At 59.8% G+C, this 59,356-nt stretch overlaps 3 protein-coding genes across 3 annotated transcripts; all 3 read right to left on the reverse strand.

Moving 5' to 3' along the window:
• Positions 1-8,807: 8,807 nt before the first annotated feature.
• Positions 8,808-9,728, reverse strand: GPR35 (G protein-coupled receptor 35; the record flags this gene model as incomplete). Its single annotated transcript, XM_080690166.1, has 1 exon — positions 8,808-9,728. The coding sequence occupies exon 1, from the start codon at positions 9,723-9,725 to the stop codon at positions 8,808-8,810; it is 918 nt and encodes a 305-aa protein (XP_080546292.1). The 5' UTR covers positions 9,726-9,728.
• Positions 9,729-24,885: 15,157 nt separating this feature from the next.
• On the reverse strand, positions 24,886-35,751 carry CAPN10 (calpain 10; the record flags this gene model as incomplete). The annotated part of the gene is made up of 12 exons (XM_080688809.1): positions 24,886-24,915; positions 25,081-25,126; positions 25,378-25,577; positions 25,729-25,990; positions 26,086-26,288; positions 27,008-27,264; positions 27,439-27,605; positions 28,136-28,277; positions 29,809-30,026; positions 30,597-30,793; positions 32,301-32,432; positions 35,599-35,751. The coding sequence occupies 12 exons, from the start codon at positions 35,749-35,751 to the stop codon at positions 24,886-24,888; spliced, it is 2,007 nt and encodes a 668-aa protein (XP_080544935.1).
• Positions 35,752-47,433: 11,682 nt separating this feature from the next.
• Positions 47,434-56,283, reverse strand: RNPEPL1 (arginyl aminopeptidase like 1; the record flags this gene model as incomplete). The annotated part of the gene is made up of 11 exons (XM_080720061.1): positions 47,434-47,727; positions 48,239-48,381; positions 48,461-48,691; positions 49,436-49,544; positions 49,825-49,937; positions 50,176-50,289; positions 50,402-50,637; positions 50,732-50,848; positions 51,294-51,445; positions 51,922-52,062; positions 55,828-56,283. 11 exons carry the CDS (start codon positions 56,281-56,283, stop codon positions 47,434-47,436), a joined length of 2,106 nt encoding a protein of 701 aa, XP_080576187.1.
• Positions 56,284-59,356: the final 3,073 nt, after the last annotated feature.

Raw genomic sequence — 59,356 nt, forward strand, 5'->3', positions numbered from 1 at the left:
ACCCATGCATTTCTCAAGGTGGTTGTAGTATTTTACACTCGCCAGCAGTGTGAGAGACTTACATGTGGTGTTGTTGGATTTTAAGCCAGGCGTGGTGGGCACGCTTGTAATCCCGCGCTTGGGAGGCGGAGACAGGAGGCTCGCACAGGTTCAAAGCCAGCCTCAGCTACTTACTGAGGCTCTCAGCAACTTAGTGAGACCCTGTTTCCAAATAAAATAAAAAATAAGTCTGGGAGTATAGCCCAGAGGTAGAAAGCCTCTGGGTTCCACCCCTAGTACCACCAAAATAAATAAATAAATAAATAAATAAATAAATAAATAAATAAATAAATAAAAGATGGTGTTGTTGGATTTTAAATGTTTATTCTATTGGTGCTTGGATCCGACTCTGGTTCACAGCTGTATTTCCCCGGTGGCAAAGATGTTATACACTTTATCATGAGCTCATTGGCCATCAAATACCTTTTCCTTGTTTTTTTAAGTTGGGTTGTATGTCTTTTTAAGAATTAAAATAACTCTGCATATATTCTGGATACATCTTTTGTCTGCTATTGTTTTATAAATATTTTCTCCAACGTTCAGATCACTTTCTTGCTATGCATTTTGATATGTAAAATAATTTTGAGAAGCTTAGATGACTAATTTCTCTTTCTTTCTTTCTTTCTTTCTTTCTTTCTTTCTTTCTTTCTTTCTTTCTTTCTTTCTTTCTTTCTACTGGCAATTGATCCCGGGGGCATTCTAATTCTGAGATACACCCCAAACCTTTTTATTTGTTTGGAAACAGGGTCTCACCAGGTTGCTGAAAGCCTCACTGTTTCTGAGGCTGTCCTCAAACCTGCGATTCTCCTGTTTCAGCCTCCCAGTACTGGAGTGCAGGCATGTTGCCACCATGCCTGGCTCTGGTTGGTTAATTCTCAGTGTAATAGTTATTGCTTTCTGCTTACTGCTCACAACGTGTCTGTGTACCCATTCCTCATGTTTTATTCTAATTTTATAACTTAGTTGTATGTTCAAGTTTGTAAAACACGTTGAAATAGTTTTTGTTTTGCTGTATGAAGAGAGGGTCGTTTCCTCTCTTCCATGTGGATGGCCAGCTGTTCCAGCACCATTTGCTAAAAAGCTCTTTCTTTCCTACTGAAGTGTTTTGGCCGCTTTGTTAAAACTTAATGGCTCTCACGGATGTGGGCCTGTTTCTGGCCACACGGCTCTGCTCCATGGACTGGCCTCTCTCCCTCTTACACAAAGGCTGTGTGGTCCTGGCTGCTGCGTCTTCGCACCATGTCCTGGAGGCAGCGGCTGGGCGGGTGCAGCCTTGGATATCTGTGTTCCTCCTCATGACCACTTGGGATTCTAAGCCCTGTGCACTACCATACAAATTTTACAATCAGCTTGTCCGTGTCCATTTTAAAAGCTTGGTGGAGCCAGGCATGGTGGCACAAGCCTAAAATCCCAGCACTTGGGAGATCTGAGACCGGAGGATCGCAGGATCAAGGCCAGTTTCAGCAACTTAACAAGACTATTTCAAAATAAAAAGGGCCAGAGACATGGCTCAGAGGTAGAATGCCCTTGGGTTCCATCCCCAGTAGCAACAACAACAGAAAGCTTAATGGGAATACGATAGGATTGCTTTCAATCCAGGGATCAATGTCGGGAGAACTGGGTGTTAATAACATTAAATCAAATGAAAATAGTATTTTGATTTTTAAAAACAAGCACAGAAAGAGAAGGGACATATGTTTTCTCTAATATGCCCAAGCTAGGGAGCAGTGGTAATACCAGAGGGACTCCAGATGACGGAGGGGAAATCTCAGCAAAGCTAGAACGGAAGGATAGGAGAGGAAGAAAGCTGAGGTTGTTCAATGGAGGAGCTACATACGAGTATGTGTAATAGCATAAATATAGCACGGTTAACCTGGACACTCTCTATTGGGGGGGAGGTAAATGGGGGGGAAGAGGGCAGGAAGCACAATCTAAATGTATACCACTCTCAATATGTTCCACTTATAAATAAAAAAACAATATTTTATTTTACTTCTGTCTTATTGTGCTGCCCAGAACCTCCAAGGCAGTTGAACGGAAGTGGAAGAGGGGATATTTTTGCCTTATTCCTGATCTTTGTGTAAAACATTCACTCTCCCACTGGTGTACATGAATCAGTGGGTATTTCATAGATGGTTCTAGTCATGTTGAAGTTCCCGCCTATGACTAGTCTGCTGAAAACTTGATCAGAAATGGATGCTGGTGCCCACCCCGCCTGCCTTGAGACAATCAATCACATGTCTTTCTTCTAGTCATAGGATGCATTATGTTAAATGGTTTTCATATGTTAAATGAACCTGTCATTCTTGAGACGAATCCAACTGCACTGCGCCGTGTAACTTGCTCCGTGCGTCTCAGGATGCCCTGACGTTGCTGACGTCCTGAGAAGAGCTTGTCTGTGCTCCTGAGGGATGCTGGTCTGGAGCCCGGGAAAACCTGCATCACCCTGGTCCTGAACTCGCTCTTTGGCCCACACCCTTAACTCACTCTGGTCCTCCACGAGCTCTGTGCCCCTGCTGTGTGGCCAGGTGCTGGTCTCCAGGCCCTGGGAGCAGAAGGTCCCCGCAGCCCCACAATGGCACGGAGCTCACGCCTTGTAGTGGGAGACACACGGTGGAAGTAAAGACACAGTTACTCAAGTGTCCATGCTGGGGGCAGTGGGGAGGTCCTGAAGATGCCGGTGGACCCAATCACAACCAGGTGACCTCTCACACAGGAGTAGGAGACATCTGTGGAAATGGAGGAGCCAGCCACACAGAGCCACAGGAAAGGGGCCCGCACAGGGCCAAAGGTATTGAAGGCCACAGAGACCACGTGTGCTTAAGAGGAAGGGAGAGGTGGGGTAGGCAGCAGCGAGCATCAGATGAGCCCCGGGGCCTGGCAGCAGCAGAAAAGATCCAGGTTTCCCAGGGAAAGCTGGGAAGGACCGGGGAAGAGGAGCAAAGGAGGGTGTGGTCCTACCTGCGTGTCTGCTGAAGAAGGGACAAGGAGTAGTCAGGGTGTTTTCTGTGGCTGGCTTGAGGTGTGAGTGGTCTTGTAGAGCCTGGCACATCCTGCCTGCGGCACCAGTCACCGTTCCATCTTCTGCCACCCTGGGCCCCTCTGGGGCAGGACCATTCTGAGCTACTCGAGTGTTCCTGTACCTGCCTTGAGCCAGTCATCTACCCACTCACTCACAGGTGAGAAGGCGTGTCACAGCTCCAAATTCCAATCCATGTCACAGTTGCATATCATAGTTCACAAATCTGAACGCAAATATGTGCTCAGCTTGCAGTGTGTGGCTGACCCCCCAGGCCCTGGATGTGATGGGAAGACCTAGTATATCTGGAGCTCGGAGCCCAGTGGGAGAAGGAAGACACATGAGCAGGTGCCCTCCACCTGGCGACTGACCCGAGAGGTAGACAAGGAGGATGAGTCACCAGAGCCCAAGTGTACAAACAGGAGCTGAGTAGCATGTGCTGAGATTCAGGCTGATCATCTTGGTTTTGAAGCTGAGGTTCTAGGCCATTTATATTTAGTGTGATTACTGATACAGGTAAGTTTCTTATTGTTTGTTATTCATTATTCCATTTCTTTTCCCCCCTTTGCACATTTTTTTTTTTTTTTTGGTTCTGGGGATTGAACCCAGAGGCCTTCTACCTCTGAGCTATACCCCCAACCCTATTTTGCTTTTTATTTTGAAATGGTCTCTCTAAGTTGCAGAAGGCCTCACAAGATTGCTTGTAAAGCTGGCTGCAAACCTGTGATACTCCTGTCTCAGCCTCCAAGTATTGGGGTTGAAGGTGTGTGCCCCCACGCCCGGCGCCCTTTGCACATCTCTATGTCAATGAATCTAGTAATTTTGGCATTTTATTCTTTGTCATTATTTGGCTGTTTAGAAACACATCTTTGCATTGTTTGGCCGGTGACTGACCTAGAGTATGGTCTGCAAACCCCTCCTGTAAAGGGTTGCACAGTGCACGTCTGGGGCTCTGGGCCATAAAGTCCTGTCCCGGCCTCTCGGTCCTGCTGTGGTGGCAGAAAAGCAGCCATCTTTGGTACAGAATGAATTAGCGTGACTAAGTCCCAAGAGAACTCTGCTGCTGGTGCTGTCCAGCAGGTGGGGTTTGCTCCACAAGCCAGGGTTAGCTCTACAACCACATTATGCCTTCCCAACTCATCCAGTTTTTCTGTGAATTTATATCACACCCCTTTATTTGCAATGCAAGAATCTTGCAGCAGTAACATTCCATTAAACACTTTATTATCTTTCCTGTTATTGTCCTATGTTAGGTCTACATATATTATAATCCAATTGAATTTTACTCCATTTGTTTTTAGCAGCCAATGAGCCTTTTGGCGTTTTCAACAGTGGTACCCGATGTTATTCACACACGGATCATCTCTGGGGTCCTCGCACCCTGCAGAGGGGCGAGGGGCAGGTTTTGATCCGGGGCCACTCTTCTCCCACCTAAAAACTTCCTCCAGCATTTCATTTGGTAAGGACCTGCGAGTGCTGGGCCTTCCATCACTGAAGGCCTGCACAGAGACATCTGAAGTGGGTGGCCGCCCAGGCCCCCCAGGGTGGGAAGGGATCCGGTCCTCCAGGCCTCTGCAATGACCGTCGGCAGCAGGTGATCAGGAGGAGTCCACGGCTCGAGGGGGGCGTTTCCTTCCACTGAGGCAATGTCAGGAGAGGGCCAAGGGCCGGGAGGTGAGGGGTGGGAAGGAATAAGTCCTCCACCCCTACAGGAAGGAGCAGGGAAGCACAGCACCCAGGGAAACGCCGCCATTTTGCCTTATTCATGAGGGGTATGTTCACTGGTTTAGAATTCCAGGATGGCGGCAGTATTCAGTTAGCCCTTCAGAATATACCATTCCGTTTTCTCCTGGATTCCCTTGGTTCTATAAGAGTCTGCAGTGGCACTTTCTGGGTGTCTTCTTTCTCTGGCGACTCTTAAGCTTTTTCTCTTTCTTTACCTTTCAAGTTTACTAGCTGGGTCATGATGTACCCAAGTGTGTTTCGTCCTTGGAGAGCCCGAGCTTCTTGGGTGGGACCGTCTCTAAGCTCAGGTGTCTCAGGCTCAGCTCCATTTGGTCCCTCCCTGGCTCCCGTGAGAGCGCCCACGGAGCCGTGCGTGAGCGGCGGACCCTTCCTCTCCTGCTCCCAGTGTGCCCCGGGGTCCAGCCAGTGACTTCTCCACTTCACACACTGTGACTCTTGACTACAGACTTCCCTCTGATTGTGTCCTCTGGAATCTTATTTCTCTGCTCAGATTTAGCATCTGCCCCCTCTGCCTATTGTGTAGTCTAAGTTCTTTAGCATGTTTATAATAGTTGTTCAAAATCCTGTTCCTACACCTGGGTCTTCACTCGGCTTGCGATGTTTTAATAGATATTGGGTAGACATGAGCAGTATGGAGTGAAATAAAGGTGCCTTCCCAAGGGAGGGCTGTCTGGAAGCCTATTAGTGTGAAGACTCACAATAGGGTAGGAAGTCCCAGGTCTCAATGTCCTTCTTTCCTTCCTTCCTTCTTTCCCTCCCTCCCTCCTTTCTTTCTTTCTTTCTTTCTTTCTTTCTTTCTTTCTTTCTTTCTTTCTTTCTTTCTTATTTATTTCAGAACTGGGGGTTGAACCCAGGGGTATTCTACCTCCGAGCTAACCCCCAGCCCTATTTAATTCTTTATTTTGAAGCGGGGTCTCACTATGTAGCTGAGGCTGTCTGCAAACTGCAGATCCTCCTGTCTCAGCCTCCCAGGTACTGAGACTCCACCACCCAGATCTCAGTTTTCAATTTTTCAGTATCTGGCTTTGGATATCTTTTCAACTTTATCTGTAAGAAGCCTTCGCAGCAGCACCAGCTCAAGCTCCATCCCCCTCCCTCTCCCTCACGCCTTTCCACTCATGTCCCCATCTCTGCTCCTCTGCCAAGGCCTCAGTGAGAAAGCTGGCAGGTGGAAACTATTTGTATCACATTTCGGGCTCCCCTAGAATCTAACTCCTGTGCCAGTCCACTCTGAAGCCAACGTGCCATTAGCTTCCCAGACACCCAAGGCTCACACCTGCCCCCCATCCTCCACCGCCTGCCCCCACTTGGGTCGGGTACCCGTCTCTTCTCATCCTCTTCCCAGGTGCGGGCGTCGGAACCTGAGGCTTCTCAGCTCAGACCCCGGGCTCTGTCCTCCAGCCCCTCCACTGAGGAGCAGAGAGACGCGTCCGCACGGCCTGACCACAGGACGGGTTCATCTCCCTGTGCCCATTTCTAAGTTCTAGTACCACAGCTAGAAGTCTTTCCTCTACAAAAACAACTTTTATTTTTCTCTTTTAGTTTTACCAATATTAAATAATCGTTCGTTCTGACAGATCGTAATTCTTAGATAATGTTTCATAATTGCAGGGTACTTAAATATGATGCCCAGTAGTTAAGTGTTTTGATGTTTTCCTACTTGGAGAATGTAATTACCGTATTTTGTTGCACTAACAAGTATAGCAAAGTATTCCAGAAACAGGCAGGTCTCTGGTCTTCTGAAATAATGTTAATGTTTTTCTCTTTGGGGCTTCTTACGATCCTGCTCATGCTTCTAAATGCAGACTTGGTACAGTGTGTGACTGTTGTTATTAAATTGTTACATCTTGACTTCTAGTGTGAGTAGATTGTCTGCCGTCTTGTGTAGAGCTTCTCCCAGTGATCCAGAACCCGGGTTTTGCCCGTCTTGGGACCACCCACTGGCTTTCTCTCTCGGCCTCACTCCGGCAGAGGAGCGGCCCACCACTGCTCAACTGAAGGGGGACAGAAGCCAGCTCTGCGGCCTGCCGGACCTGCGAGCTCACGTGGCCCTGCAGTTCCGTGTGGCCCGTCCTGCACAGGGCGCGGTGGCGAGACACCACTGAACGTGCGGTTTCTGTCGGCTTGTTTGGGTCAGCGCCAGCAGGCACATGGCGGGCTTTGGTGAGTCTCGCGCGAGCCCCCACATCTCTGGGGGGCATCCTCACGCAGCACCAGGTCTCTCTGGTCTTGCATTAAGTGCTCAGCCCCACAGTCTCACGGTAACAGAGCTCCGGCTAGACACGGCTCTGTGCCCCACTCCCAGGAGATCCACGGCCCTGCTGCCGTGGGTGGCTCTGCCCCGGACGGTGGGGAGCGCCTGGGCTCGCCACACAGGCAGGGCTGGGGCCTCTCCTGCTGGAGCCGTTGGAGTCCAGGTTCTATCCCTGCCGGGTTGTGCCCATAGCCAGTCCTGTGCAGGAGCCTCATACACAGATAACGAGTGTCATGAGTGTGTGACGGGCGGGCTGGGTGAGGGTGCAGGGCGGGCAGCTCCCCCACCCCAAGCAGCGCAGCAGGACAGGGCTGGGCGGAGGGCTCACTCAGCGAGGCCCCAGGGGCTTGGGGCCAATGGCCAGGGTCACACCAGGCCCGGGCAGGACGCGGGAGTGAGCGGCAAGGGCCGCTTAGGCTGGCCCTTTTCTTCCGCAATATCCGAAGGCCTGCAGCACTGGCTCTCCCCGGGTTCATGCTCTGGGCTCACCTGCGCTCTGAGGCAGAGGGGAGGCTCCCAGGCCACAGAAACGTGCTGCTCCTGGGCGGGGCAGCATCGGGCCGCACCCCCAGGCCGGGGCTAGGCAGGAACCTCAGGGGAGAGAAGGCCTGGACCCCCATCGCCCAGCCCATGCAACTGGAGGCCGAGGGGACCAGGCTGCTGCCAGCAGGGCACCATGGGCAGGGGCCCAGTTCCCGGTCTCTGCTGTTCTTGTTCCCTCTGCCTGGAGGAGACAGCCCCCCCCCCCAGCTATGAAGACCAGCAAAGCCCCAAAAAGCCCTGCAGAGAGAGAACAGAGGTGGAGGGAGTGCCCAGGGCTGCTGCACCACACACACACACCATCCGCAGATGGGCCCTGCAGCAGCCGCTTGTCCCTGGAGCCTCTGGCTGTCAGACGCCAGTGCTTCCAGCCAAGGGCCCACCCCGGGCCCCGGAGTCAGAGGAGCCAGCCTGGCTGGACAGAGCTAGGGAGGCCCCCGGACCCCAGGCCACATGGCCAGCCCTGCAGAGAGCTCCCTATCCAGACCAGAACCACCTCAGCAAAGGCAGGCCTAGGCAAAAGGGAAGCGGGGGCCTCCCCCCAAAGCCAAGAGGCTGGAGACCTCAGTAGCCCCGCACACAGTGAGCAGGCCTCCCAGCACAGGGCCTTCCCCAGCCTGGGGCCTGGTGGTCAGCGCATGCTGGGCAGGATGGGCTGCCAGGGCAGGACGTGGCCAGCACAATGCTCCACAGACCAGAGAGGCGGGAGCAGGGCGGGAGCCCAGCAGGAGAGAACAGAGCGGTCTGAGCCCAGGCTCACCTGGTCCAGCACTGCAGCGGGCCTCTGGGGAGCTCTGGGCATCCCCACAGAATTCGGCTGCCCTGCCCCGAGCAGGGGGCAGAGGAGCGGCAGAAACCACCACACGTCCCCGCCCGTCTGCCTCTTGAGTGTGGGCGACAGACGCCCTGCCAGGGCTGACTCCCGGGAGGGCTTTACTCCAGCTCCCGGACCTCAGCTGGTTAAGCGAGGAGCCCCTGGCTCCCAGGTAACGGGTGTGTGGCCCCTCTCAGTCCGTGGGCTGGCCTTCTCAGTCTGCTGGCCCTGGCCCCTGCCCTTCCCTGGGGACCAGGCGAAGCCCCCTGCCAGGCTCTGTGCCGGGCCGTGCCCTCCTTGGGCCTTCTTGAGCATGCTCAGTCTCCAGCAAATTCAGGGCCGATCTTGCAGGCCTTGCTGCTAATCTCGAGGCCACGGAGTGTGCGGCCAGCCTCCTAGGCCAGGGTCAGGCTGAGCGAGTCACGGCTACTGTGAGCCTTGTCGCTGGGGGACACGGGCAGTGTGGACGCGTCCTGGAACTCCTTGGTCATGTAGTAGTAGCAGATGGCGTCCAGGCAGCAGTTGGCGTCCGAGAGCTTTCCCGTGATGGAGAGGGCGCGGTTGAAGGCCAGGCGGGCGGCACAAGAGTGCAGGTGCAGGGCTGCCATGGCCGTCAGGACCACATGCAGCGGCAGGAAGCAGATCACAAACACCAGCAGGTTGGCCCGGACCATGCGCATTGCCTTCCGGGTGGCCTCGGCCTGCTGCGCGTCGGTGGCTGGCCTCTGGGCCAGGGCGCTCACCACCCGCAGAGAGCAGAAGAGCAGCACGGCCAGCAGCGGGTAGAAGCTGAGCAGCGAGAACAGGATGGTGCTAACCTTGCTCCCGGCGTGGCTCCGGAAGCAGATGCCACCTTCCTGCACCCCCAGGTGCCAGCGGACCGCCAGGGAGCCGACCACTAGGACCCAGAGGGCCGCGCACACGGCCATGGCCTGCCGTGGGGACCGGAGCCCCCGGGCACGCAGCGGGTGCCGCACGGCCAGGTAGCGGTCCAGGGCGATGGCCGTGACCAGGCTGATGCTCATGTACCTGTTGGCCAGGTAGATACTCTGCACCAGCCGGCACAGCAGCGTGTCCGAGGTGTCTTTCAGGGAGAGAATCATGAAGGGCTGGGAGCAGAGCAGGCAGAAGTCAGCCACCGCCAGGTTGCTCATGTAGACGCGGGTCTCCGTCCACTGCTGCATGCGGCGGCAGAACACCCAGAGCGCCAGGCCATTGAGCAGCAGCCCCAGCCCCAGCAGGGTGCCCGAGTAGGCCAGGAAGACATAGTCGACCAGGGGGGGCCAGATGTGGTCGCTGCAAGTGCCGTTCATGGTCCTGGGGCTGCGGGACAGGGGGGTGAGTGTAGGCAGGCGGGAGAAGCCCAAACCCCGGGAGGGAGCCTCACCCCACCATACCCCAACCTCCCTTCCTCCAAAAACATAGAAACTGTCCAAAGCTCCAGGTCATCCTCAAGATCCAACCCTGCCCCTAGGTGGGTGGGAAGCTGAGGCCTTCGTAGGCAGAACGGCCCAAGGTGTCAGGACAGGAGGCAATCCCCTTTCTCTTGGGAGCCTTCCTCTCCAGGAACCTGCCAGCTGCTGGTCCAAGGGGGCAGGAGGAGCTCTGTGCCCCACCCGGTGACCAGGCCCTGCCCTCCAGAGGCTGATCAGAGGAGCCCAGGCCGACCCGGCTCTCCTGGCTCGAAGCTCTCCCCGCCCGTTAGCTTAAAGATGCCAAGACTGGGACCTGGGACAAAGTCCAGGGCAGTCTACTGCCCCCCTGCGTCCGTCCAGGAGGTGCTTGCACCTCCGCGGGAACTTTCCCTCTCCCTAGACGTCTCCAGGACACTAGCCGTCCTCCCTTCCACGGGCACCGCCCCCAGGCCTGTGTTCCTGAGATCCCCGCCCAGTTCACGGCTGGATCAGAGGTCTGAGGTGCAGGACACAGCTGAGGGCACAGTGCTCTGGGTTCCCTGCTCACCTCCCCCGGGCTGGGCGAGCCTCAGTTTCCCCATTGTAAGGGTCTGATGTCTAACACAGGCCCCACATGGGGTCCAGCCTGAAGACACAGCCAGCCAGGAGCCAGGGCCCAGGTGACATGACCACCTCATTCCTCATTGGGTACCAGTGAGGGCCTGGGGCGCGCTGGAGCCGCCTCTCCCCCAGAGCACAGGCTCCTCTGGGCGTCCACAGGAGGGCTTTTGGGGAGCTCTTAGCTGATGGGAAGGGCACTCAGCCCCCCAGGCAGGCACGATCTGCCCCTCCTCTGGCCCCAGTGGAGGGGCGCGCAGCGACCCTGAGAAGGCGGGCTCATTTCCTGCAGGCTGCCCTAGAGAGCGCCAGTCCATTAGGGGAGCCAGACCCAGATTCCAGACAGAAACACAGTATCCCGCCATCTGAGCTGCTGAATCAAAGTGGCGCGTTTGCCAGCAGCCAGCGCTTCCTGTGCCCAGAGGCAGCCAGGGGCCCCTGGGGTGGGGAAGCCCCACCGACTTCTTGCCCGGGACAGGGCTGGGAGGCTACCAGGGAGGAGCAGCCAGCGCCATGCCCCAGCAGAATCCCAGGCAAGACCCAGCTTCTCTGCAACAGGAGAAACAGAAAGCCGTCCTTGGTTCTGTTCTGCCCCCCACCCAGAGAAGCCCACGGGTGCAGGTGCAGGCCCGCCCACCCTGCAGCCCCTCCTCAGCCCTCCTGATGTCTGGATGGGGAACCACGGACCCCCCAGTTTTGGCCGGCCTGGCGAGGACACAGGCAGGGTGTGAGGCGCAGGCCCCTTTGCCCGGGCACCGTAGAGGCCTTCCTGGAGAGCCTGGAGCTAGGCTCCCATGGGAACGCCCCAGGTCCAGAACAAGCTGCACGAAACCTGCCCTGAACTCTGAGGGCACTGCGCCCAGATTGCTGTCCTGTTGTTGAAGAAGGTCACCCACATCGAGATAGCACAGTCTTAAGTGAGGTGGGGCCGAGGGTCTAGGGGCCAGAGTCACTCATGGCCTACTGCCCACCCAGGGGAGCCCAAGCCCTCACAGAGGGCGGCCCACTTGTCCAGGCTGTGAGCACCTTCAAGCTCCTTCTAGACCCTCTCCTCTGAGACGCATATCCAACTCAGCCCAACCCATGTGAGGGCACATCACTGCCCCACCCGCTAGGGGACCCCGACACAGCCCACCCTGCTACAGACCCCGACACAGCCCACCTTGTTAGAGACACCCCAACATAGCCTCACCCTGTTATAGACACCTCAACTCGGCCTCACCCTGTTATAGACACCTCAACTCGGCCTCAGCATCTCTGTGCCCGAGGCTGCCTGGCACCCACCTGCCCTCAGCGGCGGTCCCGGCTGCAGGTCAGCCTGCTCTGTCAGCGGCTCTCAGGCCGCGCCCCTTAAGACGCAGGCTGTTGGGCTCACTGATGACGACGGGGCGGGAGGCCGTGACAGAGGCTTTCTGGGAAGGAAGTGAGATCTGGCCACCGTGCCATATCTGCAGAGCCCCATCTCTGCAGGGGCTCTTTCAGGAAACCCAGATGCCAGGGAACCCGGCTGCTCGCCCCGCCCCGCCCTGAGGCCGCCTCCTCCAGCCCAGTTGGTTTCTGCCATCATCGGGGGACAGCCCGCAGTGTCTGAGGTCAGAAGCGGGCACCCCACACCCACGCTGGCAGGGGCGGCAGACCGCACTAGTCCAGGTTCACACGCAGGGATGCCCGATAGGACGTCACACACCCCCTCCCAACGCTCATGTGGAGATGGGGCCCCGCTTGGGAGCCCGTCAGAGCCCCCCAGGGCCCGCAGGCACACTGGGCGCCCTCTTGGCAGGATCTTCACTGGGAGTGGGGGGGGGAGCCCGTCGAGTGGCTGTGTGCCCCTCTCTGTAGATGGCCTGCCCGGGGCCAGGGTCTTAGCCTTGCTGGGGACACAGCCTCTGACCTCAGCACCGCTCTCTTCAAGGACGTCAGGGGCTGGGGAGGACCTCATTCCCACCCTCCCCACCTCACGGTGGTGGAAATAGAGGCCCCGAGAAGGGCTGACCTGGGCGGCAGGACTGAGACCAGCACCCCAGCCCAAGCGCTCCTTATTATCCCTCTAGGCCCAGGCCCCAAGGCCGGCACTGGGGCCCCTTTCTCAGCCCCCTCGGACACCTGGGCCTTGATGCCCAGTGGAGGGAGGTTCCTGCTGCTCAGGTGCTGGGCACAGGTGTTCATCTACCCTCTCTCCCCTCCCCCAGTCTCTGGCCATGGGGTCAGCAGTGCTGCCTGGCAGGGCCTTGGTCCCCACCTGCCACCGTCCTGTGTGGGTTGGAGCCGCAGAGCAGAGTGGTTCCAGGTGGTCCTCCACGGGCGTGGCAGCCTTTGAGAGCAGCCCCTGCAGGGCTGGCCCTCGCCTGAACACCGGCCTCCCTCACGCCTCCCCAGCAGGGGCCTGGAGGACACAGCCTGCACAGTGGGCTCAGCGCCTGCTGGTTTGCGGCCCCAAGGGAGATGACGACCATGGGAGACCAACTCTGGGCAGGGTCTCCTGGCTGCCACTCTCACCCGCACTCCCTGTCCAGCCTCCATGGAGGGCGGGGGCTGCCCCTCACTCAAGGACCCGATGGCTGGCCATTGCCCAGCAGGTGGAAGCTCTCAGGTCACCTCCCACGTGGGCAGCCTCAAGCCACAGAGGCGGGTGGCTCTCCGGGGAAGACTCTGCCGTCCCCATCCCCATCAGCGGCTCTGAGGCCTGCCTGCCTCAGTCGCCCTCAGCCCTGTGTGCTTGCTAGGCCTACGTGGCCTGCGGGGGACCCCCTGGGCCCTCCCTGGGGCTCTCGGACAGCTGGGCTTGGTGCACAAGGCCTCCAGGGACAGACACTGACTCTGCCACTCTACCCAGAAGGAGCTAGTAGGAGCTGAGTCTCATAGGTGGCTGCTCCAGGTGACCCAGGGCCTGGCTCGGTAAGCCCCCGGCTCATGGGATGGTGCCCCCAACCTGCCTCAGCCCCTGGCACCTGGCTCACTCGAGAAGACAGAGTTATGGATATGGGGACTCGGAACTTGGGTCTAGAAAGTGCACCAAAGGTCCAGTGGAGGCCGGGTGGAGGCCGGGTGGAGGCCAGGGTGTGCCCTGCAGCCTGGGCCACTCCAGAGCCCAGGTCAGGGGTGAGTGGCGCCTGAGGGCGGGAAGGTGGAATGTGGACCCCGCCTTTGTCTAAAATGTACGCACTTTCATCAATGTGGATCTTCTTTCTACATTTTTTTTGCATTTGTTTTGTGAGAGCCCATTTAAAATCAGAAACCTCAAAATGTCTTTTCTTCTTCATTTCCTTCTAAAGCTATTTCTCCAGCCTCACTTACTACAGCCGACGTGTCTCTCTGAGAATAGAAACCGGGCCCTCTCTTCCCCGAAGCTCTGGCGCCAACGAAAGTGGGAGAAGAGGAATTGTAATGCATCCCCGGCTGCACAGCCTGGCTGCAGCCACTGAGCACTGCCGGCTCTCTGGCATATGAGTTGGAACATTTCTGTAGGACAGGGAAGACAGATTAGCTGTCTTCCTAGTTTGAGGCCACTAAATGTGTTTATTTGTTTGTTTATGTTTGTACGTTTGTGTGTATGTATATATGTATGTATGTATTTATTTATTATCTAGTTATCTTTGGTACTGTGGATTGAACCCAGGGGCATTCTGCCTCTGAGCTGCGTACCCAGCCTTATTTTATTTTGAAAAAACAGGGTCTCACTAACCTGTTGAGGGTCTCTCTTACTAGGTTACTGAGGCTGTTCTCAAACATGCAATCCTCCTGTCTCAGCCTCCCGAGTGCTGAGATGACAGGCGAGGGCCACCATACGGGCTTTCTCTCCTCTTTACACCCTTCCTCCGTATTTGACGTGGGCAGGTGATGGAGTCCAGCCAGTCAGGACCCGGAGGGGCCTGAGGTGTGCAGTAAGCTGTATTGCCTGGAGACCTTCGGTGCAGTGCCCAAGGCCAGCACTTCTCTGTGCAGGCCAGTGTCCCTGCCCCGGGCACGGCTGCATGCAGGGTCCTGTGCAGGGAGGATGTGGACCTCCTCCCAGTTCTCCGTGTCCACACTTTCAGTTCCCTTCCTGGAAGAACCAGCCCTAAAGAGACATCCTGCTGAGAACACTTGGGGGCCTGGAGGAGGCCACACCCCAACGTCCACAGCTCCACCTACAGGGGGCCCACCTCCTGCAGGAGTAGCCTGCCCTCCGAGACCCTTTCTGACCTCTTCCGCCCACCCAGTCTGCCAGTCCAGCCCCCAGGCCCTGCAGAGGGGCAGGTGGGGGGGGGGGCACCCGCAGGGCCCCTGCCTGGCTGGCTCTGGTCTCGGCCGGCTCCCGCTCTTCAGCCTCATGCCTTTGGGTCCCTGCTAAGGGGCTGCGGAGCTCCAGGCCACTCGCTCTGGTCCCTGCCTCCGCGGAGCCCTGACCGCCAGGCACAGGGCAGGGCTCACATCCAGTGGGCCTCACTGGACTAGCTGCAGGAGCCTCAGGGAGAGGCCCCTGTGAGCCCCGAAGACGGAGCAGGGGGCTTGGGCTTCCCCAAGGTACTGTGGATGCAAAGCTCCATGTGCAGAGAAACACATTCGAGTATCTTTGCCAGGGTCCAGGGGGATAGGAGGATAGCCCCTAGGGGGATAGGGAATAGGCCCCAGAGGGGTATGGGATAGGGGATAGGGGGATAGGCCCCAGGGAGATAGGAGGATAGGGGATAGGGGATAGGAGATAGGGGGATAGGGGATAGAGGATAAGGGGATAGGGGGATAGGCCCCAGGGGGATAGGCTCTAGGGGGGATAGGAGGATATCCCCTGGGGGGACAGGGGATAGGGGGATAGGCCCCAGGGAATAGGGGATGGGAGAGAGGCCCCAAGGGATAAGGGACAGGCACTAATCCCAGGGGTGGGACTGTGGCTGGAGCGAGTGGCCCAGGCGGCCAGCCGTGTGGGGCCTTGCCTCCATTCCCTACTTTCATGTGGATTTGAAGTTTTCCATAAAATGTCTATGAAGATTGGGAAGTGGATGGGGCAAAGCCCTTTGGTTGGGGGCAGACAAGGGCGCGAGGTGGCTGTGGGAGGGCCAGGCAGAGGCCGCAGGGCTGGCTGCTCAAGACCAAGACCTGAGGTGTGCCAGGCTGCGGTGTGAATGGCCTCCCCACTTGGCCTGGGGTGATATGCACACAGGAAGTGGTGGCCCCCGGGGTGGCAGGAAGGCCTGCTGCCACTCCGTGTGGGGGAGAAGTGGCTGAGCGGCCAGGGCTCTGCCATCTGCCCTGACAAGGCCGCCTGCCGGCTGAGACCCTCCACTGCTCATTCACGCATACGCTCACTCACGCTCACTCACGCTCACACACGCTCACACACACACGCACACACTCACTCACACACGCTCACAATGCACACGCTCACTCACACACGCTCACATATGCAATGCTCATTCACGCACATGCTCACACTCACCCACATGCTCACTCACGCCCATGCCACACACGCACACGCTCACTCATGTATATGCTCACGCACACACACACACTCACAAACGCTCACACTCACGCTCACTCATGCACACACACGCTCACTCACGCACACGCTCACACACGCTCACTCATGCACCTTCTCACGTGCATACACGTGGCGAGATGTGGCTGGGCCGGGCAGCCCACTCATACTGTCCATTCCAGCTGGCTCAAGACGACGGGTCCAACAGGACGCAGCACAGGCTAAAGGAAGACTCCAGAGTGGAGCGTGCCCGGGCTGGAGGGAGCCCGACAGCTGCCCTGTGTAGGGCTGGTCACAGGCCTCGGGACAGCTTGCTCTCCTTGGACATAGGCTGCCCCCCCCCCGCCTCCCAATCCACTGGAGAAGCCTCTTTGGGACCCCGGCCCCAGCAGCAGGGCCTCCCACACCATCTGGAACCCATCGGCACACGCGACCCAGGGTCAGGGCTTTGCTCGGACCTGTCCTGCAGTGGGCTGCCGGCCTCTGGCCACGCCTGCTCCAGGACCCTCTCCTGGTGGCACGGCTGAGCAGAGGGGTCACCATAGGAGGAGAAGCCACCACAGGATGGCCAAGGGACACCGAAGAGCCAGGGGTCCGGAGGGACCTGTGGGCCCCAAGAGGGAGCTGCAGGGGCCCTGAGTGGGTTGGGAGGGGTCTCGAGGGGAGCTGAGTGAGGGGTCTGAGGGGTTGCCCTAACCCTGGGTCCTTCCTGGACACCTCCCGTCCATCCCAGAGCCCCTCCTGCAGCCCAGGCCCCTGGGGGGCCTCCCTCCCCAGCCCTCCACTCACCACTCTCATACCCAGCGGTGTCCTTTGACCCAGCCTCCCCAGATGGCTTAACTGTCCCTGTCCTCAGGGCAGACACCCCGCCCCCCCCCAGACCACAGCAGGGGACACAGCAGGCGGCCCCCTGGCAGGGCAGGTGCCTGCCCAGACCTGCCCCAGCCAGCCGTCACTCCCACGGCCCACTCACCCTGTTCCAAGGTGCTGCCTCGCAACCCGTGGCTGACAGGGACCCTCCAGGGGGTAGGCAGGGCTCTGCTGCCACCCAGGGCGCAGGTCCCTGCCTCCTCTTGCCCCTTGCCCCTTCGTGGCCCCTGGATTGCTCACCCGCCCTGCCCTCCGGCTCTGACTGAAAAGCTGGCTGCTGGCTCCTGGGATGGCCCCTCCCCCACAGCTGCCGGCCAGAGTCCCCAGGGCCTTCCCAGCAGCGCGCCCTCCCTGCTCACCCCTCCACACCCCACCCCTGCCCCTGCTCAGGAGCCTGCTTCCCTGCCTGCTGTGGTGAGGCCCTGGGCTGACCGAGTCCAGCGGGGGAGGAGGACAGTGGCAGCTGAGAGCCTTGCCAGGAGCATTTGTCTCCTCCCTGCTCCAAACAGTGCGGCCATCCAGGTCGCAACCGGGTGGGCCTGAGAGCGGCGCCTTAGCACGCTGAGGCAGGAGCCCTGGGCCCAGGCCCAGTCCATCCTTCCTCCTGCCCAGGACCACCGGCCCTCCAAGACCTGCCTCTGGGTGGGGGAGAGGCCAGCTGAGTGGTGGGAACTGACCGTTGGCAGAAGAGGAGATTGTGCAGAGCCTTACAGATGCCCAGCGCAGCCGTCAAGAAGCGCACGTCACAAGTGCCCCGGAAGCCTCTGCCCTGCTTGATGGCAAAGGTATAAGAGCCCCACCACCTTTTAGTTTTAGGAAACATCCTCCGATAGTTCTCGTTCATAGCTAGAAGGTACAAACCCCTGTGGGTGGGGCCTGAGCAATGTCAGCAAAATCAGGTGGAGAGCCGGGTGTGGAGGCGCACGCAGTAGTTGCGAGGTCCGCGGGCAGCCTCAGCAAGTAGGACACTCTCCTAGGAAGACCCTGTTCCCAAATAAAAATAAAATAGGGCATAGGTCAGAGGTAGAATGCCCTGGCTCAATCCCCAGTAACCCCCCCCCCCACACACACACGCACGCACACACTCAGAAGAGCACCTACTCTTTGACCCAGTGATCCCACCCCCAGGAGTCTATTCACTGACATGAGAATGGTGGGCACTGCCCCAGAGGGCACTGCAGGCCGTGTGCAGAGCCGCCACCATCCACAGACCCTGCGAGCTCTGCTCAGCCGTAGGAGGAGGGAGGACTGACTCTCCATGCTTGCCCACACTGCTATCTCTAGAGCATATTCCTAAGTGAAAATAAAGCATGTTTATGGATATATCGATAATGTATACATTTTGTAAATAGACCCAGCAGCTTGTGTTTTTACAAACAGAAAGATAGGCCTCTGTTTCAGATTAAAGTGTTGTTCTTGGGAGCCAGGTGGAGACTGTTGTGTTTAAAATTTTAGGTTAAAGCTTTATAACAAAGTGCTATGAGAGTGCAGTGCGGTGTAGTTGCTAAGAAATTGCTTAAACTAATAATGTTGATCAATAATATTGTGTGTAATAATTAGAGGCCAGGCATCTGAGCGGGAAAAAACTTATAGGAGAACTCCTGGAAAAGCTAAGGGCATCCGCCCTACCTGAGAGCATCGGCCTAGCTGAGCGCATCCGGCCAACCCAAGGTCTCATACCTTAGATAGGAGACCCTCTCTCAAGTGAGCCTCTCTCTTGTGACCCTGTTATCTTAAAACTGCCTGTCCAAGTTACCTTATTGGATGGAAGCTGTAAATTAAAAAAGCGTCATCAATGATATAACAGAATGACTTGCAAAATGTTGTACAAATGCATAAAAATCTCACCCAAAGGGCGATCCTGGCCCTTGCCGCTTATGTGGAGACACATGCGCTTGGGTCCAGGTTCGAACCTGTAATAAAGTGTGGCTTGACGGACTAATAATTGGTTAAGGACAGTTATTCTCGCCCGAATAGGTTACGACAGAGACAGCGTGAGGGTCAGGGATGGAGCCGGCCCTTCCTGGTGCAGGCACCTTGCTCTGTAGACCAGAGCCTGGTCTACAACCATGCAAATCTTTGTGGAATTACCATATCAAACTACACTGAGTTTTAGGAGGAATTCCTAATGTTGAAGCAAAATGAAGCTCATTGATTTGCTGTGTTAGTTGATAACTAGAACCCCTCCAAACTTTTCCAAGTAATTATAAAACCTAGACACTTGGCTGCCTTGTACAAAAATAATGGCAAAAAAAAATTATTTTCAGTAGTTGTTTTCTAAGTAATTTAAGAACACTATTTGTCTCTACTGTCATATAACCCAAGGACTTTAAAAATACATTTAACAAATCCTATTTTTAGTAGTCATGCTGTTAATGGTAGTGTGGGTACTGTTATTTTAAGATTGTGTTTTAGGATAAAGCAAAACAACTGAATGCTTACATTGAGATGGTGGGGTTTGGGATGGGATAAAGGTGGCGCGGAGGTATTCGTCATAAGGTCAAGGAATGAATGAAAAGGTTGGTTCGAGTTCGGAATGTGTGTTAGCTTTAAAATGATGCTTCGTGAGCCGGGCGTGGTGGCGCACGCTTGTCATCCCCGCGCTTGGGAGGCCGAGACAGGAGGATCGCGCAGGTTTGAAGCCAGCCTCTGCTGGCTTAAGAGACCCTGTTTCCAAATAAAATATAAAATAGGCCTGGGAGTGTAGCCCAGAGGTAGAAGGCCCCTGGGTTCCATCCCCTAGTACCACAAAAAAAAAAAAAAAAAAAAAGATGCTTCGTTCTGTCCACTGACAAGGCTGAGCGTGTCAGTGAGCTTTGGCCAGCTCCATCCCTTGGGCCTGAGATGAGGTGGAATGTTGATGCAGGGGCACAGGGGAGGAAAGCTTCCCAGGCCACTGCAGCCAGGAAGCCAAGAGAAAGGACAGGGTAGGGAGAGACCCAGGAGCGGCTTCCTCCGAGCCTGCCTGCCAGCCTGCCTCCCGCCTGCCGCTGTCAGGAGCCCCAGAGCCTCGGAGCCCGGCTGCGCTGGGGAGCGAGCCCTCCACACGGCCTGCGGGGCATTGCCGACCCGGTCCAGGACACACAGTGACCAGAAGAGTCCCGGCAGCCGAAGGCAGTCCCGGGGAGGAGAGGACTCAGGTACTGCATGACGCCAGGTACCGCAGGGCAGGCCGTGATCCCAGGATTTGGGAGGCTGAAACAGGAGGACTGTAGTGTCAAGGCCAGCCTTGGCCACTTAGTGAGTCCGGGACCCCAGGGTGACAGAGACCAACAAGAAGGGGTTTATTGGGGAGCTAGCTCGAGCTGGGGTCCAAGTCCTCCAACGCAGTGGCGTCTTGACAAGGACCCGAGTCTTTGTTCCGAGGCAGTTTTACACATTTCAGTCATTGGGGCTGTGATTTACAAAGGGGTTATCTTTAGACCAAAAGGAATCTTTGCTGCTGTCATTACAAGCAACGGACAGGATACTTGGTGCCTCCCGTTTGGGTCGCGCCTCCTGGGGTTGGTTGGGAGTTTTTCATCCTGACCCAGGTGCCAAAACTGGCGCTTAACTGTTAGTTGTATTCCTGGGAAATGGAAACTCAGGCCTCGCGTGTTTGCTGTACGGATGAAGCCTGTCCTGGCCCCACTTCGGTCCTACAGTGAGATCGGCTTTAAAATAAAAAATAGATGGCTGGGAGTGTAGCTCAGAGTTGAGAATATAATTAGATCTTCTCTATCAAAGGAATAGCTTGACTTAAGCTCCATTTTGTAAAACCATCATTTTGTAAAGGTAGTATTTCTTGGAAACCGCAAGTGCCAAGCCCTCTAGCCAGTCGCGTGGAGATTGTGGCCACCTGGTGTCTGCATAGCCTCCTGGGGTCCTCTCCCTCCATCTCATCCCCAGACCTCAGCCAGAAAGACAGACTGCAAATGCACACTGGGCCTGTTCTGAACAGTGGCTCCCTGCGGCCCATGGCTAGGATCCAAGCTCCCCAGGGAATGGGAGACAGGCCCAGGCTGCTGAAACCCAGTGGCGCGGTATAGCGCCCTGCTGCCTGGGCACCCCTGCTGAGTGCCAGAGGCCACAGGACCCAGAACCGGCCTCCTGTGCCCCGGGCCCTGAGCCAGCAGGCCTCGCAGTCCTGGCCCACACAGGAGGCCATCCCCAGGGGCGCTGCCCACACTTGCCAGGGGCCAGAGGAAGTGGCCAGGAGGTCCCGGGCCAACCGGCGGCCCACAAACTGCAGCCTAGCCCTAGTCAAGTGAGCTCTTTGGACTCTGCAGAGCTGAGCGCGCTGCCAGCCCCACCAGAGCTTCTCCTCCAAGCCAGAGGGGACCCTCCCCAGACCAGTGGCTGCACCCAGGGCTTCACACTGGGGTCAGAAGGCCTAAGGTTTCCCCAGGAATAAAATGACTCTTCCATTCAGAGGCAGCAAAGGAGGCTCAAATCCGTACGTATAAAAACTCCAGTAAAACCAAATGAGACCGGCATGGCCGAGCAAGGCATGATTATGGAGTGCAGCCAAGCGGCCATGTGCTCTGAGCGCCTGGCTGGCTCCGGCTGCCCGCCTGGGCTCTCCACTCCACCGCCCCGTCGTGCCCCTGCCCACAAAGCCCCGCTCCACCAGGCCCTCCCATGAGCGCATGCTCAGGGCAGCAGGACCACCATAGTCTCCCTGGGGAGAGGGGCACTAGGGAGGACTGACAGAAGCCAGCACCAGGACGGCAGGACGCCCTGAGGGGCAGGAGCCCCACCACCCAGGGCAAAGTGCGCTGGGGCGGCCGGGAGGAGGCACTCCCCACACCTAGCCTGTCCATCCGACCTGCCCCACAGCCATGCGGCTGGGACCCTCGAATGCCACCGAGGGGCCGTATCCCGCCCCTGGCGTTCCGAGGGTTGCAGCAGCCCGCCCAGGCTGGAGGTGGGGAGCAGGCTTCAGCTTTCTCTCTCAGGGGAGCCCTGGTGGGGTCGGGTGGGGTCGGGCCCTGAGGCCTGGCTGAGGTGCTTGCAGGGGGGTCTTTCGGAAGGCGACTGGGTCCAACAGGTGAGACCTCACGGCCTTATCAGAGACCCCAGAGAGCTCCCTCTCCCCCCACCCCATGGGCACAAGGAGCTGGTGCAGACCAGGCTGCCAGACGCCGACTCTCTGCCCCCCACGCAGGAAGTCATCTCTGTCTAAGCCCCCAGAGTGCTCAGCAGCCCCAGGGGAAGCTTGCGGGCAAGAAGCAGGATTTCCTGTTTTTCTGTAAACAACAACCTTGAGGGCTGGCTGCATAGATGGTTTGATTGAGGGGCAGAGCTCTGAGCATCTGCGGTTCAGGGGCGCCCTCTGGGGGCCCTTGGACAACCCAGGCCAAGAGCCTGGCGTCCTGGACCTACAGTCCTAGGTGCTCCTTCTCGCAGCAGGAACCCTGGTGGTGGTGCCAGCAAGGTGCACAGCGCCCGACTGTGGGCTCTGGGGCTGGCGGGACGTGGGGGTGTAGACCGCCTCCACTCTAAGCAGATCTCCGCAGTGAAGCCCTGAGGCCACTGACAGCAGCTTGGAAGAGCTCGCTAGTGAAGGGGGAGGCCTGTGGCCAGCTCCTGCTTGCCTCCTAGACCCAGCAGGTGGGCCCAGGGGCTCCCTGCCACTGCCAGGACTCCTGGCCACGTCCCAGACAGGCTGTGAAGGGAATTAACCTGCCGACAAGTAACCTGCTAGGCGGGGTGTGAGCAGGAGGGGACCCCCCCACACACACACACACAACTGCCGTGAGCTGTGAGCAGGTCCTGCGGGGCTCCTGCCTCAGGACACCAAGTAAGGCGGGGCGGAGGCCCAGGCACTGCAGCCCCACAGGAATCAGGCAGGTGCTGCAGAGGCCCCACCAGGGTGGCCAGGGCCGAGCCAGGCCCAAGCACAGACTTCTACCTGGCCAGTCCCACGTCTTCCTCCTTCCCAACCAAACTTCTCTAGCCATAAACCACTCCAGCCTGTGCGTCCAGAGATCAGACCCAGGTCGGAGAAGAGGGAACATTCAGACCGTGAAGCGGTCAGCCACTGCCTACTGGCAATGAGGACCCATCCCTGGTGGTAGGGACAGAAGGCCCTGGCAGGTGGTCGTACTGACCAGGCCAATTGCTGGCCTTGCGCCAGTGTGCAGCCCAAGGGTGCCCAGGGGAAGGCAGTGGGCTCAGTAAGCCATGTTGACATGCACAGACCAAGGAGAGCCCCAAGCTGGGCGTGGGGGCCCATGTCTTTAACCCCAGCACTTGGGAGGCTGAGACGGAAGGACCAAAGGCTCGAGACCGCGCTCAGCAACCAATGCAGTGGGACTCTCCACCTAGTGAGACCCCGCTTCCAAGGGCGATAGTTGGAGGCAGTGTCCCAGGATTCAATCCCCAGTGTGTGTGTGCGTGTGTGTGTGTGTGCATGTGTGTGTGTGAGGCCGAGGACCGTGGTGCTCGGGGCCACAGGTGCAGGCAGGCAGGTGGGCAGGGCACCTCTGTTCAGCTCGGGAACACGGAGCTGGCATGGTGAGTGGAGGCGCGTCACACTGCCCAGCCCTCGCCTGCACAGGTTGCCTAAGGTCAGCGCTGGCTGTCCCGCAGGCAGGCTGTGGCAGGTGCCACGACAGAGCCTGGCTCGCCAAGTACGGTGGGGGGCAGAGCCCTAAAGAGCAGAAGCAGGCAGAAGCCCTTGTCCATCAGCAGCCAGGGCAGAGAGAGAAGCGGCGAGGCCGAGGGCAGCAGGGTGGCAAGCCAGCCCAGGACGGTCCCGAGTCCTGGCCTGCACGCTCCTGTTTGCAGACCTGAGACCCAGACGAAGAGGTGGCCGGGACGCCACAGGAGGGCCCGCCCCCAGGGCAAGCGTGAGCAGCACCCACTCTTCTCCAAGGTTGGCCCGGGTGGACACGGCCCATCAGTGTGGACACAGGAGGCAGTTGGAGACGCAGTCCTTCGGTGCCTGGGATCGGGCATGTGGGAAAGACCAACACCCACTGGGCCACTGCGGTCTGCAAGGCGAAGTGGGTCCTGAAACTGCCCCCGCTCAGGGCAAACAAAGCACCTCGGGGGAGCTGGAGGCGAGGGCCTGGAGGCTCTACAGGTGCAGGGGCATTCTGTCCCCAAGAGACTCGGCGCGGCCTCTGACAACACAGGTTCCTGGAGGGCACCGCAGGTGACAGGGCTCTCTGCCAAGGGGCCCAGCATAGCCAAGGGGAGGGCACACGTGCCAGGAAAGGCTCCTGCATGCCAGCAGACAGCATGCCAGCAGACAGCAGGCCTTCACAGGTCCTCAGCCAGGGCAAATGAGCTGGCTCTGCTGTGGCCACCTAGGCAGACTGCTGCCCGGTGGGCGGCAGGTGTGTCCACAGCAAGAACCTGCTCCACTGAGAGGACGCCCAGGGGTGGGTGACTGCGCAGCACCCCTCACCCTGCCCCCTGCCGGCCCCTCAGGTGTGCGCCCGGGAACCCCATTCCTAGGAGTGGAAAATGTTCGCCATCTCCATGAGCCAAGCCCCAGGCCTGTTCCCTCTGGTGGAGTGCAGGTGTGCTCAATCCCTCCCAACTTGGGTGGCCTGGCACAGGCCCCAACCTCGCATGGCCTGCCCCTGGCTCCATCAGCGCAGCCTGTTGACGTCACCAGGAGGCACAGCACCCCAGGTCCCACCTCTGGCCCTCAGCCTGGCCTCTCCATTCTCTAGCACCACCTCCAGGCCAGCCCCGCCCTGCCCTCCGCACAGCCAGCTCAGCCTTGGGCTTCGAGAGACAAGACCAGTCCACAAATTGTTCATGTTTATAAAGTCACACATCTAAAAATATTTCAAGTAATAAATAACTGACATTTGTTGCAACATACTCCGCCTGGTGTAAGGCCTCTGGAGTCAGGGAAGACAGAGGGATTCTGGGAAGCCCGTAGGTGTCCAGTTGGATTCTGGGATCTGGAATCTCATGATCTGGGGCACAGAAGAAAGATGCACCAGGGTTCTTGCTTCGGGAGGCACCTGCTCGACCCCAAGGCTCCCCAGGACAGAGCCCCTCACTTGGTCGACCAGGCACGGAGCCGCCCTGCAGGGCTGAGGCAGCCGAGGTGGGAGTTGCTGCATGGAGATGCTCCGGCCGCTGGGAGTCACCCCACCAGGCCTCTGCCACCCACGCCGGCTCATGAAGGTCCTGTTAGGTTTTCATCACCGCCATAAAGGAGACCTGCACCAGGAAGGAGCACGCTGGCCAGGACTGCACGTACTGCCTCCTCCCTCCCAGAGTCCGTGAGAACACAAGGGGGCCACCTAAGCAAGGCGCTGGGAGGCCCCGAGGGGTAAGGCTCCAGGCTACCAAGGGAGCTGAGCCGGGAGCGGCACAGATACGAACCTCCTGCAGGGCTTGGCCCAGCATCTCCTGGCTGTGAATGGACCGTCTGTGGAGACAGCATAGGTCACCCTCAGGCCCACCCTGCACACGCACGACTGTGTTCCTGGGGCACCTCCCACCCCTGCCCCTGGAGACCCAGGCGCCCCTGGCACCAGGAGGGCCGTGTGCTGGTCTAGCTATGGAAACAGCAGCGGTCACCCCCAGGCTTCCCTGGCACCAGGCAGGTAAGCAGCCTCCAGAGCCCTGGGAGGACCTCAGCCTCTCGCTGGCCACCCCACCTGTGGCCCCGAGCCGCACCTGTCCACTCTGGTTGCTATGGTCACTGTGAAGGTCCCCTCCGTGTCTGGCAGGTAGGTGGAGGGCACGATCCTGTACACTCCCGCAGGCAGGAGGCACAGCTGGCTCACTTCCTGGGCATAGCGATGCGGCACACAGCTCAGCAGGGGCTCCTGGAGCAGCAGGGGGCGTGCACCCTGGCTCTCCCCTGCTGCAGGCACCTGCAGGGAGCAGGGCTCAGTGACCAGGGCACTTGGCCCACACAAGGCCTCACTCACCCCTCAGGAGTGCCTGGGCCTGAAGACGTCAGATCCCTCAGCCCGAGGCACAGTCGGGCAGGGACCCCCCACCCCACCACAGGGAGGAGCCTGCCTGGAAGATGTGGAAGCCGATGGGGTGGAGCTGCGTGTCACCGGGCCCACAGTGCTGGTGCAGGGTGATGCGGACGCAGCGGGGAGCAGTGCCCTCGGGGACGGAGAAGGGGAGGCAGGGGTTGCAGAGGTAGGAGGGAAAGTTCCTGCAGCCCCCTGCCGTCTGGCCGGCTCTCCAGCTGCCCTGCAGCTGCACGGTCTCCCACTCGCCCGCAGGCACGACTGCACCAGGGGACATGCCCTTGGCCACCTGCCTGACGGCGCTGTGGGCACAAGCACAAGGCGACGCTGGCAGCCACTCGAGAGGCGCGTGCCAACCCAGGGCCACCCGAGCCCGCCAGCTGCCCTGGCTCCTCACCTGAGGGAGACTCTCCCGGTGGAGAAGGTGCGGAGCAGGAACTGCCCCGGCATGTCCTTCAGGAAGGTGCTGGGGACCACCAGGTAGAAACCCGGGGACAGCTCACAGTGCAGGTGGACCTCACGGTCATAGGCATGGCACATGGTGCCAGCCACGGGGGGTGCAGACAGGACCCTGGGCAAGCTGACCCGCCGCTTCTCCACCTGAGGGCAGGCAGGAGGCTCAGCGGCGGGGAGCCCTCACTCAGCCTTGTCCAGGGGTCAGCCTGGCTGCGGCAGAGGGGCCTCCAGCTCACAGGCTTCCCTCAGCCCGCGCAGGAGTCTGGCACAAGTCACTAATCTGGACAAGTCTGTTCTCAGGGGCATGGCCAGTGCAGCCAGGAACAGCAGGCAAAGAACTTTCCAGCAACTTTTTTTGCAAAAAGAAAACATCTTAGCCCAAGCCACACCCACAGAAGGCCAGAGACCAGAGGCGTGCGTCGTCACGGCCAGTGAAGGCACAGGGTTAAAGCAGATACCCGCAGTCAGGCAGGGAGGCAGGCAGCAGTCCGGCCACGCAGCCTGCTCCACAGGTGTCTCCACCGATCCCCAGGAACCAGCTTGTCTTCTGAACTAGTAGCCCAGTGTGACAGACTGAGCCCCAGACCAATCCCAGAGCTCAATGTCCAGTCACTCAGCTCCTCCCCTCTGCAGTCCCATCCACCCTGCTCCTGCAGTGGGCCTCCTGGCCTTGGCCCGGCTGCTGTCCTGCTCTCCTCTGGCCTGTAGTGTACACAGGGTAGAGCTGGAGGGCCTCAGATCAGAGCCAGAGATATCCACAGCTGCCCAGGGTGGTGGGAGATGGGACCCTGGGCAGTCACTGTGTGCCCACGTGGGTGATCCGCCTGCCCGCACATGACCACCACAGGGCCGGGGTGCGTTACCTTCCAGATGTGCAGGCCCACAGCCTGGTAGTCCTTGCCCAGAAGGCTTGCTGGGGCAGGACCGTGGCCCCCCGGGGCCCTGCCCACCATGCGCTTTGCAGGCCTCTGCAGGACGGCCACACACACTTCGCTGGGTTCCGAGAGCCGCAGCCAGAACTTGGGGTTGCAGGGAAAGCAGCTGTTGTTCCGGCAGCCTCCGGCCGACTGCCCCACGACCCAGGCACCAGGCAGCGCCTGTGTATGGCACAGCGCCTTCTCTAGCAGGAGAGCACGTCGTCAGCTCCGCGGCGGCCTTCCAGCTTGCTGTGCCCTGCACACCAGCTGCGTGGCCGAGGGCCCGCCCGTCTCCCTCCGCCAGCTTCCTGGATGGGCATACACCTGGCCAAGGGCTGGCCCAGACCTGTGTGGGCAGACTGTGCCTGCTGGCTCACCTGTGTAGAGGCTCTGCAGGTGGCCAGCCTCTGTGACCGGGTAGCCAATCGTGACCTCTTCAAACTCCCGCAGGAACTCCTCTTCCTCCACCCAGAACTCCCCTTCCTGGAGCTGGGCCAGGAGTCCAGCCGCCTCAGCTGGCTCCACATGGCTCCACCCTTCACCCCTGCAGGATGAAGGCGCCCCCTCTTAGCACGGCCACTCCCCAGAGCTGCTGTGCTCAGCCTAGGGTGAAGAGACCCGCCTTCCCGCCAGCCCGGATGGCCCAGCTGCACAGCCCCTCTGTGCTGAGATGTAGCCTAAGGCGGCTGCCCAGCTGACCTCTCCTGCCGCCCAGCCCGTGGTCCTGCACAGAGGTGCTCTGCCACCCACGGCTCGGTAGGCGGCAGGTCTGAGAGGGCCAAGGGCACCCAAGCCTCAAAAGGACCCTGCTTGAGCTGGGCCTTAAAGCAAGGTGAGGACTTCAGCAGCAGATATCCCCCAAGTTCCTGTTCAACCACCTGACACTGTGGGATCCCTCAGGAGGGCCCCAGGCCTGAGCTGTGGAGGTCTTGGGCCTCCAGAGGACCACTGAGGCCCAACAGCACGGCAATGTGTGGGCAGGTGCCACGCGGGGCTTGCCAGGGACAGTAAATTCCGCACTGCCGGCTGGAGGGGCCATAGCACTGGCAGGCGGGCACAGGGCCCGGCACTCACTCCTCTCTCCAGATCCCCTGCCAGCAGTGCCGGCCCCACGGGTTGTGAATCCGCAGCAGCAGGATGCTCTGGCCAGTCTGACTCCGGAGCTCCCGCAGGTCCGCGACGATGAAGGCATGGAACTCCCCCAGATCCCTGGCACCTGTGTGAGGAAGGGCTCAGCCCCGGGCCCCAGGGGAGTCCGCTGCACCAAGGAAGGGCAGCGGGCCCCCGCTGCCATCGCAGGTGTCACTGAAGACCCCGCGCAGGGCCAGCTCTCAGCTCATCACTGCTATTACTAACGTGTCCATGAGACCGCCTCCAGGCAAGGCCGGCTAGGGGAAGGAGACATGAGAAGGGACCAAGGGGAGGCTCTACCTGGCAAGACCTTGGCACAGCACTCATGGACAGAGGTGCAGGGGCAGGAGGAGGAGCAGGAGCCCCCGGATGACCTCAGAGCTCCCTGAGAAGGCGCCTCCGCAGCTGCCCATGCCCAGCAACAGGAGGGGAGACCAAAGGGGCAGAGAATTTGCCCTGCCACTCGGGATGGCCTTAAGCCAACTCGGGAGCTACCCTTAACCATCCCACTCCCGCACGCCTCGAGAGGGAGGCCCTATGCCCCACCCAGCGTGGCCAGTGGGCTCCAGGAAGCAGGCACCCCACAGGACTCCGCTCTCATCTTGGGTCTGTCTGCAGGGAACCCAGACAGGGCACTGCTAGCCCTCAGACACATGCTGGAGGGCCGGCAGGACCGCCCACACGCTCCAGCCTCTGCTGCTGCTCAGATAAAAATTATATTATGAAAATAACCTAAATGCAAATAAAAGATTATAAAACAACATCACACTCCTATGATTCAGTGCTTGGGAGGCTGAGGCAGGAGAGCCCAAGTTCAAGGCCAGTGTGAGGTAACTCAGCAAGACCGGTAAAAAAGTAAGAAGGGCAAGATGTACAGACCCCTGGGCTCAATCCCCAGTACCATGGGGGGGGGGGGTTTCACTGCAGTATTGTTTGTAACCACCCAAAAGATATCATATTTTCAACATTAGAAGAACTGAGAACACCTTGGGCGAGTTCATTTGTTAAAGAGATATTTAAAAAGTTTATGTAATAGCACAGTCAAGAGCATAAAATAAAAACAGCTGGGCGTGGTGGCGCAGTTGTGATCCCAGCATTTGGGAAGCTGAAACAGAAGGATCTCAGGTTTGCCGCCAGCCTCAAGGCTATGTAGACAGTCCACAACTTAGGGAAACCCTGTTTCAAAGTAAAGAAGAAAAAATAGGGCTGGGGATGTCACTCAGAGGTAAAATGCTCTGGAGTTCCTCTCCAGTACTGGGAAGAAAAAAAAAAACAAACAGAAACTGCATACACTTGCCAGGGAAAACCCAGCGCCTGAAGGGTCACGAGTGGCCATTTTTGGGCAATGTTTTGCTTTCCTCAGTGAGCCTTGTGAATGTCACTGAAATGAAACCAGGTTTGGCTTTCAGCAATGACATGCCTGACCTAAAACCCAGGCCTGCCACCGAACCCCAGCTGCCACAGTGTAGGTGCTGGAGGACTGGCGGGGCAAAGGTGCTCACTGGGGCAAGGGCAGAGCGGAGCCCTCCCCAAGGACAGGCTTCCTCTTCCTCTCGCTCCCAACAGGGCCACGGAGGGAGCTCTAGGCCAGGCCGCGGCTGTTGGGCCTTCTGTACCTGCTCGGGGGCTGAGCACCGAGCAGCTGATCAGACACCGGTCCTTCAGGCGGAGCAGCTGTTGACACGTCCTGCGCTGGCTCCTCTGGGCGCTGTCCTGTGGGCCCCCGGGCCCTGCCATGTCCTTCAGGTTCCACCTTTCTGCCAGGCCACCAGTTAGGTCCACCAGGGCATCTGCCACCTGCCCGGCCCACAAGTGTTCATAGGAGCCGTGGACTCTGCGGAGCACAGGCCAAGGGGTTCCCACTCACCTTCTGGCCCCACTTCCAGCCTTCTAATCTACCCCTGACCACCAGCCACTGTGCCCCAGCTGCCCTCTGCCCACCCAAGACCCTTCCGGCCTCTTGTGGGAGCATAGTGCAGAGCAAGAGGGGCTAGCGACTCCGAGTGCCCACTCCCTGTCACTGGCACGCAAAGCCCTGGGCTCGACCGGCCTTTCTCAGCCGATCCTGCAGCTCGTCCAGCAAGACGCCCGGCAGTCTAGGAGCAAGGACTCGCCAGCAGGACTGTGGCAAGCATGTGTGCCACCTTTGGTGGCTCATGCCCCCAGCAACCAGAAGGACGCCTGTCCTGAGTGTTCAAAAGAAATGTGGGAGGACACCTGTTTTGCAGGGTCTGAGAAAAACAAAGAGGACGACATGCAGGTGCCTGCACGCTGGACTGGGGGGGGGGGCGCACAGGCCTGTGAGAGCCCCTGCATCTGGACCTGCGGGCCTGGGGGCCGGGCCAGGAGGGGCCGCGTGCTCTGGGGCCCAGCCCGGCCCGTGGCCTCCACGCCACGCACGTACTTGGCATAGACCTTTTCCAGTAAGGGGAGCCAGAACACATCCTCTCTCTGGCACCGGGAGAAGCACAGTCTCCCTGCAAGACAAGGCAGGCGGTCATCTATGGTCACCTCCTCCCAGCGTCCAAACTGCCAGATTCGACAGGTGAAGAGGCCACGGTAGGCCTGGTCAGACCAGCTCGGCTGTCCTGGAGGGAAGACCTGTCGTGTGTGGAGAGAAGCCAAGGGCCCAGCTGATAGACAAGCAGTGCCCAGCGCGGCACAGCACCCAGTACTCCCCGGTGCCCGCTGGGCGTGAGGTCTGCTGGACCCAGGCCTGGCTGCTCCTGGGAACCCAAACACAGGATGCAAAGTCCATAGGGTTTTACTGAAATGTCTTAGGATGGCACTCGGGGAACCAAGTGTCCTCCAGAGCTTTTATAAAACACTAACCGTCACACTGTATAGTCCCAAATAAACACGACTGAATTCAAAGCAATCGTGCCTACAGTGGGCACGTGTGACAGGACTCAACAGAGCTGCGGCAGAAGGCCGGTCCCCTGCACCCGCACTAGCCAGCTGCAGGCCCACTGTGTCCACTGCGGCAGAAGGCCGGCCCCCTGCACCCGCACTAGCCAGCTGCAGGCCCACTGTGTCCACTGCGGCACTTCTCTTGGGTTTTGGTTCTGACCCAGCGGCAGGAGTGCGGGATCTGAACGAGCAGACCCGGCATGGTGGCCAGTCCACTACGCAGGAGAGGAGCACAGCGACAATGGCGCCAGCACCCTCACTGCAAGAAACAGCTGAAGCAAGGCGGCGACAGCCAGGTGCCTGCTGGACACAGTGCCCGGCACGCGGAGCTCCACGCGGCCATCGGTGCTACCATCTTAGCCAGAACTGAGCGATGGCTGCACCTTCAACTGCACACACACCTGGGGAGGAGCCCACGCAGGCGCCAAGGTGTCTGCCGGCCCCACAAGTGGTTTCAGCTGCCTCCCGCCTTTTCATATTTAGAACCTGGTTTTTTTGTTTTGTTTTGTTTTGTTTTTGTGGTACTGGGGTTCCTGGAAACCCTTCTACCTCCGGGCTACACTCCCAGACAATTATTTTTATATTTTTATTTGGAAACAGGGTCTCTAAGCCAGCAAGGCTGGCTTCGAACCTGTGCAATCCTTCTGTCTCCGCCTCCCAAGCGCGGGGATTACAAGCGTGCACCACCATGCCCGGCTAGAACCTGGTTTTTAAAGAAGAAATTAGCTGGGCCCAGTGACACAGGCCTGTAATCCCCATACTTAAGAGGCTGAGCCAGGAGGATCACAGGTTCAAGGCCAATCTCAGCAACGAAGCCAGACCCTGTTTCAAAATATTCTTTAATTTGACACAGGTCTAAGTTGTGGGGGGCCTCACTAAGTAGCCGAGGCTGGCTGAGAACGCGTGACCCTCCTGTCTCACCCTCTGGAATCACAAGTGTGCCCACCACGCCCGGCTACAGCTGGCCTCTTTTAAATCCCAAATGCATGGCTTTGGCCACGTGGAGGACCCGGGGCGATGAGGATCGCAGAGCAGAGCTCCGCCTGCGGGGCCGGGTCACCTGGGGTCCTCGGGCACTGACGCAGAGCCCTCACTAACCAGGCTGCGCAGCCAGAGCAGGGGCCCCAGTGTGAGCAGGCTGCTGCTGCTGCTGGGCAGAAGGAGGGTGCGCGGTCACGAGCCCAGGCAAGGAGCATACCTGGCCCAAGAGGTGCCGATTCTTCTGCAAGGCGGCGCAGGCGCACAGGAACCAGCAATCACCCAGCAGCCCTTGCTTCACCTGTCCTTCCCATGGGTTATCTGGGAAGAGCCGGGGCGTGGCAGAGATTTCCTGAAATTAGGAAAATCACGCAGCATTAGACCATGCCTGATGGCCAATCCTCACACAGTTCCGCTGGGTATGGTGGTGCCGCTTGTAATCCTAGCAGGTAGGAGGCTGAAATGGGATCACGGTTCCAGGCCAGCCTCAGCAAGTCGTGAGACACTCATCAATCTAGCAAGACCCTGTTTCAAAATAAAAATAGGCTAGGCGTGGTGGTACATGCTTGTAATCCCAGTACTTGGGAGGCTTGAGACAGAGAATGGCAGTTTCGAAGCCAGCCTCAGATACTTAGTGAGGGAGTATTGAAAATAAAGAATAAAAAATAAGGCTGTGGGTGTTACTCAGAGGTAGAATGCCTCTGGGTTCCATTCCCAGTACCACAAAAAATAAAGCAGGGCAGTAGGGCTGAACAATAGCTCAGAGGTAGAATACCCCCGAGTTCAATCCCTAGCACCAAAAAAAAAAAAAAAAAAAAAAAAAAAAAAAAAAAAAAGATCACACAGCCCCAAGTGATGGGGTGGGGAGGCTCGCAGTCATCCTCTCTGTTCGCCTTCCTACTGGCAAAACCCCAGCTCCAGCAGATTTCACCAAGCCCCTTCTCAGAACAGCCACTTGCTGGTTTGGGAGAGTCTCACTCTGTACACCAAGATGGCAAGTCTCCACACTGCTGGGACCCCGCCGCTGCGCTACGTGCCTCCCACAGATTCAGAGCCCTCGATCCATCCCCAGGAGATGACGGACCGCACCTGGGAGGGGGAGACGACAGCTCTGGGTGCCACCAGGCAGTGCTGAATAAAACTACGCGGGCAGTGAAGTGTCTGGGGGGTGCTAGGTTTTTATCTCCTGAAGAGAGGGCAGTACGCCAGTAGACTGGGGACCTGGACCTGGACTATCCCATGAGCCCCTTCGTCCTCTTCTCATGGTGTCCACACTCGCCTGGCCTGAGCTGCCAACCTTGCCTCCAGCTGCACTACTGACCCGCATCCTACCTGTTTGTCTAGCCACTGGGACTCCCAGCATGCCCTCCCCATGGGTGCTCAGGCACCATGGCAGATGGGTCTCACCACCGGCATACGGCGAGAGAACACCCTGCCATGTTTATGCTCTCGGACCCTTGGCATCGACCCTGCCAGGCTCCTGCTCACCCCACCGGCACACAGCAGGAGAGAACACCCCACCATGTGTATGCTCTGGTCCCTTGGCATCATACCCTGCCAGGCCCCCCCTCACCCCACCTCAGAGGTGCTGCCGTCTCGTCCTCCCTCCCTCCCTCCCTCCCTCCCTCCGTGTCCCACACGCGCCCCACGAGGCCCTCAGTCAACCTCTATCGAGGTACCTCCAGGGGCATCTCTGGGCCCTCACTATCACAGCAGATCAGCTGGCCGTTTCTGCTCCTTGATGGGCACAGAAGCCCATCCTGCCCTCCCCTTACCGCATTCTGCCCTTGAGTCTGTTCGGGCAACTGCCTGCCACAGGCATTATACCCTCCATCTCCGTTCCTCCCCAAGCCACCCTCTCTCCAGAGCTGCTGTGCCAGGGCCTGGACCATGAGCCCCCATCTCACCCCAACGCTGAGGAAGGCCTCTACCCCAGCTTCTCCTGCAGTCCGACCCGCCTGCCTGGCTCCATTGAACACAGGAGGCAGCCAACCCCAGAGCACCCCGCGTGACCTGGGACCACCACCCACCCGGGGCTCATTCCCGATTCCTCTGGGACCTGCCTATGTCGAGTGGTCACTAAGGCTGCTACTCCTCTCCAAACCATTCTCAAATCCATCTACTCCACCCCCAGACCCCCACACACTACGCTCAGTCCTCGTCTCTCCATGCCCTGACAGTCCTTTTGATTACTGCTGTCAGTACCTTGCCCCAATCTCTCTCACATCTGAACTTAACAGCCCAACAGAATCCCTCCTCTACCAAATCCCCGCTACTGGCTTCTCATTGCTACGAAAATCCATTTTTAGATAAAATCTAAATTCCCAAAGCATGGCCCATTTGGCTCTGCATGCCGTCTCTGGCCTCCTCCCAGTCCCTCTCTGTGTTGTCCAGGAAAACCAAGCTGCTTATCAGAGCCCCTCGGTGGCCAGAGTCAAGCGGTCCTAAGGACTGCTGGCCACCGGGATGTCTCCGGGAAGACTATCCATGTGAGGAAAGGCTGTTCCCCAGGTAGTCTAATTCAGCAGATAACCACTTCTAAAAAATATCGACAACGTAGGCCAGGACTTCCCTTTGTGACTTAAAAACATGTTTACAGCAAAACCCAGGTGCACAAAGTCCAAAACTGAACCTCTTCCACAGCTTTGCTTTGTGGGGTCAGCCCCGCACTTCCAAAACGGCAGCAGAGGTCCTCCCTGCCCCGCAGGAGCAGCTATGAGCAACACACAGGGAGAGGACGGCACTGGCCACCAGAGGCATGTGGACTGGATGCCAGGTGTCAACGTTCTTCAGAGTAGGGCTGGGTTTGTATCGGTGAAAACATCTCGCCTCTCCTGGAGATCGATCAAATGGTCTGCCCCTGTGGGTAAGCTCTTCCACTGAAGACACCTGACACCAAGAGCTGGGCTGATCCAGCAACTGCTGCCGACCCAGAATTGTCTGCCTATCTGCAACATACCAGCAGCCTGGTTCTACCATACTCCACTTCTAGACTAACCACAGCCAGCCTCTCCTTGGCTTTTCCAACTTGATCTGGTTAATCATCAGGGTCCCAATTTCCGTAGGGGCGTGTAGACACAAAATGTGGATTGCTATGGAAACCATGCCACGTGGGCGATCGGGAGGTCTGCAGTGATATGCTGGAGTTCTTGGGGCTAAATTTATGGGGCGGAATCGATCTGAAAATAATGCTTCCAACGCCCTTCGTAACTGCGTATCAAAACATTTTCCTTTAACTAAGGTATCTTGGCTTCGGATCTTACTATGTCACGGTGCAAATATTCCGGGGCCAATTCTTTAATTGAGAGGCAAACTGTTCAACTGACCGCAGCCTCCTCCTAGATCGGAGCTCTTGCAGGTGGAGGAAGTCATTTCGTCAGGACCCTTAGGGTCAGGGGCTCGTTCCCAATGGGCTTGAGGAGCTGCGGGAGCAGGGTGGGGGTGCCTGGGACCCCACCCGAGGGCCCGGTGGCCGAGCCCACGGCACCCGCCCGAGATCCGCGCCCGGCCCAGCCCACCTGGGGCCGCCTCCACGTGATGTCCTCCCGAAACTGGGCCAGCGGCGTGGACAAGTTGAAAAAGAGCGAGGAGTCCGAGGCGGGGAAGGCGGCGTCCTGGAAGAGCTCCCGCGCCGGCGCCGGCGCCGGCGTCTCGTCCCGGCCCGCCCGCATCGTCGGCGTCCTGGGCTCCCATCTGCAGCCCGGGGACTCGGTCACAGCCGCGGGCAGTGGGCGAGGCGGCCGCTATTCACCACCGCCGGGCCGGCAGATCCTTCGAGCGCCGACCCCGCCTCGCCTCCGCCCAGTTAATCCCGGCTGCAGCCAACCAGGACCGTCGTTGGGGTCACGTGACAGGGCGGCCCAATCGCACGCAGCGCTGGGTCGTGCGAGCGGGACTTCCAGTCTCGGGGGCGGGGCTTCCTGGATCGACTCTCGCGAGACTGCTCGGCCCCGTCGTAGTTCTCCGGGAGCTGGCGGGGCGTGAAACTGTCCGGCGGAGGCTCAGGCACCAAGTACTGGCGCAGATTGTGACCTTGTGACAGTGAGGTCAGGCCGCTCGAACTCGAGCCCTTAGAGCCGCAGGGATCGGAAAAGTCTCCTCGACGGGAGTCCCGCCGCGACTACACATCCCAGCATGCAGCGCCGCGTGCGCCTCCTTCCCAGGATGCATCTCTTCTTCCGGCCCGGGGCCGCTACTCCGCAGGGCTACCCTTGGCTGCCTGGGTTTGGGGAAGAACTACCGAGAAGTTGTCTGGGAAAGTGTGGCGAGCCGTCCGGGGCAGATCCCGGGTCCGCCACTGTGGTGTTGCAGGCGGGGCCCTGGAGAGCGAGACAGCGTCGCGGGATGAACATGGAGAAGCAGCGCCGCAGGGCTTGAGTGTCTTGTCTCCAAGCCGCTGCAGCCGGGAGCTCTGGATCTGCGGCCGGAACATTTATTTGTCCCCAGATGGCCGGGCATCTGATCTTGGTGGCCGGGTCATGACCCGGGCTTCCCGTTACGGCTCACAGCCTCTCGGTGCTTCGGGGGAGCGAGGGCCGTGGCAGCACCTGCTCGGGAATTCACCCTTGCTGCAGGAGCCTCCTGCCCCAGTTCCCAGGAAGGAAGCCGGCGGCCGGGGGTTCTCAGGCTTTCCTTCCAAGCCAGCCCCGTTGAGCTGGAGCCTTGACGTAGGGGCAGGCCGGAGAGAAGAGGACACCGCACTTTCCAGTGACAGCTGTTTGCCACCTGTCACGCGGCTCAGATTTTGCCCCACAGGCCACATTTAAGCAGCCCTGCCTGGGATCGCAAGGGTGGTCAGAGCGAAGCCGTTTTCTACATTTTAGGGAGTAAAAGTACCTACTGCTGGAAGAAAACCAACATGATCCGCGAGCCCTACCCTTAACCTTTTGCCTGCTCGGGACCCCCAGGTTCCTGTGACAGCTGCAGCTCCTCCCGCAAGAGGCTGGGCAGGGCCTCTTGTTACTAATAATTGTTACTAACAATGATTCCAGTGGCATAACGCTACTCCCTTGGACTCATCAGGTTTGGGGCCAAGATACCAGTCTCCTTACTGAGGTTCTACAAGAGGGGCTGGCCACATAGTCCAACACCTCCTCTGGGGTGTTTCACGATCACCCACAAAACACTCAAGGGCCAGCACTCTTCCAGAAGACAGTTCTGTTTCTTGGGCAGGCTGGTGATTGTGCAATATCTTTTTTTTTGGGGGGGGGTGAGCAGGATCTCACTAGGTTGATGAGAGTCTCACTACTTGCTGAGACTTCTTGAACATGTGAACCTCCTGTCTCAGCCTCCCAAGTACTAGGATTACAGGCATGCGCTACCATGCTGGCTAGTTGCACCGTATCTGAAAAGAACCAGGAAAGGCCCCTGCCTTGCTTATCCCGGATGTCCTAAAAGAGTCAAATATCTTCCTGTTCTGGGTTCTGGGTGATTGGTTTCCCTTGGGGACACATAGGGGTGTTTAGCAGAGCTGGGGCTAGCCCAGGATCCAGGTCATGGAAGGTTTTTGCTGTGCCACTTACCCGTGCCAACAGGCTCTGGAGAACAAGCAGCTTCCTGGCGCCATAAACATGGCAGGGCTGGGCCTATGCCCAGAGCCAGGCCCCGGGATCTGGAAGGGGCCAGGAGACTGCTGCTGCTGGTGGGCGGCCGTCCAGGCCAGCGGGATGATAGTGACTGGTGCTGTTTGCGCTTTAGCCAGAGATGGCGTTGAAGCAGCTCTTTGGTTGCCCTGCCCCCACTCTTTCCCTTTGGGTCCCATGGCCCTGCCCACTGCCCCAGGCTGCACAGTGCTCCCTTGGCCAGTTTCTAGAGCATTCCCTTCTTTCTCGTGCCCAGCCCTAAACAGTGGAGCCTGTGGCTTCCGGGGTTCCAGGAAGGGTGGGAAGCAGCTGAGGGTGGTGGAGTAGAAGGGGCACAGGGGTAGCAGGTTCTTGACACCGGCCCCCACAGCCATGGGCTGGGCCTGTGGCCTAAAAGCCTTGAGCTTTCACACAAGGAACACCACCTCATGTCACAGTGTTGTTCGAGGGCTGCAAGACGGACATTCCTCTCACCATACCAGTCTACAGCGACCCCACTCCCAGCAAAGGACTGTCCACCACACACGTCTTGCCCTTCCTTTCCGTGCCCATGGGTGCTAGGGGCCCAGTGGGATCTGTGCCCTGTCTGCCACCATGCCACCCCCTCTCTCTGGATGACTCCCTTGTTTTTCAAGGGCGTGTTCCCTGACTTCCTCAGCCAAGAGAATCCTCTTCTGAACCCTCTTGTCCCCATTAGTTCAGTGGGTGACAGTGAGGTCCTCGTGCTGGTCATTACGTTCTTACGGAGGTACAGAGATTGAAGACAAGTGTCCTGCCTTAAAATTGCCCACAGTAAGAGGTGGGGAGCAGGTGGTAAGCCCAGCCATAGGGAGGGAAGACCTTAGGTGCCCCTGATAAAGGACAGACAATGACAGCCGGAAGAGAAGACGGGACCTGTACTGGGCTGGAGGCACAGGGCTTGCCACGTCCCACTGGGGCGCCACACACTGCTGCCCCTTTCCTTAGCAACAAGAACCCTGACTGCAATTCTTGGTTCCTGGCAGCTAAAGTCACCTCGGCGTCTGATGTCTTCCCTAGTTCCAAGGTCAGAAGTTCAGAGGGGAGTCAGGGCTGCCAGTAGGGCCTTTCTTCAGTCCACAGAAAGTCTGAGGGGCACATCCTCCTCCAGCTTCTGGATGCCAGTGTGTATGGATGGAATGCTAGACGCTGCTACACTGGCAGCTGGGTGTGGTTGCACATGCTTGTAATCTCTCTCCTTGGGAGGCTGAGACAGGATCTCAGGTTCGAGGACAATCCCAGCAAGTAGTGAGTTTCTCATCTACCTAGGGAGACCTGTTTCCAAATAAAAATAAAGGTAGGGCTGGGATTGTAGCTTAAAGGTAGAATGCCCCTGGGTTCAATTCCCAGTGCCAGAAAAGAGGAAGAAATGGCTGCATTCAGTTTGCAACCACAAGAGGCCAAGCCTGGCGATAGAATATTCTGGTATGCTGGGAACCCAGAGCAGAAAGACAGCATGAGCCTGCTCTCTGGCAGTGCCCTTGAGCCCCTAGTTGGCAGACCCAGAGCCACTGCACCTCGGGTCTCCTGGCCATGGTCCTCTCCATGCAGCTTCACTGTTGGAGTAATTTTGAATTAGGTCTTTCACTGTAGTAAGGCATTTCTGATTATTTACTCCTGCATGAGCTACCCCTAAACTTGGTGGCTCAAAACTACTAACACGCCGGGCGTGGTGGTGCACGCTTGTAATCCCCATGCTTGGGAGGCAGAGACAGGAGGATCGTGCAGGTTCGAAGCCAGCCTCGCTGGCTTAAGAGACCCTGTTTCCAAATAAAATATATATTAAAAAAAATAGGTCTGGGAGTGTAGCCCGGAGGCAAAAGGGTTCCATCCCCAGTACCACCAAAAACAAAACAACAAAAAAAACTACCAACACTGCCTGGGATGGCGGCACAGGCTGGTAATCCCAGTACTTGGGAAACTGGGACAAGAAGATTGAAGGTTTGAGGCCAGCCTCAGTGACTTAGCATGGCCATTAACAACTTAGTGGGACTCTGTTTCCAAATAAAAAATAAATTGGGGCTGGGAGTGTAGTTTAGAAGTAGGATGCCCCTGGCTTCAATCTCTAGTGCCACACACACAAAAGAGAAATCCTACCAACATCACAGCTTCTGTTGGTCAGGGTTCAGGAACAGCTCAAGTGAGTGGCCGTGCCTCAGAATCTTTGAAAAGATTAAAATAAAAAATGTCAGGCCAGAGCTGAACTCCGAAGACTGCGCGGGGGCTGGAGAACCAACCCCAGATTCGCAGGAACGACTTCTTCTCCATGCGGACCCCTGTGAGGGTCTCCAGCATTTTTGCAACAGAGTGGCTGTGTGGAAGCAGAAGAGACCCCCTTTTGTCCCCCTTGACTCCATTTTGTCTCCCCTTCTATTGTAAGCTGCTGATCTAAAAGTTTAACCTTGTATTTTGCTGGAGGACGACTCCCCTGCCCTATGCTAATGGTTTATCTCCTGCCTGAAATTCCTGTGTCCCTCTCCTCCACCCGCTGACCTTGGGCGGAGCCCAACCCAGCACCTGGTCCCCCAGACACTAACTTGCAACCTTCCACTTCTGTAAACCTGCTCGCTTATTCCTTATAAGCCCCCCACCCCGGCCAGTTGGGGCACCCCTCTGGTCTGATTTTAGACTGAGGGCTCCGCCGCTGGCCAGCTAATAAAAACTTCAATTGGCACATTTCCCTTTGGCTCTCGAGTCTCTCATTTCTAGATAACTCTGGATACAACAGCTGGTTACTCCCAGAGCAGATAATCCAATAAAAAAGGGAAAGTGGCCCCAGGTATGGTGGTGGTTCCCCTACTTTCAAGGCTGAGACAGGAGGATCACAGGTTTGAGGCCAGCCTCCGCAACTTAGTTGTAACGGGGTCAGTGTTGAGCATGCGGGTTCTTGTTCTTAGCTAATTCAGAAAAAAAAAAAGCCAGAACTATACTACTGCGAGCTTAAGCGATTTTTATTATTACAAAGGTAGAAAGAAGGGATAGTTATCAAAGCACTACATTAGAGAGAGAGACAGACATCGTGGAGTGCCTTGAAGGTAAGACACTGAAGTTTTTATAGATTCATTATCTCTCTTCTTGCTTAACCAGTAGTCTTTCTTGGGAGGCTGAGACAAGAGAATCGAGGTTTGTGGACAGCCTCAGCTACTTAGTGAGGCCCTCTGCAACTTCTTGAGACCCTGTTTCAAAATAAGAATATAAAATGGGGCTGGGGTTGTAGCTTGGAGGTAGAATGCCCTGGGTTCCATCCTCAGTACCAAAATAACAACAAACAAAACAACAAACCAGTGGTCTTTCCATCTGCTCTGACCTGACCAGGTGTGGTCTAGCCATTATCTAGAAGGCCTTTTGATAGGACTGAGGTTCCGGCTCCCATCCAGCTTGACCAAAAGCCTTCTTCCCGCCCTGCTGCAGGTGTGGGCTGCCCCATTATCTCTGGTGTAAGCCCAAGCCTTTATTGTGACCAAGATGTGTTACTTGGTTAACAAAGTCAGAGTCAATGGTATCCTCCCCCTAGACAAAGGCCTGTAGCGGCCTCCCATGTCCTTGGGGAATTTTAGCCTACGTGCTAGAAGTTACTTATGTAAACTTGTCTTTAAAATATGAAGGCCCTGGGCTCCACTCTTCTGTGTACGTGCTGGTCACTTTGGTGAGGGGACTCTGCATTATAACAGCTGCCTGCACGCCTGGCAGCACCCATTTTTACATTTTTACTTTTTACATTTTGAAATTAATACCAAAGCAATTTTCCCAAACCCGGCACATTCCCCTTCAATACTGAGACCCTATTTCAGCAGAAAAAGTAAAAAAAAAAAAAAAAAAAAAAAAAGAGGACTGAGGGTGCCGCCTGGAGGTAGAATGGCCTGGGTTCCGTCCCCTGCACCAAGAGACATGGAGACTGGAGGCGGCCGGTGTCTCCTGCCCGCCTCAGAGGCGGCCCTCATCCCCTCACTTCACACACTGTAGGGCTCCCGGTCGCGGGAGGGAACTTGAGCTCCAGCTCTCCAGGGGGTGGGCACCAGAGCTTGGCAGTGTCTGAAGACTGCTGCAGGCGGCTGGCAGAGGGTGTGGCTGGGCGGGCGGGGCCTGCTGAGGGTGTGGCCCCGCCTCCAGGAGGGCCTGTGTGGACCCAGAGGTGAGAAGCCAGGGCTAGGGGTGAGGCAGAGACAGCTTGTCTGCAGTTTAAGAGCACTCTCACTTGGGAGCTCTGTAAGAGGGAGTCGGCCAGGAGCCGCGGCCAGGGCAGCACGGGAGGAGAGATTTGGTTTCTCCAAAGGCGCTTGGTGACTAGTCCCATTACTCAGGGAGTTGTGGGTGCTGGCGGTGGTGAAAGGGGCCAAGGGGCCTGCAAGCCCTGCAGATTAGAAGACACTGTGAGCCCTGTCAGTTTAGGAAGCTCACAGAACAGAGAGCGGCGTTGGAGGAACACTTGCCCTGCACTTAGTCGGGGACATCACTGTGACCTGCAGGGGGCTGTGCAGACCCCGCCCCCAGCAGCCCAGCGGCCACCCACCCAAGAACCTTGTCTCTGGATGCTCGGGCGGCCCCGGGCAGTGGGAGGCAAGTGCTGACTTCCCCTGCGTCCCCACCTCAGCCAGCCCGAGGGCTGCCTGTCACCAGGCACACCTAGGCCTGGCCTCGAGGGCAGCAGCCCTGGCGTCCAGAGCCCCATGCTCTGAGGCAAAGGCCATTTGGCCCTGTCCAGCAAGTGTCCTGGCCCTTCTCCGAGCCTCTGTCCCCTTGTCTACAGCTTCCTGCAGTGTCGACGGGCGGTGCTGAGGACTGAAGGAGGAAGCAGGGACGCAGCAGGCATGGGCCTGGCTATGGGTGCCAGTGCTGTCCAGGGGTGGTGCTAGTCAGCGACGGGGTTCTGGGCTTCTGCGGATGGGCGGTGACCAAGCCTGGGCTGCCCTCTGTGGACTTTCTCGGGGGTGCGGTGGTGGGCAGTCCTGGGAGTTGGCCTCTCCCCTTTCCCGCCTCAAGGTTCTGGCTGGAGGCATCTCCTAGCAAGGCTGGGACAGGGACCCTCTCTGTCTTTCCTGCAACCTGGAGCGCATTCTCCAGGGGAGGGAGGGGCCCAGCTGGGCAGCCCCAAGGGACGACGGGTCAAGCGCCAAGCCGCTGGATCTGTGTGATCCTCATGGGTCCCCCAGCTAGGTGATCCTGTCCTGTTTTAGGAATGAGGAGCCTAGCGTCAGAGGGCTCAGACGGAGGCTTGGGCCATAGTGTAGGAAGGCCAGCAGCCTAGAGGGGGCGCTGCAAACCAGGCAGCTCCAGCTCCTTCTGCCCACCACAGCGCACAATATTTTTGTTGTTGATATTTTCAATTAAGTCTTGTGGGTTTTTTCCCCAATTAAGAAAGAACACAGCCAGGCGTGGTGGGCACGCTTGTAATCCCCGCGCTTGGGAGGCTGAGACAGGAGGATCGCACAGGTTCGAAGCCAGCCTCAGCTACTTAGTGAGGCTCTCAGCAACTTAGTGAGACCCTGTTTCCAAATAAAATGTAAAATAGGTCTGGGAGTATAGCCCAGAGGTAGAAGGCCTCTGGGTTCCACTCCCCAGTACCACCAAAAAAAAAAAAAAAAAAAAAAAAAAGGACATATGTTGCCAGGCGGGGCGACACCAGCCTCAGCTACTTAGTGAGGCCCTCTGCAACTCAATGAGACCCTGTTTCAAAATAAATAATAAAAAATAGGGCTGGGGGTGTGGCTCGGGGGTAGAATGCCCCTGGGTTCCGTACCTTATAGAGATCTGTACCTGTTGCCGTCCCAAGGCGTCATGGTCCTCAGGCTTTATCGTGATTATCATGCAGATAGTCCCCGTTGGCTTCTGTCCCTGTGGTGTCCTATTTCATGAGTTCCTGCCTGGGTGCTGGACCTGCTTCAGATGGTGGGCTTTCTCTGTTTGCGCAGTGATTTTGGACACTCCTGGGCCTTGCGGTTGGTAGTGATTGCCTGGCTCTGCCCTGGCCTGCTGGTGGCTCTGCCCACGGCGTCACCACGCTCCCCAGGAGTGGCACGTCCCTGCCAAGCCCCACACTCAGCTGCCTCTGCTCTTGGCTTCTGTCCTCAGCGTCTCCCAGGTGATTAGTCAGAGAGCGAAGGAGCCATAGCCTGGGCAGCTGGCATCAGGCTCCTCTTGGTAAAGAAGTCTTTGTCAGGGAGACCTCCCCGTAGCACCTGAGGGTGGGGTGCCAGATGTCTGGCCGCTGGGCAGGTCTGCGGGGAGATGGAGGTGCCTCGGTGGGGACCGGGTGCCTGACCCTGGGTGTGGAGAGGAGCTGCCTTAGGTGCGCTCCGTGAAGCAGTGTTGTATCCCCACGACCCGCGTCCTAGCAAAGTCTACTCCGTCACTCTTCCTTTAATCTTTCCCTGTTAAAGAAACTCTGCTGTCTCTTGGAACACTCCTCGTCTTGACATTCCAGCCCATGAATCCCCTCTTCATTGGGGCCACTCTGCTGAGTTTGCATTTTCTTTTGATAATTGCCTTTTAAAAATTTCAAGGTCTCAGCAGGCCTGGTGGCGCATGCTTTAAGCCTAGTACTCGGGGAAGCTGAGACAGGAGGATCACAAGTTTGCTGCCAGCCTCAGCTACTTAGTGAGGTAACTTAGTGAAACCCTGTTTCAAAACAAAAATAAAAAATAGGGCTGGGGTGTAGCTCAGAGGTAGAATGCTCCTGGGTTCTATCCCCAGTTCTGAAAAAAAAAAAAAAAGGTTGGGGGTGCAGTTCAGAGGTAGAATGCCTCTGGATTCAATCCCCAGTACCACAATAAATTAAATTAAATTAAAATTCCAAGCCTGGTGTGGTGGCCCACGCTTGTAATCCCAGCATTCGGGAGGCTGAGACAGGAGGATCACAGTTTGCAGACAGCCTCAGCCACTTCATGAGGCCCTCTGCAACTTAGTGAGAGACCCTGTTTCAAAATAAAGAATAAAAACTAGGGCTGGGGGTGTAGCTTGGAGGTAGAATGCCCCTGGGTTCCATTCCCAGTACGGCAAACAAACAATTCCAAGGTCTCTGACTGGCTTCTTTCCCCTTGGATGCAAGCTTGGTTGCTGAATCCTCTCGCCGCGGGAACTATCCCAGGTAGCCGGCTTTCAGTTGGGCCTTACTCCACCCACAGTTCCCTTCATCCTGTCCAAAGCCTCTGGCCTTAGGAGGTGGGCGCCAAGAGTGAGTCCCAGTGAGAGCAGGGTGGGACAGAAGCACCTGGGACATGTCTGGCTGCCCACTACGTGGCCTGAGGAACCAAGAAAACTATCTGGACGTGGGGCTGGAGGGGCTCCAGGAGGCAGGGACTGCACTGCAGACCCACCGCCTCCCCACCCGCACTGCTGCCCCAGCCTGCCTAAGCGGAAGACTCTTCTCCCATCAGGCCTGCTCCCTTTCCCAGTATCACCTCCTGGCTCCTCGGCCCAGCTAGTCCCTACTCCTTTTTTGGTGGTACTGGGGTTCCTGGAAGCCCTTCTTCCTCCGGGCTACACTCCCAGACCTATTTTTACATTTTTTTAAAATTTGGAAACAGGGTCTCCTAAGCCAGGGCGCGCAGCTGGCTTCAAACCTGCGCGATCCTCCTGTCTCTGCCTCCCAAGCGCGGGGATTACAAGCGTGCACCACCACGCCCGGCTAGTCCCTATTCTTCTGAAGTGCAGACATTCCCCCACATTCACCAAATATCTCACTTCTATGCCCCGGGTAGGTGAACAGAGGTGGCTCAAGCCCCTCCCCACACCCCACTACCAGCACAATCCCCCACAGCTTCTGTACCCCCAGCACAGCGCCTGGAGCATGGGGTCCTCTTCCCCCAGTCCCCGTGGAGCCACTCCCCTTCCTCTGGCTCCAGCTGGACCTGCCATGCTAGTACGGGCATCGTGGCCAGGGCACACTTCAGCCTCTCTGAGGTTGGTCCCTAGGAGGGGGCTGCCTAAGTAACCATGGGCCTTGTGATATGGCCAGGCGGGCTGCAGTCACCGGCAAACAGTGGTGCTGTCGTGGGAAACATTTGGCAGTGCCTACTGGTCACAGACTGCATTTTGTTGGTGAGTGTGTGTGGTACTGGGGATTGAACCAGGGCCTTCTACTTCCAAGCTATACCCTCAGTTAGAAATACCCTATTTTTTAGTTTTTTTTAAAAAACAGGGTCTTGCTAGGTTGATGAGAATCTTGACTTGCTGAGGCTGTCCTCGAACCTGTGATCCTGCCTCCCATGTACTGGGATTACAGGCATGTACCTGCACCACCACACCTAACTATGGGCAGCCTTTGGCAAGACACCCCAGGTTTGCAAGCTGGAGGAGGCAGTATCAAGGAAGGCCGGAACCCAGGACTCCTTGGAGAGCTCACACCTCCAGTGGTGGCATGCAGAACCAGGGCAGGCTGGCATTGACCCAGATGCTCCCAGTCCCTGCTGGGGTGAGGGGGTGACCCTTGGGTTGCCTCCCTGGAAGACATGGGGCCTCACCAGCACTGAGGTAGAGTCTGCACAGGGAAGTGTGAACAGGACAACTGGTGGCCAGTGGGCTGAACAGTGGGCAGCCTCGGGCTGCTTGCCCCCACCTCCTGCTCTGCCCAGCTCTCGGCCAGAGAAGAGCGCGGCTGGGTCTGGACAGTGGGCTGGGCCAATGTCACCACCAGGTCATGGCGTCACCCAGGTGGGAGACTGCAGGAGTTCTGCATGGTCTCAGATGGCAGCCCTGCTGACGGCCTGAGTCCTGGGTGACTGTGAGGCTTGGTGCCCCCTGCCATTTTGTGAAGCTAGGGGGCCCCTGGCTGTAGGAAGGCCAGGACCTACCCTCCCCGCAGCCTGCCACTCTGGCGACAGTCCTTCCACAACCTTCCCAGACACGTCCCCACTACCCTGCCTCCATGTGCTCCAGCTGGGGCAGGACTAGTGCCCAGCCAGAGGCCCAGTTCTGGGGTGACGAGGGCCTCTGACGTCCCGAGGAGGCTGTGCCCTGACCCAGGTATGACCACGGGGCAGGGAGAGCTGGAGAGGCCTGCCTGTGGGCCCCTAGCCTGGGCTCCTGCCCTTGGGCACTGGCCAGGCACAGAGGACAGGTTGGGAGAACAGGGAGGGAAGGCAGATCTGCAGTGTGGAGGTTTAATGGGACAGCCATCATGCCCCACTGCAGCAGTCCCTGGAGGAACGCCCCAGCCAGCTGCCTCCCTGCAGGTGGGTTCAGAGAGCAGCACCACCCTTTCCCTGGGGAAAGGCAGGTGCGCCACCACCCCAGGAAGCTGTGAGCACAGGTCACGGCCCCACAGGCCTCTGGGGCCTGGACCCATTTGTGGAGGGGGTGAGGCCAAGGTTGCTCATGCCTCGCCCCATACTGAGGGTCTGTGTTCTTGCCCCTCTTCCAGGGGCTGGCCAAGGCCGCCAGCCCCGGGGTGGGGTGCTGGGCTCTGCGAGGAGGCAGGCTTCTGGGGCAGTGCAGCCTGGGCCTCCTGGCAGGTGTAAGGCACAGTGTGGCACTTGCCGCGAGCACGGGGCCGTGGAGGGCCGTGGCACCCAGGTGCAGCGCCAGCAGGGGTTTGTGTCCGGGCCCAGCGGGCTCAGTGTGGAGGTGGAGGCAGGGGCTGGCACCCCGGCTGCAGTGCAGGAGAGCTGGGACAGGGTGGGCCCAGCAGGGAGACCCCACAGAGGGCCTGGGCCCGGGCAGAGCTCGTGGCTAGAGCCGAGGCGCAGTCATGGCGGCCCGGACCACAGAAGGCACAATCTTGGTGTCTGGGAGGTTGAGAGTTGGCCCACCATCGGGCTAGGCGGACACGTTGACATCCCTGAGAGAGATGGCACCACTGGGGGCCTCGTCCCCGAGCAGCAGGGCCGGTGAGTCCGAGTCCGTGTCCGCCCCCGCACTGCCCAGCTCAGGGCTGGGCTCGGCGCTGGGCTCGGCGCTGGGCCCCAGGCCCTGGGACAGGATCTGCTGGATGGTTCTGCGCAAATTGGGGTGCAGTCGGCCCTGCGTCTGGTAGAAGACTTCCAGCGCGAAGGACTTGAGGGCGCCAGTGCAGAGGTCCTCGTACAGTGGGATGGTGTACATACGCGACATCTGTGAGAGCGCCAGGTCACACGGGCTCCCTCGACCTCTCTGCCACCCCCAGTGGGACATCTCTGTCCCTAGACTTGCCCAGCTTCAGCAGGGCCCTGAGCATGGCCTGAGGCCCACAGGCAGGCTCTCCCCAACATCAGCACTCCAAGCTTGGGGCGGGAGGGGGGGCACCGCTGGGAACAGAACCAGGGCCTACGGCCTGGACCCTGAGCCACTGTCTCAGGCACCTGGGCACCCATGTGCCCAGAACTGGGAGCTGACTGCCCACAGGCCAGAGGCCCAGCCAGCTCAAGGCCAATGTGAGCAGAGACCTGTGGGCGCCAGCTCCCAGCTGGCCTCTCTGTAGCCTAAGGACTGGCAGGTCCAGGCTGCTCTGAGCCTGGCCTGGCCTCCTCGCTTCCCAGGCAGACCCCACATCCCCGTTCTCCAGGGTGTCTGGGCCTGTAAGGAGGGGCCGGGCCCCTGAGGTGTGGCCACCCCCCAAGCCATGACCCCACACAGATGGCCACACCTGGCTCTCCAGGAAGCGCCGCACCCGGTGGAGGTCAGGATAGTAGTCGTTGCGGACGACAATCTGCAGCCAGCGGATGCGGATCTCGGCGTTCATCGAGTCCAGCAAGGAGGAGTAGCACTTGGACAAGCTCATCACCACCTCTGCGGGCCGGTGGGCGGTCAGCGCCAGGCCGGCGCCCGGGCCCCTCCCTGGGCCTCCCCTGTCGGCTGTGGGACTCACCTTGTGGCAGTGGGGACCCGTCCAGAAGCCGGTCCAGGAAGAGGGCCGTCTGGAAGGTCCTCCACTTGGAGATGTCGATGGCACTGGCCGAGGCAGCTGCCTGCTCTAGGGGCTCTGCAGTCCACAGCTGGAAGAGGGCCTCCACGGGCCGGGTCAGGCTAGACCCCTGAGACAGGTCTGGCTCGGCCAGCGGCGGGCCCGTGGCATTGAGCCAGCGCTCAAACTCCAGCCCTGCAGGAAGAAGCAGACTGGGGTCCCCTCTCAGGCTGGGGTGGCCCCCGAGCTACCCGCCCACCCTGGAGTCCCAAGGCCCTGAGGGTATCCCTGGGCAGGTGGTCGGTTCCAGGCCCAAGGCACCCAGGGACATGGGCAGTTCAGAGCTGGGATCAGCTCCTGCCATGCCTGCCACTTGAAGCCATTAGGGGGCTCTTGTGAGGGACACGGAGCCAGACGGCTTGGACTGGTGGCAGAGACCCCATCCCTCCACGCCTGCCTGGTTACAGGACAGTGAAGTGCTTCAAACCCAGCCTCGGCATGGGGGTGCAAGTGTGGAAAATGGCCTCTTGTTTTGAAGCAATGTAAGCGGCAGCTGCACGGAGGTCTCCAAACCCTTAGTACACGTATGTACCTTCCACATCGCAGGCTCACCATCCCAGCTCTCTCAGCTGCCCTTCACTGCCTTCCAGCAAGTCTGGCTTCTCCCTGCCCCTCAGGTCCCTCTGGGCCCTTCCCTGGCCCCCAAGCCCAGGATGCCCTCAAAGGAGATGCAGGAGCGGAGCCAACTGGCTCCCCGGGTGCAGTGCAAGCAGAGCTTGGCTCAGGGAGTCCCCTCCCTTCTCTCTGCCCTTAGGGTACCAGCCTGGGGCAGCCAGGTTACCTAGAGGAGGGGCCGTGAACCGATGGGTTCCTCCTCTAACAGAGCCCCCCATACCCTCGCACCATGGCGCCCCAGGCCTGCTGGGCAGCTGGCCTCACCTGCCCGACAGTCCACGCTCTGCTCCTTCAGCTCGGGGAAGAAGCTGAGGAAGGAGTCCAGCAGGTCCTGGGCCACCACGCTGGTGAACTTGTACTTGTCCACGTAGGCCTGTGTGATGGAGGGCAGGGCCTCAACGGTGTAAGGGCCGGTGTCCCAGCCCCACCAGAGCTGGGCCTGCGCAGGGCCTCAGGGTGCGCACCCTGGGCGAGCTCAGCCCGGCGGGGCAAAGGCAGACACCCCTTCCCGCAGGCCCTGCTGAGTGGTCCGAACGGGGGGAGGGGAGGAGAGGGAGGCTGCACACCAGCAGGTCGGCCTTGCTGGGCCCAGGACAAGGGTGGCCGGGCAAGCTGGGGCAGGCTCAGGCAGGTGACAGGGACAATCTACATACGCGGAGAAAGTCGTCAAAGCGCTGAGGGCCTCCACACAGCTGGGACAGGTAGTACACAAAGCAGTAGCCCTTCTCGTAGGTGAAGAGGTTCATCAGGTGGCTGGGATTCACTCCTGCAGGGGAACGCCGTGTCAGGGTGGCCTCGAGGTGCGGGGAAGGGAGGGCCGCTGCCCCCCGCACATCCGGATGAGAACCCATGGGCTGGGGAAGCCCAGGGCCTACGTGTCATGGTGACCAGAGCTCAGAGGCGGGTGCAGGAAGCCTGGGCTGAGGGCGCCTCAGGGACAGGAAGGGCCCGCTAGAGCGAGCTGGAGGCAGGCAGGGAGGCTGAGGGATGGCGGGAGTGGGCACCTGGCTCCAGCTTGACCTGCAGCTTGCTGACTGGACTGTCCTCCCCGAGGAGCCTCATCTGCCGGTGCAGGGCGTCCAGGCGGAAGGCCGTCTCCAGGCAGGTGAAGGCTGCACCTGGTGGGGAGGTACGAGAAGGCAGGGGCGTCGGAGCCGCACCTGGACGCAGCCCTCCTGTGCCAGGCCAGGCCCCGGGCCCCGCACCGCTGGTTGCCCGCCCAGACAGTACCGTAGGTCTCCGTAGTGATGCGGCGCTGCGCATAGGTGGCCAGCCCCTCGCTCAGCCACATCTCCTCCCACGTGGCATTGGTGACCGCGTTGCCGAACCAGCTGTGGGCCACCTCGTGGATGACGTCGATGACCAGGAACTCGTCGCTCTCCAGGATGGAGGAGATGATGAAGGTCAGGCAGGGGTTCTCCATGGCCACGATGGGGAAGGACGGGGGCAGGAAGACGATGTCGTACCTGCGCCGGGGCCACGGGTGAGCGCGGGCGTCAGGCACCTGCCCTTCCCTGGGGGAGCGTGGCCTCCTCCCTGGAGGAGGGTGCAGGGGCGTACCTGCCCCACATGTACGGCCCATACAGCCGCTCGGCCGCGCTCAGCCACTGCTCCACCACCCCGGACAGCTTGCTGGTGGCCATGGGCAGGAGACAAGGCTCAGCCCACACGCGGCTCCTGTCATGGGGGAGAGGAGGGGAGGCTTACCAGCGTGGCAGGCCGCACTCAGCCTGCCAGGCCCTTTCCCTGCCTCACCAGCCAGGCCGACCCCACCCCAGCCCACCTCCCCGAATGGGGGGCCACGCTGGCCCTTCCCCGAGCAGGGGTGGGCTGTGTCCCGAGTGGTCAGCAGTCTGTTCTGCCCCTAGGCTGAAGGAACCTGCGAGGCTGAGGGTGTGGGCGCACGGCTGCGTGTGGCTTTGGCGTGGAGACAGGCCTGGGCGCAGGCGGCGGTCTGCTCTGAGGGGCCTGGTGGCAATGACCTGGGGTGACCACAAGCCAGGGGCACAGCTGGCCTCGCGGCATGGGCTGGCTCACTCGGAGCCTGGCAGGGGCTGTGGGAGCCCTCCCTCAGGCCCTGACTGCCCTGGACTGCAGCAGCAGCAGGGTGCGGACACCCTACCTGGGCCCGATGTCTGCTGGTTTGAGGTCTCCGGCCACAAGGGCCACGAGGTAGGCGGGCACGGGGTGCTCCATGTGGAAGTGGTAGACACCTTCCTCCTCCACGTACGTGCTCCGGGTGGCACTCATCAGCACCTGCACCCCCAATGGGGCCTGCAAGCGGGCTGGGTGAGGCCCAGGGCCCAGGCAGGGTGTCCACTTCCCAGAGCAGGGACCCTCACAACCCGAGTCAGGGAACCCTGTATCTGTGATCAGGAACCCATCAGGGAACCAACATCCCCCAGCAGGGACCCCACAACCCAGGTAAGGGAACCCCGTGTCCCACCAGCTGGGTCAGAGGGCCATGTCCCCATCAGGGGGCCTCTCATCCACTCAGAGCCCTCGTCCCACACTCCCTCGAACCCCAAGCTCCCAGTCTACCACGCTCTCATCCCAGCTGGGAAGGGCTGTGACCCAGGTCCCCACCCGCACCCCGCAGCTCTGAGAACAGGGACCCTGGGATCCCTTCAGCACACTCGGGAGGTGGGCTCCGTAGGACACCTGGGGCCACAGCCCAGGCAGGCGATCGTGAGGAGGAGGCAGGAGTGTGCCCTCCCGCAGCACCCAGGGAGGCAAAGGTGGGCCCCGACCTTGACCACAGCAGAGTAGGTGCATTTGACGGCGGGTGTGTCAAAACAAGGGAAGAAAGAGCGGTTGCACACTGAGTGGCCCTGCGTGAAGACGAAGGGCTTGGCCTTGCCGTAGGTCAGCTCCGGGTCCAGCCACCAGATCTGCAGGAGGGCAGAGCGTCAGCGGGGGGCTCGGGCTTGGGCCCGGGGAGAGGGGGCTGGGTGCCACACGCCTCGCTGCTCCCTGGACTCCTGTGGTCTTCGCTGCCCTTCCCCAGGTGGGGACAGCAGAGCTATGGACCCAGAGTGGGCCTCCACTAGTCTCCAGGACCGGCCCTCTCTCCAGCAGGAAGCCATACCCCAGTGGGCAGTCCAGAAGTCTCCCCGCCCTCCTGGGGAGGAGAGGAAAATGGTCATGTGGCATTACCTGAGCCTTCAAAGGGAAACTGAGACACAGCCAGGTCACACCAGGCTCCAACTCCCACAGGCTGACCACCCATCAGTCTAGCCAGGAGCGTGGGAATGTGGGAAAACAGAGCCCCCCCCCCCCTGGCAGGGAGCGAGTGGGTCTGAGCCCACGGCCAGTGGCTGGGACAGGCAGCAGCATGAGCAGAGGCCGGGCGTGAGGCTCAGGACACGGGCGGGTGGGGGAGGGCGGCAGCCAGCACCTGAGGGGGGCTGCGTTGGGCACGGCGGCCTTGGTATGCTGCCTGCTCTGCCAACCTGTCCTCCTGCTCCCCCCCAGGGGCCAAGGTCACCCCCTGGCTAGCCTCCTGCCCAGGGCTGCTGAGCCGGTGTTCCCAAGGTGGGCAGGCCCACCCCCAGAGGAACCTACCTAGCCGCCCTGCCCTCTGCCAGGACAACGGGATTGTGACGGCAAGCCAGCTGTCCCCACTCGCTGTAGTGACCAAGTGCAGCCTTCCTGAGCTGATGAAGGACACCCAACGGCCGGCCCGCCAAGACAGGCGGCCAAGATGGGCAAGTCTACAGCCACGCCTAACCGCGACATGGGGGCAGTGGAGCCCAGAGCTGGCAAGCTGACACCCTGCAGACCCCAGACCCCGGGGGACTGCCTGATCTGCTAACCCCAGACCCAGGGGGCTGACACCCCACAGACCCCAGACCCAGGACTGCCTGACCTGCTAACCCCAGACCTAGGGAGCCTGACACCCTACAGACCCCAGTCCCAGGGGGATTGCTGCCCCACAGACCCAGGAGCCTACCACCCTACAGAGCCCAGACCCAGGGAAACTGACACCCCATAGATTCCAGACCCAGGGTGACTGAGGCCCCATAGATCCCAGACCCAGGACTGCCTGACCTGCTAACCCCAGACACAGGGAGACTGACACTCTACAGACCCCAGTCCCAGGGGGTCTGCTGCCCCACAGACCCAGGAGCCTACTGCCCTATAGCGCCCAGACCCAGGGAAACTGACACCCCATAGATTCCAGACCCAGGGGGACTGACTGATCTGCTCATCCCAGACCCAGGGGAACTGAGGCCCCATAGACCCCAGACCCAGGGGGACTGCCTGACCTGCTAACCCCAGACCCAGGGGGCTGACACCCCACAGACCCCAGACCCAGGGGGGCTGCTGCCCCAGACCCAGGAGGCTACTGCCCTACAGAGCCCAGACCCAGGGAAACTGACACCCCATAGATTCCAGACCCAGGGGGACTGCCTGACCTGCTCATCCCAGACCCAGGGGGACTGAGGCCCCATAGACCCCAGACCCAGGACTGACTGACCTGCTAACCCCAGACCCAGGGGGCTGAGACCCCACAGACCCCAGACCCAGGGGGGCCGCTGCCCCAGACCCAGGAGCCTACTGCCCTACAGAACCCAGACCCAGGGAAACTGACATCCCATAGATTCCAGACCCAGGGGGACTGCCTGACCTGCTCATCCCAGACCCTGGGGAACTGAGACCCCATAGGCTTCAGACTCAGGACTGCCTGATCTGCTCATCCCAGACCCAGGGGAACTGAGACTCCACAGGTCCCAGACTCGGGGGAGCTGCTGCCCCACAGACCCAAGAGGCTACTGCCCTACAGAGCCCAGACCCAGGGGGACTACCTGACCTGCGCCTCTCAGACCCCAGGGAGCCTGCCTGCCTCTAGACCCCAGACCCAGGGGGGCTGAACCCCACAGACTAGGACATAGGAACAGCTGAAACCCATGGTCTGAGACGTAGGGGGCGTCACGTGCCTGGGCCCCCAGATCTGGGAGCTGCCCGCCCCACAGGCCCCTCGCTCTGGTGGACCTGGGTCTGGTGAGGCGGCCTCTCCGGGCCAGCCTTGTATCAGTGTTCACAGGCCTCTGCTGCACTGCCTTTTGGCTGAATCGTCCCCCTACCACAGCAAACAAAAGAGCTCCCTTCCCTCTGGGCCCTGGACCCGGAGGCCCAGGAGTGGAGTGGCGTGCACCCAACGCAGCTGCTCCTTAGCCATGGAGGGAGCACAGGCCCCCAGGGCCCCTGCACCTGCTCACTCCTGCAGCGCCTCTCCAGAGCCCCTCTGGCCTGCCCAGAGGCCAATGGGGCCCGAAGACCTCCCTCAGAGTAAGGGGCTGAGCCCCCCAGAGGTGGGCACCAGGGCGCAGCAGCAGTCCAGCCCAGGGCAGGAAGAAAGCTGTTCTTGCAGAACTGGGGTGCAAGGGGCATGGGCCCCAGAATCTGCACCCCTTCTGGAGACTGGGGCTGGCTGGCAGGGAGCTCAGACAAGTCCTGCTCCTCCCTGCTTGGCACAGGCCAGCTGGGGGTGAGTGCCCAAGCCCGCAGCGCTTATGTGTAGCGGTGGATGTTGGAGGCTGGAGGCCACCTGGTTCCACACGCGGCCAATCCAGCGGCCCTGGAGCCACTCAGTCTGTGGGGACCACAAGTGCCCTTCCTGCCTGCGGCAACCAAGGGCCCGTGGCCAGGCCATCGGAAGCTCAGACACAAGGGCCAGCCCTGCTCACAGGTTATGTCGGCGGCGGCAGCCTGCTGAGGGTCCTGGCCCCACCACACAGCCAGCTACGGGTACGATGGGCACGCAGGGTCCGTGCTGCCCGGTGCAGGCCAGGGAGGAGCCTGGTGTGCCCGCCACCTGCAGAGCCCTGGGCCACCAGGGCCAGCAGGCCGAGCTCTGGCAGGCTAGCAGCTGTCAGCCCTCAGGGATGGGGAGAACGTGAGGTGGCCGGACCCGCCGGAGGCCCTGCAGAGCCGCAGGGCCCGCAGGTGTGCATCTGATCTGGGCTCTTCCTGTGTGCATGCTGCCTGTCCATTTGGGTGCCTGGCGGTGACCAGTGGACTCTCGGGCCTCCAGAGCTGTGTATGCTGGGTAACTGCTGGGGGTCACGTGTGTGCTACCATACTACCTGGAGCCTGGCAGCCAGCCTGGAGCAGGGGCGAAGGCCCTGGCTCTTGTGGCCATCCTCTGGGCTGGGGTGCCCTGTGCCCTGCACGTCTGCTGGGAGCTTGGGGCCCACCCCTCTCGGCGCCGTGCCATCTGGCTGGCCAGGGGGCCCCAGAGCCAAGCCTCGGTCCACACAGCCTCTCCGGGGCCTCCCTCTGGAGCCACCTGTCCCTCCTTCCACCGCCAGAGCACTGATTCTGGCACCCAAGCCCGCGGAGGCCCAGGTCACCAGGGGGCTGGTCGGCGGCTGGCGGCCCCGGCCCACGCCTCGATGCCAGGCGCCAGCAGGTGTGTGGCTTGGCAGGTGCCCGCCGGGGGCGGCTCTCTGCCCAGACAGGGACGGAGCACCTGCAGGCCGCCCCCGGCCCGCTCCTGAGGGCTCGCGGCCAGCGCTGGGGATCGCCCCGGGGGGCCGGGCCGGCTCCAGGGCCAGGCGGCCCTCGCTCGGTGCAGGTGCAGGGTGCAGGCTCACGGCCCCGGCCCGGCAGCCCGGCCGGAGCCCGCCCGCGGAGCCCCCCGCAGGACTCACGGCGGGGGCGTCGGTCGAGGTGTAGCGCAGGATGACCTGGAAGGGCTGGTGCGCCTGCAGCTCGGGGGGCAGCGAGACGCAGAGCGAGGAGCCGTAGTCGGTGAACGGGTCCAGCCGGAAGGCCAGGGGCGCGCCGGCGGGCTCGGGCGGCGCGGGCCGCGGCGGCCCCGGGGCGGCGAAGGCGAAGGCGCAGGGCGGCGCGGCGGCGGGCGCGCGGCGGAAGGCGGCCGAGTGCAGGCGCAGGGCCGGGTGCGCGTCGAGCACGAGCGCGCGGGGCGCGGGCCGCAGCGCGCACAGCTCGAGCACCAGGCAGCCGGCCAGCTCGCGCGCCGCGGGCCGCAGCTCCAGGCCCAGCTGCAGGTGGCGCAGGCGGAAGAGCCGCGCGCTGGCGGCCGAGGCCACGTCCAGGGCCGGCGGCGGCTCGGGCGGCGGGCGGCAGCAGCACTGCGCCGCCATGCCCGGCGCTAGGTGACATCCATGGGCAGCGGCGAGGGGCGCCGGCGGCGGCGGGGCGGGCGCAACAGGAAGTCGCGGAGCCGCCCGCTCGCCCCGCCGGCCGCCGGGGGCGCTGTGGGCGGCCGGGCTGCAGGGCGAGGGCGGGGCCGGCCACCGGGCTGCAGGGCGAGGGCGGGGCCGGGCGGCGAAGGCGGCGGCGGCGGCCCGGGTCTCCCGCCGGGGAGCTCGCCCTGCCCTGCCCCGCCCTCGCCCGGCAGCCCGGTGGCCGGCGGCCGGCCCTCGCCCTCGCCCTGCAGCCCGGTGGCCGGCCCTCGCCCTCGCCCTCGCCCTGCAGCCCGGTGGCCGGCCCTCGCCCTCGCCCTCGCCCGGCAGCCCGGTGGCCGGCCCTCGCCCTCGCCCTGCCCTCGCCCGGCAGCCCGGTGGCCGGCGGCCGGCCCTCGCCCTCGCCCTGCCCTCGCCCGGCAGCCCGGCGGCCGGCCCTCGCCCTCGCCCTCGCCCTCGCCCGGCAGCCCGGTGGCCGGCGGCCGGCCCTCGCCCTCGCCCTCGCCCTGCCCTCGCCCGGCAGCCCGGCGGCCGGCCCTCCCCGCGCTGCGCCGTCAGCACGGCAGCCCTTGCTCGGCGGCCGCTCGGGGCTAAGTGGGATAAGCTCGGCGGGCGGTGCCGCGGCCACCCTGTGCGGCGTGGGGGTGGTGCTGGGACGCTGATGGACCGATCGGTGCAGGGCCCCCATCCCCACGGAAAGTTCTGTTGCCTGGCCCGGCGGGAGGACAGTGTTCTGGAGAGTTTGATTTTTTTTTTCCCCCCTAAGGGATACCATGGCTTGAACTCAGTGGAGTTGCATTACTGAGCCACACACACATCCTTTTTATAGTTTTTTTTTGTGGGGGGCACTGGGGATGAAAACTAGGGGCATTCTACCTCCAAGCTATACCCCCAGCCTTTTTTTTTTTTATTCTTTATTTGGAAACAAGGTCTCACTAAATTGCAGAGGTTGTCACTAAGTAGCTGAGGCTGGCTGTGAACCTAGATCCTCCTGTCTCAGCCTCCCAAATGCTGGGGTTACAAACAGGTGTGCACCTCCACTCCAGCCTGGAGCTGCATTCTCTACTGGCCCTTGGCTGCTGCTCAGATCTGGACTCAGGGATGGGGCTGCAGACCGGCAGGGGCCTTCTCACCTGGCGGGGGCTGCCAGATGTTCAGTACAGGCTGTGGGATGAGGTGTCTGGGCCAGCCTCAGAGAGAATGCAGGTGCTCAGGGAGGGGGCTTTCTGGCTGCGGTCCATCCAGCCCTGTACCTATCCCTGCTTTATCATGTGTGGCTACAGCATCAGCCCTAGGCAGTGTTCAAGCGGTCTGGACTCAGTCTCCCCATCTGTAATATGCAGGGGCCCGCCCACCCTCGGGAAGTAAAGAGGCACTGCTTCAGTGTCCTGCCACTCCTCGGGTTCCCAGGTAGCCTCTTTCCTAGGGAGATGTGGCCTGCCTTATAGGGTCCCCACTCCAAACTCCCCAGAAGCCCAAGACTGACACAGCCAGAGGCAGGGCTCAGTGTTGCATCTCAACTTGAGAGGGAAGCAAACTGGGGGAGAGATCCCACTCCACGCCCTCAGACAGCCGCGGCGTGTTGGCCCGGGTGGACGGCCTCAGAGGAGTCTCAGTGCGGCTGCAGAACCAGAGTGCAGCCTGGTCAGCGGGCTGGGCCATTGCCATCCCTGCCAGCTAGGGGCTGGGGTTGGGGGTTTCATCCCTCCCCCTGGGGAGCCCTGGGCACCTCCCCACAACTGCTTCTGCACTGATGGGGCTGCCCTTGCCAGATCAGAAGAGCTGGCCCATCTCTTCCTCCAGGTGGGTATGGGAGTGCCTCCACACAAGTTTAGAATGTAGCAAATCTTCAGAGAGCAAAAGACACATTGCACTACTGAAGTGAGCCCACCAGGATATCCTCGCCTGCTGGAAGTGCCTTGTGACCTACAAACTGCAAAACCACCGCGGCACCATCCCAGCCCTCCTCCAGCTCGAGGACCCCGCCCCTGCCCCGCAGCCCTCTGGAGCGCCCCCTGGCTGTAGGAGTCCGCCGCATTCTCCAGGCCCCTCAGCCGCCAGGTTCTCCCTGCAACTCCAATCTGATCCCAGAGGAAGTCAAACTGTCAGCGGCCTGGATTTCTTCCATAGGAGCTCCCAAACTCCAGCCTTTTGGCGATCGGGGTGGTGAGGTAGTCTTGACATGCCACGCACTGAGGCGGCAGGCACCACTATTTGGGGCACGTCATGGCACCCTGGCCTCACCTGCTAGGAGGTGGGCAGGCATGGGCAGGCTCGGGCGTGCTGGGAGGACAGCCATGGCTTCTAGGGGCCCTTTGTGCCCCAGGAGAGGTCCTGGGGAAGCTGGGCCTGCGGGAGGTGGAGCTGGGGCTGGCAGGATGGGGCGTCTGCAGTGAGCCAGCGCTGTGGCTCCCAGGGCCAGTTAGGGGTGTGTCCCGCCCAGAGGGGCGGGCCCAGAAGGCCTCACTGAGGGTGGAGCAGGGGTAGATTGCACATGCTGGTGAGATCCGCCTGGGGCCCCACCCCAGACACACAGCAGCCTCCCCAGCCCAGCCTGGTGGAGACGCAGGCAGCCTCACCCTCTAGGCTGGGGGCGGGGATGAGAGGTTCACCAGGGGCCTAGGGGAAGAAGCCGGGGCGGGCCAGCCAGGCCAACAGCCCTCCGTGACTGGGTGTGGTGCAGGGGCACAGTGCTGGGAGGTGGCACTGAGCAGGGCTTGGGTGTGACCCACAAGGTGTGCTAAGTGGATGGCCGCATTCCTGACAGCCAGCACCCAACCCAAGCCCAGGAGCACAGGGGAGGCGGCACCCAACCACTTGCTCAGTGAGCTTCCTGCCCAACTCTGGGTCCGGCTGAGAAAAGGGCCTCGTTCTCCAAGTGAAGTGGCCACCTGGCGGCTCTGCCGGAGCCAGCGGCAAACGTGCGGGTTCTGAAGAGAGGCGTGAGGATGAATTCAACTCCTAGAATTTGATTCAAAGAATATTTAATTCTAATGTGGGGAGCCGCCAGCCTACTATCTCTACTGGCTGA

This window comes from Muscardinus avellanarius, assembly GCF_963383645.1.
Source record: "Muscardinus avellanarius genome assembly, chromosome: 2".
NCBI classification, from domain to species: Eukaryota; Metazoa; Chordata; class Mammalia; order Rodentia; family Gliridae; genus Muscardinus; species Muscardinus avellanarius.